Source organism: Triticum aestivum, chromosome 4A (genome assembly GCF_018294505.1).
Source record: "Triticum aestivum cultivar Chinese Spring chromosome 4A, IWGSC CS RefSeq v2.1, whole genome shotgun sequence".
NCBI classification, from domain to species: domain Eukaryota; kingdom Viridiplantae; phylum Streptophyta; class Magnoliopsida; order Poales; family Poaceae; genus Triticum; species Triticum aestivum.
Genome location: NC_057803.1, coordinates 725,725,795 through 725,797,883, shown reverse-complemented (window position 1 = coordinate 725,797,883; position 72,089 = coordinate 725,725,795). Strand labels below are relative to the sequence as shown.

The 72,089-nt window shown below is 45.9% G+C and overlaps 1 protein-coding gene and 2 pseudogenes across 1 annotated transcript; all 3 read left to right on the top strand.

Annotated features, from left to right (window-relative positions):
* Positions 1-1,089: 1,089 nt before the first annotated feature.
* LOC123083424 (probable glutathione S-transferase GSTU6) lies at positions 1,090-2,267 on the top strand. The gene is made up of 2 exons (XM_044505474.1): positions 1,090-1,463; positions 1,673-2,267. Exons 1-2 carry the CDS (start codon positions 1,128-1,130, stop codon positions 2,075-2,077), a joined length of 741 nt encoding a protein of 246 aa, XP_044361409.1. The 5' UTR covers positions 1,090-1,127; the 3' UTR covers positions 2,078-2,267.
* Positions 2,268-12,559: 10,292 nt separating this feature from the next.
* Positions 12,560-13,487, top strand: LOC123083423 (probable glutathione S-transferase GSTU6; annotated as a pseudogene).
* A 42,780-nt stretch (positions 13,488-56,267) lies between these two features.
* LOC123083422 (disease resistance protein RPM1-like) lies at positions 56,268-61,998 on the top strand (annotated as a pseudogene).
* Positions 61,999-72,089: the final 10,091 nt, after the last annotated feature.

Here is a 72,089-nt window from a genome sequence, read left to right as displayed (position 1 = left end):
ACTCCCTCTGTCCGGTGAAGAGTGTACATCTGGAAATTTTAGGACAAATTATGAAGTTGAGTAAAGAATGCATTGGAAAGGTGCAAGCTACCATCTCTCTCCTCTTTAATTACCCAACCCCCAATGAGCTAAGTGCATGTAGAAATTAAGAAGATCATGTGTAGATTGCTATTGGTCTTGGTTACCGTGTGATGAGAGAGAATTATTTTTTCCCACTTTAAAATGCATTGGGAAGATAGAAGTACACTCTTTTGTGGATAAATTTTAAAGCTAGATGTACACTCTTCACCGGACGGAGGGAGTAGGCATGATGCATTAACTCCCACCTCGTTTCTTGTTTCATGACATATCAACCAATAAGAGATGTGGGGCGTGCATGCTTTCAATCACTTGAGACTACCAAACACGACATGCAGTGGTTAGTACATTGCATGCAATGCTAATTAGCAGATAAACATTAAGTTCTCTCGTTTTCCCCTCCTCCCCGGTCATGGTGCACAACCTAATAAATCAACTACATAGATATTTATATTTAAGAAAACATATGAGTTCTCATCTACTTACACGTCTATTGGCATAATTTCAATCCGATCTGGTACTTTTACACATTCAACATTTCATCTAGCTTCAGAGCATTTCCCTACTGAATTTTTTGTAAATGATTGTAAGCGAAAGTTCTTGATGACGCGGAAATATGGGAAACAATATAGAAAAAGATACTTAAACTCACATATTATTAGTTTATACTTTGTACTAAATTATTAGCTGATTTCCAACCATGCCCTCGCAAACGTTGCTAGTGCAAAATAAAAAGAGGATAGTTAATTACAACTAAAGAACGGCGTGGCATTGCGCGCTTCAGACATGGATCAATCGTACACTTATTTTCATTGGTCCTTGTGCCAAGCAGCCACACACATTCCCCATGACAAAATGGGCAGGTGGTTGGATAGGGATCGTGGAAGGCTGTTGCGATAAAGTGATGGCCGATTGCACATTTCAAGGCGCATGGACGGCTATCAATGCACAATCACCGAATGACGACGCAGTGCCATATCGTATACATACAGAAATATACTACACTTTAATCAACACATCGCTACAGAGATCCTTCAACGACGATCGAGATGGCCGGCGCTCAAGAGCAAGGCCTGAAGCTGCTGGGGGCGGCGTCCGGGGTGAGCCCGTACGTGATCCGCGCCCAGATGGGGCTCGGCATCAAGGGGCTGACCTACGACTACCTCCCCGAGGACACCCGGTGCAAGAGCGACCTGCTCCTCGTGTCCAATCCTGTGCACAAGAAGCTGCCTGTCCTCATCCACGGCGGCAGGCCCGTCTGCGAGTCGCTGATCATCTTGGAGTACCTCGACGACGCCTTCCCCGAAAATGGCGCCTCCATCCTCCCTGTCGACCCCTACCGCCGTGTTGTCGCCCGTTTCTGGGCCGCCTACGTGGATAGCAAGGTATGTTTCCTCTCGTCTAGTTTGGCCCATCTTTGACTTTTTTCATTCATTAAAGTGATAATACTTTTTTTTTGAGTTGGACATGTTGGTTGCGTGCATTGTGTGTTATGCAGATGTTGAACATTCGCTCTGAGTTGTATTCTCTTCAATTATCCATTGAAAGAAAATATCGATTATTGAAAAATCACATAATCAATGTGTTGCCACAGCTGTTCCCTTCGTGTATCGGCATCCTCAAGACAGGGAAGCCGCAACAAAGAGCCGACAAGGTGGAGGAGACCTTGTCAGCACTCGGGCTCCTAGAGTCCGCCCTAGCGGAATGCTCCAAGAAAGGGGAAGCGGAGGCGCCGTTCTTTGGAGGTGGCTCTCTCGGGCTGCTCGACATTGCCCTCGGGAGCTATCTTCCCTGGCTCGAAGCAATAGGCCACCTTGCCGGCATGCCGCCGTTCCTCGATGCGGCTAGGACACCAAAACTGGCCACGTGGGCGGAGCGGTTCAGGGCCGCCGAGCCGGTAAGGGTGCTGCTGCCTGCGGCGGACAAGGTGGAGGAGTACATCTCAACGGTTCTTTATCCAAAGTGGAAGGCCGCGCTCACTGCATTAGCAACTAATTAGAGATCATGCCGCCTCGTTCCATCACTGTTGTTGTGCTCGCCTTCAAATTCAGTTAGTGTTTTCACGAGTTGTGCTCTTTGAACTTTTGTTACTTTGTTGTTAGGGTCTGATCGTCGTGGATGGTGCGCATGCGTGCACTGTCTTCGATCTGAGTTTGCTGTCTTGGGAATAAAATAAAGCTTCGTCAATCTTTGACCGTTTTCTCAAGGATGTTTTTTATTTCTCTGAAAATATCAGATCCATTATAAATGTTCACGGAAAGTACAAACCACACAAACATAATAAAAATTACATCGAGATCCGTGGACAACCGAACAACCATTGCCGCCGCCCGAACGAGCCGCCGACGCGCCCGCTGTCGCCGCTCCGATACCGGAGCCGGCTGGACCTTGTCGATGACAATCGTGAAGTATTCGTGTGTGTGTGTGTGCCCTAAGGACGAGCGTTCGAGGGCCGCAAGCATCGCCATTGAATCCTTCAATTGATCTGAAGAACCTGACACCAAATCTTGTTGTTGTGTACGCACGACGAGAAACACTAAGCTCGCCGCTCCGAGGAGCTGGCTGGGATCTATGGCGAAGCTCTGTCTAATACGCTCCGACGAACAAACTTGAGGAGGACCAGAGTCCGGAAGACTGACTCGAAGAAGAAGCGCCGCCATCCATCCGAGCGCTGCCCTTGCGAGAAGCAAAACCCTACCTATCTAAGCCGAGGCACCAGGAATACCCTCCCTACCACCGGCTGCCGGAGTGCCAGGAGGAGGGGAGGCAAATCCACAGACTCGCCGACAGAGATCAAAAGGAAGATGGCTTTCCCAAGTCGCCTTGTGAGAAGGGAAACAAAAAACCGTGTCTAGAGTACTTATCCGATTTTACCCCGTCAAGGACGTTACTAATACGACATGCAATGTTCTCCTGTCGAGTTCTTAATATGTAAATAAAAAAAATTAAAACATGTTGATACCAGATTTTGGCACGACAATAAATATAAATAGGAAGGCCTCAAATGAAAAAGTGATCAATATGAAGAATCTCCATCTCATCAAAACGGGGAAATTTGATGTTTAGGCCATCTCCATCCGATTTCATACCGAGGGCTGAAGTAGTGTCCGGGGTGCTGAAAGTTGCTGATCAGGGTACTATTCGGCTGATTACAAACCCAAAATCACCTCAAATGAAAAAAAGGTTACTACTCGGGGTAATGCGCGAAGGAGAAAGAAGAAGGATATATGCGGCATTGCCTGCGTGAGTCTATTTTTACTTGAAAAGAAAGAAAGAAACCGCCACCGTGTGGAAGAACCCTATGCCCCCCCCCCCCCCCCCCCCGAGCCTCCATCGTGTCTCCTTGCTGCCAGGCGGCCAACCATGCGTGGCAGCGGGCAGTACTCCACTTCCATATCATGTCTTGGTTGGCGGCATGTCCTCTCCTTCGACTAGGCGACATGCTTCCTAGCGAGGCAGCGGCCCTGTTCGTCCAATTGTCGTGGCCGTTCAGGTCTCGAGGAGCAACCGCGGGAGCCGGCGCCCTTCGTCATTATGACTCTGCGGCTCAGACGCAATGGGTATCCCCATCTCAGGCTCTCCCATATCCCAACTTCTCTTGCTAGATGTCGTTGTTCAATGCCTTGATTGAAACTTGATATTTAGCTCTTAATGATTTCCTCTTTCCATGTTATTTTCTTCCTTCAATTTCTAAATCTAAAGTCCCTGAATGTGGAAACCGGTTTAGTAATTTTTGTTTCTATATAATTTTACAGGAAGGTGAGATGAATAAAAGAAACAAAACAATGACACATTTTCAAGTTCACATCATCGGATCCTCCTTGGAAAACGGTCCATTAACTCAAACAACTAATAATATCCCTCGTATTAGAGCTCAACTCAACCCCGATGATATAGAACAGTAAGAGTTTTGACTCTTTTTACATTTTGCATCTGTATTGAATTTCAAAATTTATCGTTCAAGGTTTACCTTTTATTGAAGACTATTGGAGGCCGAGATTAATCACTCGTTTGACTTGTATCTAAAACCACGATACATATTTCTCTTTGGAGGGAGTAAATGTCCTAATTTTTTAGTATCACGATTGAATAAATACTTTCATTGATTATTGTGGTTAGATTCCTATTTGTCCAAGAAGTTTTAACATGGCCTATCTTAACTCATTTTTTCATGTGAGATATAAATGAACATAAAGCTGCTCATATTGGAAGTAACATAATTAGTAACATGCATGCCATATAGGCAAAAAGTATGATGTGACAAGTAATTAATGAGGAAAGATGCGAATGAAGTAACATAATATGTTACCTTCATGTAGCGGTTCCGAATATAAAATGACTCTACAAAGTAGTGAATGGACCTCTCTATGTCAACACACGTATGACACTACCCACCAATCTAAGTTACTTCCTTTTCTGTCTAGTCTAAGTTACTTCCTTTTATGACCGAGCCGGTGATTTTATTATTAAGTAGTGGGTTTGAGTAACTCTTACCTTACCATGTTAAAATTGCTCATGCCTTGAAACTGGGTTGTTTTAGTTATTTTTTGATCATTAGTTTCTCGCTTGCGGCCTCAGTCAATACTGGCTCCGCTACTGTTCATAAGGAATGACACTTACATGATTAACGTAAAAGACTTGTGTGCATTTGTTTTGGCTGAATGAAATTAGGAGAGGGTGTTAAACTACACCCTCCGTCTAGGTGTGTAAGTCATCTTACAAAAACCAAATAATTACAAAACACTTAGGCTCGGTGTATTAACTTCTACTTCGTTTCTTGTTTCTTCACATATCAATCAATAAGAGACGAGGGGTGTGCATGCTTTTAATGACTTGAGACTACCAAACACGACATGCAGTGGCTAGTTCATTGCATGCAATGCTATTAATAGCAAATAAACATTAAGGTCTTTTGTTTTCCCCTTCTTGGTCACGGTGCACAATCTAAGATGACTTACTCACCTATACGGAGGGAGTATAATTTTGTTTCGCCAACTAATATGCATCATGCTCTCTGCAAAAAGAAAAAACTAATATGCATCATGCAGGCAGTGTACTAGCTAAAATATCTAAGGACATCGGCAAGAAGCATTTGTTACAATTGCTAGCAGTAAAATATATTGAATTCATGTCATGTGTTACTAGCAGAATGGTGCATGCATGAGCTGGACATGCAAGTAATAAATTATTTGTATGTGGTAGGTGCTACCATGTATACGTGGCTTTGTCGAATTCAATCTGTCCCTCTCAGGCTAGACAGTACAGTCGTTTCTACTGCAGCTCACGTCATGCATGACATAGTATACGTCCTTGCACTAGCTACCAGTAAAATATTTAATAAGAATTACGTGTTACTAGCAGTATGGTGCATGCATGAGCTGGACATGCTAGTACTCCCTCCGTCCGGAAATACTTGTCATCAAAATGAATAAAATGAGATGTATGTAGATGTATTTTAGTTCTAGATACATCTCTTTTTATCCATTTTGATGACAAGTATTTTCGGAGGAGGGAGTAATAATTTATTCTGTGTCATCGGTTCTACCGTGTGTACGTGGATGTACACCTGCAACTGACAGCCAACTTTTAATCCCTAATTATAAGGACCGCGTTTTTGAATTGGTAGAGCATGGTTAATAATACAATCATCTGTTGGTTATATGATGTTGTCATGTCATCTATATGATACATGACCCCCCCCCTCGCAAGCTGGCCGGTAGTTTGTAGCCCACTACTTATCTCTCCCCTTACTCTCTCTATAAACTAAGAAAAAATATATTATTTAATCAAGCTATAAAGCTTCTAGGTAGTTTTTTTTTTCGAGAGTACAAGCTTCTAAGTAGTAGAACGTGAGCTTGTCTATCAGTAATGCAGGTGTTCACTGATACAACTACATATATGTGCAGCTGCTGCATCTTCTCTCTTAGCTGTTCTTTGATCCTCTACGTTGATCCTAGGAGGAGCTAACTACTCTGCAGTATAGCTAACAGATGAGGCCCACCCAGTAGGATTTGGGGGTTGAAAGATTGGTTGGCAAATTTTATATATAAATTATTTGGTATGCATACTGATTTTGAATGCATTTAATGAAGTGTATTTGATAATATTTCAAAAACATATCTATATTCATTTTCATTGTTATAGTGTCTATATAAAAGGCCCCAAGTATAAAGTCTCGCCCCGGCTCCCAAAATCTCGGCCCTGCATGCAAGTAATAAATTATTTGTATGTGGTGGTAGGTGCTACCATGTATACGTGGCTTTATCGGATTCTGTATGTCCCTCTTAGGCTAGACAGTACAGTAGCATCTACTGCAGCTCACGTCATGCATGACATAGTATGGCTGCCATATTCAAGTCACCTTGACTGGCAGGTCTTCCGCCCCTTGCTGCGAAATTACTCGTACCAATTGGAAGCAATAAAGCGGAAATCCATTGGTGCTTCAGGGAGCCTCGCACGTGAAAAATATATTTTAAAGTGTGAAAAAATTTTAAACAAAAATTTGCCGCATACATCTCGACATTATATGTGTGCACGTTAAGTTTCGGAGAAAACCGATATTTTTTGTGGCTCATGTAAAAAAGACAAAAGGATGTCTTGTGAAAAGCATTTTTTGACATTGGATTTTGTCTTTTTCACACGTGACACATAAGTTGTCGGTTTTTCGCCAAAAGACGTTTGTGAGCATGTACAATATCGAGATATATGTGCCAGGTTTTTGTTTGAATTTTTTTGATATTTCAAAATATGTTTAGAACACATTTAGGAAACCAGAAGCGCATGCTCCCATGCGCCAAAGCGCCACTCTCAGCAATAAAGCTTCTAAGTAGTTTTTTTTTTAGAGTACAAGCATCTAAGTAGTAGAACGTGAGCTTCTCTATCAGTAATGCAGGTGTTCACTGATACAACTGCAGACATGTGCATCTGCTGCATCTTCTCTCTTAGCTGCTCTTTGATCCTCTACGTTGATCCTGGGAGGAACTAACTACCATGCAGTATAGCTAACAGATGGGGCCCACCCAGTTGAATTTGGCGGTTGAGAGATTGGTTTAGCAAATTTGCATAAAGAGCACGTAAATTCTACCGTAGGTGTAGCATTTTTTGTATCTGGCACATTGTTGAAATTTTTAGCTGGAGGTGGAGGTGGAGGATAGAAGCCCAGAAGGTGCGGTAGGTGGGAGTGTTAGCCATGCTAAGCTCACGTCATAGGCTAATGTAGTTTTCTGCTTCAAATAAACGTTGCATGCCTGCAGACGTGACACTTCCATGCAGCATGCACGTAGTAGATGGGGACGTGCAGTACGCACGATCTCGCTCCGTTCTTTCTGTTATAGTTAACCCGGTCAGCGTAGCGCGCTTGTGCATCTGGAGGTTGCGGGATGGCGCGGCCAATCCGGATCACAGCGAGCTGGCCGGGGTAGTTAGTCGTTTCCAATTTTGTAACAGAAATAAGAAGAAAAGGGAAGAGCAGAAAACGCTGCGCAATCGGTGGCAGCACAAAACTGACTCTCTCTCGTTCGTCTACCTCCGTCTCTCTCTCTCGCTCGACCTCATCTCTAATCGCTCTCGCTAAGTCCGGCAACGACAATTGGCATCAGAGCCGTGGTGTTCGATCCACTCTCCGGTGGCCGGCGGTGTCCGATCCGCGGCGTACCATGTCGGATAGCGAGGAGGAGAAGATGAGCAAGACCGGGACCAAGTCGCCGCCGAAGACGCCGACGTCCAAGGCGCCGATCGCGCGTCTCACCGGCAGCGGCAGCGGCAGCGGCGAACTCCGTGTGGTGGAGCGCGTCGTGCGCGAGGAGTCGGGGACGGCCATGATGCTCACCCGTACCAATTACCAGGAGTGGGCGCTTGTGATGCAGGTTAAGCTGCAAGTCGCCCGCGTCTGGACCGCGGTGATCGAGGACGGCGCCGAGGAGAACGACGACCGGCGCGCGCTACAGATCATCCTCACCGGCGTTCCGCCGGAGATGCTGCGTGTGCTGGCTGCGAAGGACACGGCGAAGAAGGCGTGGGAGACCATCAAGACGATGCGGATGGGCAGCGAGCGCGCCCGTGAAGCCAAGGCGCAGGTGCGCCGGCGGGAGTTCGAGGATCTCCGTTTCAAAGACGGGGAGTCCGTCGAGGATTTCGGGCTGCGGCTTTCTGGCCTCGTCGCCGACCTGGAGCTGTATGGCGACCCTGTCACCGAGCACAAGGCAGTCCAGAAGTTTCTCCGAGTGGTGCCGCGGAGGTACCGCCCGATGGCCATGGCGATCGAATCCTTGATCGATCTGAAAACCATGTCCATCGAGGAGCTCGTCGGGCGTTTCTCTGCATGTGAGGACCACTACGACCTCGACGACGGCACGCAATCCACCGGGCGCCTTCTGCTCACTCATGAGGAGTGGCTGGCCCGGGAGAAGCTGGGCAGCGGCGCCGGCGGTTCATCGTCCGGCGGAGGAGGCGGCGGCAAGAACAAGTCGCCGGGCAAGCCAAAACCTCACGGTGGCGGCGGTGGCAGACCTGCACCGGGCAGCGGCGGCGCGGGAGGATCCGGCGGCTCAGGCGGCAAGAAAAAGGGCAAATGCCATTATTGCAACAAGCCGGGTCATTGGAAGAAAGAGTGCTACACCAGGATTAAGGCGGAAGAAGAACGTGCAAAGCAGGGGCAAGCACATCTAGTCCGCGAAGGCGACGAGCACCATGAGGGACTTATGATGGCCGCGGTCACCACTTGTTTCACCACCAGCATCGTGGCGCCCCAGCAAGTTCATCTCAATGAAGAGAAAGTGCATCCAGAGATCTCACCGCCGGGGCTGTGGTACTTTGATACGGGAGCTACAAGCCACATGACTGGTGACAGGGGCATGTTCAGTACTCTTGATGAATCTGTGCAAGGGACTGTAAAGTTCGGAGATGGATCACGCGTTGCAATCCGAGGAAGAGGTTCAGTGATCTTCAGAGGACAGAGCGGCAACCAACGCGCACTGTCAGAGGTTTACTTTATCCCAAGTCTTAGCAGCAATATAATTTCAGTTGGCCAGCTGGATGAAGGGGGGTGCAGAATTCAGATTCATGAGGGACTGATGACAATTCATGACACCGTCGGGCGCATGATGGCTCACATCCGGCGTTCGATCAGTCGTTTGTACACTGCCGTGCTCACCATTGACACACCGGCGTGCCTGCTGACGAAGAACGACGACGAGACCTGGCGTTGGCATGCTAGGATGGGTCATCTACACTTCAGGGCACTGCGTGCCATGTCCTCCAAAAGCATGGTACGTGGGATGCCGCTGATCGACCGCGTCGACGAGTACTGCGACGGATGCACCCTCGGCAAGCAGCACCGTGCACCATTCCCGCAGGCAGCAGCGTACAGGGCCGAACAAGGCTTGGAGCTTGTCCACACTGACTTGTGTGGTCCGATCAGTCCACCCACTCTTGGAGGCAACAAGTATTTTTTGCTTGTAGTTGATGACTTCAGTCGATACATGTGGTTGGCCGTACTGAAGACAAAGGACGAGGCATTCAACTGCTTCAAGAGGATTCAGGCTGCTGCTGAAACTGAAGGAAGATGCAGGTTGCGTGCGTTCCGGTCTGACCGGGGCGGCGAGTTTAATTCTAGTGAGTTCGTGGAGTATTGCGACAAGCTCGGGGTCAAGCACTACACGACTGCACCGTATTCGCCGCAACAAAATGGTGTCGTTGAGCGGCGTAATCAGACTGTTGTCGAGATGGCGCAGTGTTTACTGAAGAGCATGGGCATGCCTGCTGTGTTCTGGGGCGAGGCAGTGAGGACGGCTGTATACATTCTCAACAGATCACCGACCCGCAGCCTCGATGGTGTCACGCCGTATGAAGCATGGCACTACCAAGCTCACTGATCGCTCAACTCCCATGGTGTTTATTGGCTATGAGGAGGGTGCCAAATGTTATCGCGTCTACGACCCAGTGGCGAAAAAACTTCAGGTAACTCGTGACATTTTATTTGAAGAGAGCAGGCCATGGACTTGGAGCACCCCGGGCACGAGCGCGGACACCGCAGCGCCGGTGACATTTACCGTGGTTTACACCATGGATGATGGTGTCCAGGAGATCGACAGTGGGTCGACCACCCCGCTGGCCACCCCTCGGACCGCGGCGACACCCTCTACACCAGCCTTGGGGACGCCGCGATCTCCTGCAGTTGCCACACCTGTGGTGGACGCGCCCGAGTCATCGCAGTACAAGCCGATGACACCCATGGACTCGCCGAGGGCTGGCGGGGACACGCCTCCGTCATATGACTCCAGGCATGATGTGCCAACGGGGCAGCCAGTTCGCTACCGGAGCTTCACGAGCGTGCTGGAGGAGACCGAGGATCAGGCGGTGCGTGAGCAGTTCGAGCGGTGCCTGCTCGTGCGCTGCCTGTTCAGTGCCGAGGAGCCGCGTGGCGTGGACGAGGCGCTCGCAAGCAAGGCATGGAAGGGCGCCATGGACGTCGAGATGCAGTCCATCATCGACAACAAGACATGGGAGCTTGCTCAGCTCCCAGGTGGACACACGGCGATCGGTCTCAAGTGGGTATATCGCGTCAAGCGCGACCCGGATGGCAAGATCATCAAGTACAAGGCCCGCTTGGTGGCGAAAGGCTATGTGCAGCGAGAAGGCGTGGACTTCGAGGAAGTTTTCGCGCCGGTGGCACGCATGGAGACTGTGCGGCTGCTTCTTGCGCTCGCCGCGCACTCCGGCTGGGAGGTGCACCACATGGATGTAAAATCCGCTTTTCTCAATGGTGACCTCGCCGAGGAAGTGTACGTGGCGCAGCCGCCGGGGTACATCACCGCCGGCAAGGAGCAGCAGGTCCTGCGGCTTCGGAAGGCACTCTACGGGCTACGGCAAGCTCCGAGGGCCTGGTACGCGAAGCTAGACGAGAGCATGAGCATGTTGGGGTTCACGCGCAGTCCACTGGAGCACGCCGTGTACCGCCGTGGCAATGCTCACTCGTTCCTGCTAGTGGGCGTGTACGTCGACGACCTCATCATCACGGGCACTGACCAAGCATCCATCATCGAGTTCAAGGGACAGATGCAAGAGCTCTTCAAAATGAGTGATCTTGGCCTTCTAAGTTACTACTTGGGCATTGAGGTAACACAAACCAGAGACTCCATTACTTTGTGTCAGAGGAATTATGCAGAAAAAGTGCTCGAGGTGGCTGGAATGGATGGATGTAATGCATGCCAAACTCCCATGGAATGCCGGCTCAAGCTGAAGAAAGATGATGAAGCAAAATTGGTTGATGCCTCGCTGTACCGTACCGTGATTGGGAGCCTGAGATACTTGGTTCACACCAGGCCAGACATCACACATGCGGTTGGGATAGTGAGCAGGTTTATGGAGAAGCCCACTGTGACTCACTGGACAGCCGTGAAGCAAATCCTTCGGTATGTGCGCGGCACTCTGAACTATGGCTGCTGCTACCGGCGTGGCTCCGGCAAAGCTGAACTGATTGGTTACAGTGACAGCGATCACGCCGGAGATGTTGGAGATCGCAAGAGCACCTCGGGTCAGATCTTCTTCCTTGGTGAGAACCCAGTGTCATGGACCTCTCAAAAGCAAAAGATTGTAGCCATCAGCTCATGTGAGGCGGAGTATGTTGCAGCAGCCGCAGCCACTTGCCAAGGTCTTTGGTTGAGCCGTCTTCTTGCAGAGATGAGAGGAGAAGAAGAAGCAAGCTCATTCAAGCTTCTGATTGACAACAAGTCTGCAATCGCACTGGCCAAGAACCCCATTCACCACGACCGAAGCAAACATATTGATATCAAGTTTCATTTCATCCGAGATTGTGTTGAAACAAAGGAGGTGCAGATTGATCACGTTGGCACTGATGATCAGGTTGCTGATGCCTTGACAAAAGCGCTGGGTAGGGTGAAGTTCGTCGAGCTGCGTCAGAGGCTGGGAGTGAAGGTAATTAGCAAAGGACGCTGAGCTTAGGGGGGAGAAATGTTAGCCATGCTAAGCTCACGTCATAGGCTAATGTAGTTTTCTGCTTCAAATAAACGTTGCATGCCTGCAGATGTCACACTTCCATGCAGCATGCACGTAGTAGATGGGGACGTGCAGTACGCACGATCTCGCTCCGTTCTTTCTGTTATAGTTAACCTGGTCAGCGTAGCGCGCTTGTGCATCTGGAGGTTGCGGGATGGTGCGGCCAATCCAGATCACAGCGAGCTGGCCGGGGTAGTTAGTCGTTTCCAATTTTGTAACAGAAATAAGAAGAAAAGGGAAGAGCAGAAAACGCTGCGCAATCGGTGGCAGCACAAAACTGACTCTCTCTCGTTCGTCTACCTCCGTCTCTCTCTCTCGCTCGACCTCATCTCTGATCGCTCTCGCTAAGTCCGGCAACGACAGGGAGTGGGTAGGTGGCGCATCAGCATGCTCTCCTATACCTCAATTAGTTTTTCCTACCTCAGACATCAACTTTTGTCTTGTTTCCTTTAAGACGATTTCTTTGCCACTCGTGCTTATAAAGATCGTAGTTCGGGCCTTGCCATATACTCATACACTTAAGCAAGAGATATACAGGACAGGAGCACCAGGGAGGAAGACGAAGAAACGTTGATGGCCGGCGGTGAAGAGCTGAAGCTGCTGGGGTGGGGGGCGCCTGGGGTAAGCCCCTTCGTGCTGCGCGCACAGATGGCGCTCGCCGTAAAGGGGCTAAGCTACAAGTACCTCCCGGAGGACCGCTGGTGCAAGAGCGACCTCCTCGTCGCGTCAAACCCCGTGTACAAGAAGGTGCCCGTCCTCATCCACAACGGCAAGCTCATCTGCGAGTCGCTGCTCATCGTGGAGTACCTCGACGACGCCCTCGGCCTTCCTGGCAACGGCAAGCCCATCCTCCCCGCAGACCCCTACAGCCGCGCCGTCGCTCGCTTCTGGGCCGCCTATGCGAACGACAAGGTTAGTAGTTCATTTCATACACGGATTACCTCCCGTTGCGCTTGGAGTTACATCTCTCAGTCTCAACTCGCTTTGTTGCCACAGCTATTCCCTTCGTGCATCGGCATCCTCAGGACAGCGAAGCAGGAGGAGAAAGCCAGTAAGGTGGAGGAGACCCTATCGGGGCTCCAACACTTGGAAGGTGTCCTGGCAGAGTGCTCCAAAGGGAGGCAGAGGCCGAGGCGCCGTTCTTCGGTGGTGGCTCCATCGGGTTCCTTGACATCGCGCTCGGGTGCTACCTTCCCTGGTTTGAGGCAGTAGGCCGCCTGGCCGGCGTGGGGCCCCTCATCGACCCAGCGAGGACGCCGAAGCTAGCAGCGTGGGCGGAGCGGTTCAGGGTCGCGGAGCCGGTCAAGGCGCTGCTGCCTGGGGTCGACAAGCTGGAGGAGTACATCACCAAGGTGCTTTATCCAAAGTGGAACGTCGTGGTCACCGGTAACTAATTATCGCAAAAAAAAAAAAAAAAAAAAAGATGATCGTATCGTTCCATTACAGGCGGAGGATCGTGCCGATCCAAAAATTCCGCTGCCTTGTCAGTATCAGTCTTCACGCCAAGAGTTGAACTGTTACTACTAGGTCAGTTTCTTATTTTGGCGAGTGTGTGGTGGTCATGAATAATGCAGAGACGTGCACTCTCTTCGATCTGAGTTGTTGACATGCTGTTTCGTGAATAAATTGAAGCGTCGTGGATCTTGAATCTTGGAATGTTTTTCCGTTGCGACGCTTATTCTTAGTACTCGCTTCATTCCACAATGTAGTTCTATCAAGCATATTATCCCGGGCTAAATAGGCATGGTAGTGATTTCTAAAGACTGGATTTTACAAAGGCTAGGATTTTTTTTAGGGATCACTACTCCCTCCAATCTATATTAATTAACTAAATCCGTGATAATTAATATGAATCGACAAAGCACTAAAACTAGGTTGGCGTAGTGGTAATATCATAACTAGTATCATGCATGCTAACAAAGCAATTTCGATGAGGTGGCATAGAATTAAATGAAAATAATGACTGAGTACCGTATGATTATAAATACTACACTAGTATATGTCTTTTTTTTACAAGTGACACTAGTATATGCCTTGCATGGCCATAAATAAGGTCATATGATACGATGCACTACGAAGGTAGTACTGGGCACTATGGCCAGCCTAATTTCCCTACATGAAGTGATATAAATCATCGCCTAATTTTTCTGTCTACATTGCTTTATCCAAAGTGGAACGTCGCGGTCACCAGTAACTAATTAAAGATCGCATCGTTCCATTACCGGCGGAGAATCGTGTCGATCCAATAATTCCTCTGCCTTCTGAGTTGTTGTTTTCACGCCAAGAGTTGAACTGTTGCTCCTGCTAGGTCCTTAGTGTCAGGGGCGGAGCTACATGATTTTGGATCAGGCTGCATATCATAGGAAAGTCCGAGATGGGCTGGAGGAAAAAAAACACACAGAAACAGCCCACTCACGCACACGATGACAGGAGACACCCGTGCGGCCAACCGTGCCTTTCCCTTCTCCTAGTCGATTCACCTCTGCTCCTCTAGGCGTTGCGCCGCCACGCCTTCCTCGCCGAGTCACCACCGCCGGCCCCTCTGGCTCCCGCCAGCGCAAGGCGCTACCGCGCCAGTCCGGCAGTCCCTGCCCGCGGCCTGCCCCGCCAGCTGACTAGCGCCACCACGTCAGTCCAGTGCGGCACCAGTCTTAGGTTTGCCCCTAATGCTACTGGTAGATTGCCGCTGTTAATTGCGGTGGAGGATCTGCCTATCTACGCTTCTAGAGATATACTAGTATTATTAGTCGTATTTGGTGGAAATCGATGGATGGATGGCCATATGGTTTTCTGGATCTGACTTAAGCACACTAGTTTATCTAGTTCTGTTGTTCGGTGTCACTCAAAGCCAATTGTCTGAAAGTAGTCTGCTGCAACTGAATCAAATAGGCCTAACTCGAGGGTTAATATTTATCTGCAGGCTGCAGCAATACACTTTCAAGTTGATATTATGTGCTAGAGTAGTTTTGAGGTGCATGATATCATGATACTCCCTCCGTTTCTTTCTACTCCGCATATAAGAATTGGTGAAAGACAAACTACACAAAGTTTGACCAAATTTATATAAAAAAATATGAACATCTGCAATGCTAAAACTATATAGTATGAAAATACGTTTCATGGTGCATCTGATAATATTGATTTGATATTGTGAATGTTTATATTTTTTAATATAAAGTTAGTCAAACTCTACAAAGTTTGACTTTGACCAAATCTTATATGCGGACTAAAAAGAAACGGAGGGAGTACAAAGTCCAGGGAAGACTTGTTATAGAGTAGTTTTGTCTAGCATGACATGTCCTAGCTTCTCCGGGTTTGTGGCAAATAGCTTACTTTGAGAAAGAATGTCAATTGATATGCTATGGTGTTATGATTAAAACTTGAAAGAATGTAAATTATAGTTGTAGAATTATTGAAGAATGAAGAGGACCGGAGACATTTGCTTCTCTTTTACCGATACATGCTACGCGAAGAAGGCTATCATATTTTTTGTCATTTTTTTACATGGACCACCCTGTCTTAAAATCCTAGATCCGCCACTGCTTAGTGTCTCCTCGTCATGGATAGTGCGCAGCCGTGCACTCTCTTAAATCTGAGTTGTTGACATGTTGTTTCGTGAATAAATTGAAGCCTCATCAAAAGCGTTTCCAAATGCATATTCTTTTGTTGAGTTCTTTTATTTTTTCATAAAGGATATATATTAATATCACGAAGATATCAATTACACCTGTCCTCTGCAATAAAGCAATATTGTAAAGACATTACGGATGCACATAGCCACAAGACAACAACACTATGCAAGACATTGCAGATGCACACAGAGGGTTCCAAAGCACTATGCAAGGCAACAACACCTCAGGCGCCATTGAAGGGCACCAAAACCCGAGACCTGACAGCCGCCACGAGCCCTCAAGAGATAGGTCTACCCTCAGAACCATGATGACCAAGACGCCACATATCACTTCCACCGCCACTACCGAACAACCCAGCAACCCAACAACCGCTTCAACCCACACATCAGAAAACGAACTGAGGATCCGTCGTCGTCCGATCCGGAGAACGATCTTAGGTTTTTATCTGGGGCACAGGAAAGAGCGAGAACAGAAGCTCCCCAACGACGCCTTCATGTATAGTCACCTTACTGTGCTCTCAAAATATATTGTACGATGCCAGAAGCTTGCTTTATAGAGCAGATCTGGAGACGATGCTCCTGGATGTGGAGACGAAGGTGAAGCTAGGCCGAAAGCCAGCAACACAAATAGCAGGACAACTGATGAGATTGCTATATGTTCGCTTTTCATCATCCATAATGGCGAGTAGTCTAGCTAATGTGTTGGCACGCATTAGACAAGCGACAGGAACACATTGAAGATTTGTCAGTCTAGTGGTGGTAGAGATGTAGAGTTCACCATGGTGGGCATGGTCGACTAAAACTTGTTTTCATGGGCTGGCCCGGAGGAATGACATCTCTTTATGCATTACGTCAGCCCATAACAACTCGTTCAAGGCCCAACCATGACATCTCCTCACAAATGCAAAGCTGCCTCCTTTCGGAAGAACCACCTTTCGTCTCCTTGCCGACAGAGTTGTACCGGGCAAGGCTAGAAGCAGGAGGCTCCATTGAGGAAATGCGTGGCGCAAGCAAGCCCTACCTCGGATGCAAGCTCACACCCTAACTCGAACCCTGTCTTCTCTACTTGTTATAATCGTATTTGTGAAGTGGATGTAACCCATATTCACTACTGGACTCACGGTCTATGCCTACGGCCACGGGCCGTCGGCATAGGCCCCTAAGCCGTCGGCATAGATCTATGCCTACGGTTGCCGTCGGCATAGGCCCGTCGGCGTAGATGTCGTCAGCGTAGTCTTGTCAGACTGTCGGCATAGTATAGCCGTCGGCATAGGGGCCTATGCTGACGGCCTGACGTCAGCCGTCGGCATAGTATAGCCGTCGGCAGTGTTTTTCGTCTGACGGCAACGGACGACGCCGTCAAAAGCGCTGACGAATCACGCAATGCCATGTCGCAGAGCTATGCCGACGGCAACGCCGTGGGCATACCTCTGCCACGTGGCAACCCCTGGTACTCCTGGTGGCAGGGCTATGCCTACCGCAAAGCCGTAGGCATAGATGAATCTATGCCGACGGCTTTGCCGTAGGCATATCTATGCCACGTGTCATCTCCTGGTTCCTCCTGGCAGCAGGGCTATGCCTACGGCAAAGCCGTCGGCATAGATTTTCAGCTATGCCTACGGCTTTGCTGTAGGCATAAAAAGTCTATATTCATAATAAATAAGACAAGTGATATTGCAAAAACTAAATAAAAGAAACTATATTCATAATAAATGAAGCATTGCAATTATTTGGCCTGAATAATAAACAATAGACTTTATTAATATGAATGTCGACTACAAGCATTCAGGAATTACACTTAGAGGAAAAGGAAATAAAAGAAGAAAGGAAAAGTCCTAAACTAAACCTATACTAAACTATCTACTTCATCTTTTGCTTCTTTCTTCTAGTTCATCAACCTGCAAAACAAGAAACAACAAATATGAAAAACTTGATTAAGGTTAAAATGTAGCATTCCCCTTATGGAAATGCCTTTGCTGTAGGAGCTAGCACTTAGGAGTTTGGAAACATTAGTCAAACCCCAATCAGATTAAGTTGATAAAAGAAACATTAGAAGAGAGCCAACACTGCATAAACGGAGCCAATGGAACAGTAACCAGCAAGGCCAAAAGGAATAGGTTCAATTGGCAGTAAAGAATAAACCAATAGAGAAGTAAAGCCAGCAAAGTATAGATCAAAGCTAAACCCAAAGATCAACTAACCCACTACTAACCAACTAACCCAGAGGTAGGGTTTGAAGTAGGGATTGTCCTCAGGCAACCTAGTAGTGCTAGGACTATTGCATCACTGGATCAAGTAGTGCAGCATCTGCTGTTAAGTAATGGTGAGAGCCTCAGGACACCATCATTCGCATGGCAAGATTAAGGAGCACCTGTTCTTATCAGTGAGAGTATGAGAGAGAGAAAGAAAGTGAAGAGACCAGTGTAGCATATGTTCAAATCAAATTTAAGAGAGGGAATTGGCAAGGAAAGATACAGTCCATAACCTGCAAGAATAAATAGGCCATTGATAGCACATTTACTAAACATCTGCCGTAAGCAGAAGTGCAGAACACATACACCCACTTACACATGGGTACTATTCTGTATATAGGTACACAAGCACAACACATGGACCTGGTATAGATAGGAGTATAAGCATGCATCAAAATCATCGGAAACATCTGAAATAGCTAAAGCAAAGAAAGAGTTAACACTACATGCAACCATGAGGACTATATCCTGTACAATATACAACTAAACCACCAGTAGATGATGTACTAAACCATACAAGAAATACCAATACATGGTATTTAGATAAAGACTAGTATATATCAAACACACATACCAGCTTGAAAGAGAAACTATAATTTTATACCACTACAGGAGCAAATCATGAACAACACAGAGTAATTGCAGTAAAGAGATGAATCAGTATATGTTGATCAATAAGAAAGTTACAGCTATATACAAATGAAGGACTATATCCTTTATAAGATAACAAAGAAACAATAGCACTTGTACATATGAATAAATAGAACCAGCAGCCAACTAATAAAGAAACTAGCATGTGCTATAGGACAGGAACAATAACATCTATAAGACCAAGATAATTGTAGTGATAGACCAACAGTAGCATAGAATTTCTTGTAATCAGTCCATAGACATGAACTAGAACTAGAATATGAACATGTAAAGCAGTAGGAGCATAAGTAGACCAAAGTCCACATTGCCAAATCCATAAAGATAGCACAATAATCAATTGAGCTAATAATAGGTGAGCCAACCTTCACCAAGCACTAACAGGACACGCGGAGCAGCATCAAATCGACCATGACATGCCCAAAGAGAGTAGTACGAGCAGGGGAGCAGAGGGATTGAGGAGCTTACCATAAGCAACGCCACCACCATGGTTGCGGTGTGGCCAAATCACCGCCGTCGCACGGTGGCAGGCGATAAGGTAGTCGAGGCTGACGGATCTGGGGCAGTAGCACCACAGGCAAAACCCAGGAGGCGCTGGTGCACAAGGAGGCACGGGAGGTGGCGCAGGCGACTAGATCCACGAGCAAGAGCACGCCGACGACAAACCTCTCCCCACCATCGAAACCCTAGAGAGGGAGAACCGATGGGGGCGACTACGGGCGGCAGGGAGAAGCGAATCGAATGAGTGGAGGAGGTAGAGCGGCTCAACGGGGAGCCCTGGGTAGCTAGCTCAGCGACAGAGCTCGCTGGAGTAGGCTGGAATCGGCCGGCGACCGAGGCGGCGATGTGAGGCGACAAAAGAGAGAAGGGGATCGAGAGATAGGGGCTCGGGATCGAGAGAGAGAGGGGCTTGGATCGAGAGAGAGGGGCTCGGGAGCTCGCCGGTGCCTGACCCGCCGCCCGCTGGCCTCGCCGTCGCCAGAGGTGAGGTGGCGGCCGAAACCCTAGCTAGCACGGGGGACGATGGAGGGCGGGAGCGCCGATTCTGGACGGAGGGGAAGGAGGCGTGGAGCTTGGGGAGCTCGTGGGAGTGCTTCCCCTCGCCAGAGCTCACCGGAATAGGCCGGCGTGGGTGGTGGCGGCGGCGAGGGAGAGGGGTTCATGGGGGAGAGAGGAGCGAGGTCGCGAGACAGAGAGGGAGGAGGCGTTCGGTGGAGTTGGGTGGGCTCTATCTCGTGGGCTCTTTTTTTTGTCCTTTTCTCTAGATGGATGGATGGATGGCTGGATGGATGTGGGCTGGAGAGCTAGATGGATGGATGTGCGCCACGTCATCGATCCATGGCACAAACGTTTCCACCAATAGGAATCAAGCTCATGCAATTGTGTTCTCCCTTTTGTTTTTCTTCTAATTTTTTTTACTCTCTTGGACCGCTCAAGGAGGGCAAGTGCTAACCGCGTCCATGCCGGTGAAGGGTCTGGCGTCCTCTGGCCTCGCCGCCATCGGAGCAGCGCTAGAGGTGGAGGCCATCGAAACCCTAGCCACGAGGTAGGGTTGTGGGTGGACGGAAGGAGCGGATCCTGACGCATGGATGGACGCGGCAGGACGAGGTCCGGCGGACCCGGCTGCCGGCGATCTGTGAGGGGAGAGGAGGATCACAGCGGCATGCCGGATCCAGCCACTTGTAAACTGCACCATCTTCGAGTTAGTATCTGGCTATCGAGAGGGAACGTGTCCGGTTTATGAAGGAAGTGTGTTGCCCGTTGCTCCGTTGACCTCGAAACTTCTCGTGCTCTCAAAGGGGGGCATTTCATGACACGTTCCCGGGCATGGAATTTTTTGGGACCGCCTGGAATATTTGAGATATTTACTGCATCTGTAGGGCTTCAATGTGGAAAAATGCAGATCTGCACGGCGGCCACCTGAAATGATGTCAATAAGTGGTTTGTAAATCATATATGATGTCTTTGCAGTATGCGTAGGCCTAGTGCAACGAAAGGAGGAGGAGCCATACCACTGGGGGGCGAATGTACCTCGGCGGCATGTCGGATCTAGCCGTAAAAATCCACGGAAAATCATACGATGCCGGAAATCCTCGGGACCTGGCACGGTGTCGTCATATGGCCCTTGTAAGGTGTGGTAAAAATTTGAGCGTGTTTCGCAGAAGTCTGACCGGCGACCACTTGTAAACCACACCATCTTTGGGTTAGTATCTTGCTATAGAGAGATAATGTTTCGGTTTGTGAAGGAACTGCGCTGCCCGTTGCTCCGTTGACCTCGAAAATTTTCATGCTCTCAAAGGGGGCCATTTCATGAAACGTGCCAGGACATGGCATTTTTCGGGCACGCCTGGAATATTTGAGACATTTACTGCATCCGTAGGGTTTCAATGCGGGAAATCACATATCTGCACAACGGCCACCTGAAATGATGTCCAAAAGTGGTTTGTAAAATCGTATATGATGTCTTTGTAGTATGTGTCGGCCTAGTGCAACCAAAGGAGGAGCAACCCCACCACGGGGAGGGGCGAATGTACCTCGACGAGATGTCAGATCTAGCCGTAAAAATCCACGAAAAATCATACGATGTCGGAAATCCTCGGGACCTGGCACGGTGTCGTCATATGGCCCTTGTAAGGTGTGGTAAAATTTGAGCGCATTACGCAGAAGTCTGACCGGCGGCCACTTGTAAACTGCACCATCTTCGAGTTAGTATCTTGCTATAGAGAGAGAATGTTTCGGTTTGTGAAGGAACTGCGCTGCCTGTTGCTCCATTGACCTCAAAAATTCTCATGCTCTCAAAGGGGGCCATTTTATGACACGTGCCAGGACATGGCATTTTTCGGGCCCGCCTGGATTATTTGAGAAATTTACTGCATCCGTAGGGTTTCAATGCGGGGAATTGCAGATCTGCACGACGGCCACCTGAAATGATGTCCAGAAGTGGTTTGTAAAATCATATATGATGTCTTTGCAGCATGCATAGGCCTAGTGCAACCAAAGAAGGAGGAGCCCCACAACTGGGGGGTGAATGTACCTTGGTGGCATGCCAGATCAAGCCGTAAAAATCTGTGGAAAATCATACGATGCCGAAAATCCCTGGGACCGGGCACAGTGTCTTCATATGCCCCTTGTAGGGTGTGGTAAAAGTTTGAGCGCGTTTCGCAAAAGCCTGACCGGAGGCCGCTTGTAAACTGCAGCATCTTCGAGTTAGTATCTAGCTATCGAGAGAGAACGTGTCTGGTTTGTGAATGAAATGCGTTGCCCGTTTCTCCATTGGCTATTTCAACCCTCCATCGCACTTGTATACATATATTAAGACACAATGCAAGTTTGGGTACCATTGATACCCCCAAGGCCCCCGACCGACCTAATCCTAGCCCGGTTGACCCGAAGATCTAGGCCTTTGACTTTCACCGAACGACCTTTGACCAACGTACTTTTCCACCTGGTTGTGATAGGTCAGCCCATAGGAACATTTCAAAACAAGGTCTAGGCCCAACACACCAGCGGACCCCCCTCGTGTCGACCCGATGCGGCCATTCCCCCCTCCCCTGCAAGTGTCGGCGGCAGTGCCATCCGTGAAGGGGGTCACATTCCGGAGCCGCGTGTCGTTTGTTTGCACCTGACAGCACACTTCCAGACATGTAAGAGGACCTGGCGCAAGATATGATGGCATAGCTAGCCCCCAAAGGCCCCCGACCACACTCGTAGACATGCGAAGAACAATCCATGGTGGGGGATTTTTTCACATACTCCTGCATCTTACAAAAATATAAGAAATTGCCACACATATTATATCATATGTGTCTACACAGTGTAAAAATCTCATGAATTGATTACGCTTCAAGTGTTTAGGAATATTCATGCAACGCCAAAACCGCAGAAGGATTACTTCGATTGCATCGCCGTTCATGAGGGCAAACATCACACCGGAGCCGCGTATTGCCTCTTTAGACATGGCACCACATCTTTCGACATGTATGAGGACTCGGCGCGATGCTCTGGTGGCATTGTCCCCCCCCCCAAGGCCCCCGGTCAGCCGAACCCTGGACAAGTTGACCCGGAAATCTACGCCTTTGACTTTCACCGGACGATCTTTGACCAATGGACGTTTTCACCTGGTTGTGATAGGTCGTCCCATAGGAACACTTGAGAACAAGGTCTGGGACAAACCCACCATAAGATTCCCTTCGTGTCAACCCGACATGGCCGTTTCCTCCCTCCAAGTGACAACGGCATCGGCGTCCATGAAGGGTCACACTCCTGAGCCAGTTGCCTTTGCACCTGCCACCACAATCCTTGAAACAGTCTGATGAAGCAAACATGATTTAAGTTTGTTCAAATTTGAAACATAGTATAGCACATAATCCTTTCAAGATTCTGATAAAAAACCATATGAATTTCGTCAAAATCAATCCTAGTATCAATTACTTATGATTTTAATAAAGCAGAAGGACCTATATGCAAAAGTACAGGAGGCCACATTTCTAACATACTCAAAAACAAAAACAAACTGGATATTCATAATCTATGGAAAATTCTACCCTAAATCGATGTATAATTTGTGTATGTTTAAGTTTACATAAGTTAGATTTAAATTAAACAAAATTTAACTTAAAAAATAAAAATAATTTAAAATAAAAACAAATAATATCTATGCCTACGGCCATGCCGTAGGCATAGTTCTCGGCCAGGGGCTGCGAGGAGGTGCCACGTGGCGGGGCTATGCCTACGGCAAGGCCGTAGGGATAGATGGAAAACTATGCCTACGGCTTTGCCGTCGGCATAGATCTGCCACGTGGCAGCTCCTAGTAAAAAAATATAGATAATATCTATGCTGACGGCCGCCGTCAGGGCCGTCGGCATAGATTTGACGGCGTCAGCCCGCCGTTTGTCCCTGGGCCACCAGGGCCACATCTATGCCGACAGCCTAACTATGCCTACGGCCACCGTAGGCATAGATCGATATATGCCGACGGCCTAACTATGCCTACGGCTGCCGTAGGCATAGATGGAGGTATGCCGACGGCTTTTCCCAGGCCGTCTGCGTAGCTCGAGTTATGCCGACGGCCCCGACAAAAAGCCGTCGGCATAGATAAGGCCGTAGGCATATAGGTTTATTCCGGTAGTGATTCTCATCTTAGGTTGGCCTTGCTCATGGTAGCACTGAGCCACTGACTGTTGAAAATACAATTATCTGCTTAGTTGCTTGACAGGTTCAGAGTCCCCTTTTCACACTTGGGATACTTAATTGTAATTATTTGCAAAAAGTTGTCAGATGATAAAGGGAGCTTTTCATGTCATGAGAATCTGAGATCATTGTTTTCATAGCCTGATATTGTCCAGTACGCGGATGCTACTGTACAAACACCCTGGAAGCCGATTGAAGCTTAGCTTGGTCGTATACATCAAATAAGTTCAAACAGTTATCTGTTCGGTGGAACATACAAGCTGTTGTAAATTCGTGAATTTCAATTTGGATGCACTGACTGAACAACCGAATCGATTCCAGCAAACAATCTGAATAGCCACAGGATCGACAGTGCTCCAGACCATCATCAGGATCGACTAGCCTGATTGCCTGAATAGAAAGAGGCACACAGCTGTAGAAACTCAGGTTGCAGCTTATCCAATCTTTATTGGTTTCGATCAGTGCAAATCATACAGCACAGTATATATGCTAGCATTGTTAATTGGTACTTCCTCCGTCCCGAATTACTTGATGCTCCAGCGGATGTATCTAGCTCTAAAATACGTCGATACATCCGTTTGAGCGACAGGTAATTTGGGACGGAGGAAATATCATATACTTCCTCCGTCCGGAAATACTTATCATGGAAATGGATGTATCTACATGTATTTTAGTTCTAGATACATCCAATTTTATCTACTTGTGCGACAAGTATTTCCGGACGGAGGGAGTAGCTAATACGTCGATATATACGTTTAAGCATCAAGTAATTCCGGGCGGAGGAAATATCATATAGCTAATATGTTTGCTGCTGCTGCCAATATATCTATCTCGACCTGTATGTAATTGTGGAATGGGGCCGGATGCATGCTAGTACTCTAGTGCAAATCTCGGAAACTGAACTAGTTTGATGAAATACAGGGAAGTGTTCTGTTTTACAGTTTCATCGTCTCTGGTACAAGTAATTTTCAGCTGAGCCTTTTCTTAATTAATTTGTTTTGAATTGGTCAGCTGCTTGTTGTTTGCAGTTCTAGTCTCTTAATTAACAATGAAAGTACTCAAATATGCGCTCGAAGGGTAAGAAGAAAATAAGAAGTCTCTTGAGGTTTAGTTTTAGAGCTGTTTTACGGTGATTGGGTTAGTACTCGGAGTACTTAGCAGTACTTACATGTCTGATCACGTCTGATTTTTATTAGCCGTCAGATCTTGCGGGAAATTTTAATTGATTAAATTTAATATGTTAATTGCGATAAGGGCATAATGGTTCAGGGGGAAATATCTTTTCTTGAACCGATCACCTGAGGACCAGATCCATGTCTACTCGATCCAGTTCAGAATCCTCCTCCGATCTATTCATCGCCGCTCGCCGCTCCTGACCTTCTCCGTCCTCGACCTGCCCGACGAGAGGAATAAATTCATCGTCCTCGTCCTCCACCCAACCAACCCCAGCCCCCCACGCCGTCACCGAAGAAGAAGAAGGCCGGATCTGCGCCGGCTGAATCGGCGGCGACCGCGGCGGGCGATCCCATCTCTTCGCGCGTACCATCCTTAAGGTATGAATTCGGCTTGGCGTTCTGCTCGTTCTCTTGGCCGTTGCGCCCCTCCACCGTGCATGCAGTACAACCTCAACCCCACAAGATCCGGGTACTGACTAGAACAACGAATGGAAAGCTTCATCGTGGCATAGTTTCTCTTGAGCTAATCGCATCATGTTTGTTTAAGTAAGATGTTGACGTTTCAGATGAGATATACTAAAGGAAGATGAGATACTGGTTCCATAGTTCACTTAATTTAGTTTATTAAAGTCATCATCACTTTAGGTTTGCATAGGCATGAAATATAGTTTAAAGGAAGATGAGATACTACTTGTTGGACGTTGATGATTGGTTTCCCTCACATGTCAAACCAGCAAAGTCTTTTCCATGCACTTGTCTTTGCCTATGAGCTATTTTACACCTGCAACATTGATAAATAGAAAGATGTTGATGATTGGTTTCCCTCACATGTCATATGCAGGAAGACATGGCGTATGCAAGTGATGAGAGTATGTTCGAGTATGTAAATGTTGTCAGCAAGATGTTTGATAGTGAGGCTGAAGGCTATGAATTCTACAACAAATATGCTCTTGAAAAAGGTTTTAGTGTGAGGAAAAGCTACGTTGAGTGGGATGGATCCAACAAATACATAATTTTAAGGAAAATTGTGTGTAGTCGTCAAGGGTTTCGCGAAGATAAGCACATGAAAAGAAAGATGGAAGATAGAAAGAGGAGGCCACGAAGTTTAAATCGTGTTGGGTGTAATGCTAAATTGGTCATTACGAGACAAGAGGAAACCGGTCGGTTGTTTGTCAAGGATTTCATCGATGAGCACAGCCATCCTCTAGCCCCACGGGATCTTTCTTGTCTGCTGCGTTCGCACAGACGAATTAGCGATGAGCAGAAAGCGGACATTGCGGACATGGAAAAATGTGGGATCCGTAAATACCGTATTATGGATATTTTGTGCTTTCGATACGGTGGATTTGATAAGGTTGGATGCATAAAGAAGGACGTTTACAATTTCTGCCATGCTAATAAGCAGGAGACAATCAGTGTCGGTGATGCTAAAATGGTGATCATGCACATGATGGCGAGGCGAGAGCGAGATGTGGATTTTTTTCTTCAAGTACTTGGTAGACGAGCATGGCCATCTGAAGGGACTGTTCTGGGCTGATAGTCAATCGCGACTTGACTACGAGGCTTTCGGAGACGTCATTGTTTTTGATAGCACATACAGAACCAACAAATACAATCTGCCATTCGTGCCTTTTGTCGGGTTGAATCACCACCGCAGCACTGTTATATTTGGTTGTGGTATAGTTTCTCATGAAACAAGCCAGGCATACGAGTGGATGTTGCGGACCTTTTCTGATTGCATGGCACAGAAGCATCCGATATCTGTGATCACAGATGGGGACCTTGCAATGCAGAGAGCAATAAGGGTGGTCTGGCCAGACTCAAACCATAGACTATGTAAATGGCACATTCAGCAGAACATTGTACGCCATCTGCATGATGATGACGTAAAGGAGGAATTCAGATCTTTCATTTATGATACTTCTTCCATTGAAGAGCATGAGATAAAATGGATACAATTCTTACAACGGAATAAAGTAACCAGTGAGGAGTCTTGGCTGCATCAGATGTATCAGATGAGAAAGTTGTGGTGTGCTCCATATCTTGAGGGGCGTTGTTTCCTAGGATTGAGCAGCAATCAAAGGAGTGAGAGCTTGAACTCTGTGCTACATATGCATCTTGAGGGTAAGATGTCGTTGTTTGAAATGCTAGAGCACTATGAGCGTTGCCTTGCGTCGCGACGGATTAACGAAGCTCTCCATGACGTCGAAGCCTTGTAGTCCGTTCCATTTACAGAGGAAAATGCTTCGCCGCTTGAGAAACACGCCGCAACAGTTTTCACACCTAGGGTCTTTAAGATGGTCTTATGGAGCATAGATGCTGTCAGCAAATGTCAGATTAGAGAGATACTAGATGGATCAGAAGACTCCACTTATGTTGTGTCCAAGCAGGAAAGAATGGATAAAAAGTTTGGAGTGCGCATTGAAGAGCAAGGAGGTCTTTTGCACAGGATGAGTTGTTCTTGTCGTAAGCTGGAATGCGCAGGCACACCATGTTCCCACATTTTTTACACATTGGGGATTTTAAAACAAACAATTCTGCCCGGTTGTTGCGTTCCCACTAGGTGGACTATGAATGCAAAATGTGCATACGCACCTACCAGAAAAAACCAGATGTATGACTATTCGCTAAGCCTGCAGAGGTACCGCGAGTTGCGGAATTGTAGTCACGCCGCAAGTTTCCAGGCATGCCACTCTGATGAGGACTATCACCGTCTAAAGATGCTTTTGCAAGCACAACATCATGGCAAGCAATCAAGTTTTGAACTAGCTGACATCAATGAGTCAACTAATGCTCAGCATAACAGCATTAGGTTTGGCCCGTTGATGTCGCACTCCCAGAAAGTTGATAAGGTTCTGGATCCCGTGCATGTGCCAGGATGAGGTGCACCAGAGAAAAGGCTGCAGGCAAAGACAAAGAAGTCAAGATCATAGAATATCTGTGGCTATTGCAAGAAACCAGGTCACAATCGACGTAAATGCGCTAAATTGCTAGAGGTACGAAATATGTTCATATTTTTTTTGCATGTGTTTTACTCATAATTGATGTCCATGCGATTTATTCTATTCTTCTGTGTAGGATCTCGAGGCTGAACTGTGATATGTACATACAACATGAACCGACGATGAGCCAGAGAAAGTCGTGTGCCATTCAGCTTTGTGTGACGTGGTCTTTACATTCTATTTCATCGTGACAGTAATTTAGTGAAGTGCAGTTGTACTGCCATGTTACTGTATTAGTTCGACATCTTTCGTTTCCACTTTCTGTGTGTATCATGTGATGTCCAACTTTAAGAATGATGATGTATTTCGACAAATTGGGCACTATGATTCTTCACCCTTACTATGGTTGTCATGCATATTCATAATCATCACGCATATTCTTCATTTACAGAGCAATAATGACTGGCATATTTTTTTAAATAAGCGGGGCCCACTCGGGTGTGCTTGGAAATCTTTGAAAAACCTCCATGCACGTTCATCTTTGCTGCATGCAAATCGGGCGGCAGCCGCTGTGCCAGTAGCTGTCAAGGCCTTGATGAATCACTATTCACATGCAGGTCCCCGACTCTTGCATGCAGGTCCCCTTGAGGCATAGACCGATGTTTTCAGCAGTCAGTCTAGAGGGCATTATAAATTCAAAAAAATATAAAAACTTGGAAACCTAGTTTTGTTTGTGGAAGAGATCATGTGTGCCAAAACTGAGGTGATTTGGAGGTGGTCGAAAAAATGTCCGCATTCCCGGAGGGACCATTTGGTCTAACTTAAGCCATTTTTTGAAAAAATGTGAATTTTTCCACCACCTCCAAATCACCCAAATTTTCTTGTACATGGTCACCCACATGTGCAAAACATGTGTATGCAAGAAAATTTTGAAAAAAATTATTTTACAATGCCCCCTTGAGGCATAGACCGATGTTTTCAGCAATCAGTCTAGAGGGCATTATAAATTCCAAAAAAAATTAAAAAATACAAAAACTTGGAAACCTAGTTTTGTTTGTGGAAGAGATCATGTGTGCCAAAACTGAGGTGATTTGGAGGTGGTCGAAAAAATGCCCGCATTCCCGGAGGGACCATTTGGTCTAACTTATGCCATTTTTTGAAAAAACGTGAATTTTTCCACCACCTCCAAATCACCCAAATTCAAAAGACCGAACAAGGATAGAACATTACAAGTCTCGAGATCGCGAGTAGCGAGTTTGTCTTCATATTACAAGTCGATATCGATCATCTAAACTACCATCACATAGAAGAGAGTTGCGGTCATCACGATGAGCATCATCGCGATGAAACTGGTCTTCATCCGGTTCATCCAACGCTCCCTCCTCTCTCCCGCTAGATAGCGGGTGTATCTAGATTCCGCCTCCGCCCTAGTGGTGTACCCTTTGTAACTGTTACCGCTGAAACGGTGAACCTGTCTCCGACACTCCTCCCAGTCGTCGTAGACTCCGGGAACCTTACCCTTGTACATGACATACGACGGCATCTCTATGCACAAGCCAAACAACAGACAATACATAAGCAATAAATAAGTATGCAACAAAAGGATCAAAAGAGAAAAGCAAGACATTAATAGCACAATTCATGGTCCTAGTAATAAATAGCATCGATTACATCTAAGTTTAACGACTGTCCAAACCAAAGAGACATACAATTCATTAAAGTTTAATTACAACATGAGCCAATCAATGTTTCAGAACTACACATAGCATCACTACTTTTGACTCGACTCATGGGACCGGAGCGTGGATGAAGCCGCCGTCTGTCCTGATGGTCATGAAATCGCGGGCGTTGTCAGCCTGCATTTGTAGCGTTGTGTCTATCTCACTGCACAGAACACGGAATGTTAGAAGAAATAAAGAACGATCGATGGATGCATTTTTTGCTGTTTTGCCTGATGTTGTTTTGGTGCTGTTTTCGTGCCATTTAGGATGGCTGGAGTGACTTTTTGGTGCCATTTTTTATCTCTTAATATGGTTGCAGTGAGAGCAAAATATGGCTGTTATTTTTTTTTTGTTTCAGAAACAGGACAAACCAAAGGGCCCACGTCTCCCCTCCAGATTTTTCGAGGGCCAAAGGGCAGGACGTTTGAGTTTTCGAGGCAACTCCCGACGCCTCCCTTCCACTGGCAACTCCCCACGACTCCCCTCCACTGGCAACTCCCCACGACGCAGGGAACTCCCCTCCTATTCCATTGCCGCTCAATCTGCCTCCCTCTGCCTCCCTCCTCATTCCATTGCCGCTCCATCTTCCTCCCTCTGCCTCCACCATCAAGCAACTCCCCTCTGCCTCCACCATCGCTTGCCAGGAGGGAAATGGCGGAGGAATCGTGGGGCAACTCCCCTCCGTCTGCCAAGAGAATGGCGGAGGCATCGTGGAGCAACTCCCCTCCGTCTGCCAAGCATCACCAAGGTGAGGCGTCTGGCAAGGAGCCGCTGGTGGTCGATGACGACGTTCCGGTCCCCGGGCAGAAGCAGGACTACACCATGCCGCTCATGGTTGATATCCACCTGAAGAAGGAGAAGCTGGATGTCGTATGCACCAGCAATCCTGACGAAGCCGACAAGAGGATCCGCGAGATCAGGAGGAGGCTCGGCGGCATGTTTTCTCGGTCGATCGCCGTTGATGTCGAGTATACGAGGGAAGATGAACCTCCGCAAAAGGATGCAGTTCTACAGTTATGTGTGGAGGATCTCGTCCTGGTATACCACATCACCGCGACAACCAAATGGTAAAAACATCCTGTTCTAAAGTTTCTGAAGTTCTGACGTTTCTGTCTAATTAGTAGTTTATGAAGTTTCTGAAGTAGACGCAATACTTCTATAGTTCTGAAGTAGATGCAATACTAGTTCTGAAGTTCTGAAGTTTCTGTCTAATTAGTAGTTTCTGTAGTTTCTGAAGTTTCTGAAGTAGATGCAATAGTTCTGAAGTTCTGAAGTAGATGCAATACTAGTTCTGAAGTTCTGAAGTTTCTGTCTAATTAGTAGTTTCTGAAGTTTCTCAAGTAGATGCAATAGTTCTGAAGTTTCTGAAGTTTCTCAAGTAGATGCAATAGTTCTGAAGTTCTGAAGTAGATGCAATACTAGTTCTGAAGTTCTAGAGTAGATACAATGCTAGTTCTGAATTTTATGTCTAATTAGTAGTTTCTGAAGTTTTTGAAGTAGATGAATTTGATGCACCAGATTAATTTGATGCAGGCCCAAGGAGCTCTGCCCGCTCCTGCAGGAGAAGAAGATGTACACCTTTGTTGGCTTCTCCATTGGAGGTGACAAGGAGAAGCTGAAATTGTCTGGTTTGGAGATCAACCCCGACAAGTACGTCGACATGCAGTGCAAATGGAGAGTTCCAAAAAATGGAAAGAAGTGGCAGGCTTTGGCTGAGTTTGCAGCCAGCCTCATCCACCCATCGTACAAGGAAATGAAGAAGAAGATCAACCAGGAATTGGACCACAAACTATGGGGGGACAGCCCACTGCCAAACAACCTCATCGATTATGCAGCGAAAGATGCGTACGTCACATATGAGGCATGGAAGAAAATTGAAATCGTCAAAGAAGGTTTGGAGTACTGGCAAGAGGCGGAGGATCATTGGGATGACCCCTACTACTGGGGATATTGAGTTGTTTGTGGTATTATGTGTCTCAGTTTGCAGTTATGTGGTTGAACAAGTTTGCTTTTGTAATGCGGAACAAGTTAGCTTTTGTTATGTTGAACAAGTTTGCTTTTATAATGATGAACAAGTTTGCTTTTGTTATGTAGTTATGTGATTGTTATGATGCTGGTGCAGAACACTTATGGTTGTGATGTGATGCAAAATCCTTCAACTTTTGGTGATCATTTAGTTCAAGATTTGGTCAGATCGTACAGAATGTTGTCTAGAAGTTTTTGTGATCATTTAGTAGTTTTTTTATACAGAAGCCTTTCACTATAACTGAAAAAGCTGAAGTTCTCGGCATGAAGAATCACACAACACAGCACCTACATTATGATGATACACTATCAACTGCAGACCTGAATGCATCCAATTCGTCCTTTCCCAAGAAGTGATGGTAACTGAAAGTATAACAACTAAAAACGCAGCTCTACTGTATGTGTCCAATAGTGCCATCATAACAGAACTTTGAAAAGTCCTATATTATACAGTAGCAAGCATCACAAGTGTCAGATGGTTTTCTAGCAAGAATTTTCCAGAAAAGTGGATTGGTGGCACAAAATTGCTACACTCAGTCGATCTATCTAGCATTATCAGCATGGATACCATTGAGACGTCAACAGAAACTGGGGTACCTGCGCTGTCCTGCGGTGGTTGAGGAGATGGATCCGGCCGATCCCGTTGGGGGGCGCGGGGGCTGTGGGGGTGGAGTCGCCGACGGCGTGCAGGGGCGGCGGACAGAGGAGGACGAGTGGGGGATCTGGCGATGGAGGGAGGGAGGCCACATCGCGAGGGGAATAGGTGGAGTGGGGGGAGGGTTCTAATGGCCTACTTCGGATGGGCCTAATTTGGATGGGCCTAATTCGGATGGGCCGTCTCGTTGTCTGCGCCTGAGGCATGCATGCATGGGAATGACGGCGACGTGGGTTTGCATGCGTAGGTGGTGGACGTGAACTTTATCTATCCGAAATATGTTATGATTTCTACCCGAAAACAAGCTCGCGTGCGACGCTCTCCCGTGCGACGCACGCCTCTCGCGTGATACGCGATTCCGATGCGACGGCGTGCCAAGTTTTATAGATGGAAACTTCTTTAGACACAATGCCATCTCAAAAACAACTCAGAAACAACTGTAGGATTGATCATAAAACACATGCATTGTTGTTCAAAGAACTGTATCATGAATAAATTGTACCATAATTGCGAACATAGTGTGAAACAGAAAACAAAAGGTTTGTTTGCAACTAAATAATCCTGGTTTGAAGCTTAAATAGGTTGAAAAACAATTGAGCCTACTCCATATTGTCTTCTGCACTGCCAAAATCCAGTGACCTCTTGCGTTGCGTCGTTGGAGATTGCGTCGGGCTTGGCGACGACCCATGTGCTTCAATCTTTTTCTCTTTAACATCAATGTAACCATACAACTTAAGTTGGTCTTGGTCTTTCTCTGCCAACTCTCTAGCAAGACCCTCCATTTCTTGGATTCTCACTTCCTGTAGAAAACCATAGGAATTGTATTAGGAAGAACTCAAAAAAGACGTAGCCATAAACTAGATGCATGCAACATGTAAAATTTGAACCTCGGAATCAATGTCATCCAAGGGAAAACAACCCATAGCTCTATTGTACACAATGTACAGGTGACATGTCTTGCTGCCATTCAGATTAGAAAGCATTTTTTGTACATCATCTGGTCCTGCAATCAAGAACATTCCTTCTGGCAACTCGCACGCATACCCGGGTAAGAAGTAGTACAGTTCTGCTCCCAGTTTGCAACCAAAACTATCTCTCATTTCACTCATAATGAGATCGTAGGTCACTTTGGCGGGTTCAAAAATTCTGACCTCTACCGGGCGTTCATCAAAGTATGCTCTCGGGACATGTGACATCTCATCATCCCTACTAATTAAAAAATTCCATGACCAGCACCTAGTATCTCACATCAGAGTTAATACATTCAATGAGTAAAGGGCCAAACATAACTTTTATGTGCATAGCAACATTGCGGCGTTGTTACCTGTTTTTGTGGAATGTATCCTTCATGTGGAGTGACTGGGGATTGTGCCATCTCAAACCTTCTCACCTTATTATGTTGAATGTATCCTTCATGTGATGTGACTGGGGACTCTGCCATCACAGGTTTCTTATCCCGCGTATGAACGTTGATAGTGGGTTTACACACAAGTTTTGAAAGGTCATACCATATCTTGGGTATGCATCGTTGCGAGGTACTTACAAGGGGAGAATTGACGATATGTTGTTGGGGTGGACTGATGTGGCATTGAACGGGTGACTCTATCGCAATGTCTCGAGTGAATGGCGACTGTGCCGTCTCATGATGCTTAGCCTACATACAATCGCCGACATAAGGTTGCCACAAATTGAAGATGTTTGTATCACAGAATACGTAGGTCCTTAATATATAGAATCGGTGCGAGATACTTACAGGGGGAGAATAATTGAAGACATGTTGTCGGGGTGGCCGTGAGATCGCACGGTCTTCTAACATATGTCCTTCCAAGCGGACCTTCTCCAGCATGGCCTTATAATCCATGTCCGACCGCTCCTGTAGCAGCTTACTGTCCATATCCGCACGTTCCTGCAACACATAGGCATCCATCTTGACTCGCTCTGTCTGTATAATACTGTCCACAAGCTTCCGGTCCTTCTGCAACGTTTGATGCATTTCCTTGTAGCCTAAGAACAACTTTTTTCCATGTACTCACAGTCCCTCTTATACTTTTCTTCAATCTCAAGACGCATCTTCGCCATCTTAAGGGAAAACTCCTGACGCTCCTCCTTTATCATCCTGTCCACGTATGAACGTTCTTTTTTCAGTTTCTTATCTACCTCAGCACGATCCTTTTGCTCCTTCAAGTCGATCTCCCGATGCGCTTCATGCAAAGACTTGTCGTACTCCGCACGGTTGTAATACGCCTCTGAGACCATGGTCCCTACAGCAAGACATATACCCATAGTATGAAAGCTATATCCACACCCTCATCCACCTAATTCGAAACAATACGACCATGAAAAAATATTCATAATCAGTTTGTACGATCAACTAGTACAAACTATCAATCAAAAAGCTCTTGCATGACATCCTGTACTCGAATCACACCAGAACTACTCAACTATGGCAAAAGATGGATTTTCTAATCTCTTCGGAAATTACTTGTTGGTCGAATCAATGGAAAAAATAATCAGCACTGCAATCGAAGATGAGAGAAGCCGTGGAAGAGACCTTTTTAATCCGGCGTCGGCGTGGTCGCTTGAGAAGCGATGGCGCGATCCCGGCGATGGCTATGTGAGGAGAAACAAGGTAGATGGGGGTGGTTAGGATAGGGTAGATATGCGGTAGAATGGGAAGGTATATATCCGTGATTGTAGGGTTAATTACTTATTTTGAAGTAATGCGCTTCGATGCAAGTTTTTTTAACGAGCGCGATCTTTTCGGGGCTTCCAAAACATGTGCACTGACCGCGGGTCGAACCACATATCACACAAGCCCGAGCCATCGCCGTGCCCGTGCCAACCCGCCGCCCACCATTCTAACTTATTGTTCTCTAAAAAAGGAAGAGCAATAAATTCAGTCCAAGAATTTCCAGATATAATTGTCAACCATTTTCGTTGGTAATTACGAGATATGTTTGGCGCAATTAGTGGCTAACTGGGTTTTTTTAGGAATAGTAGCAACTTGGTTTGATACATGCCAAACGTTACGTTCAGATTAGTTGCATTATTTCTTTAATTTTTTACCAAAAAAATCTATACAAAGTGTTCATTGGACAATGTGAACAATGTGGCACGAAGGTTGTCGGCCCAGCCAGTGGATGGAATGGATGGTACATGTACACGCAAGTACGATCTCTGACACGCGCATTTCATCTGGTTCAGTGGATGCATGCATGCTCTATGTGGCACGAAGTTTGTCGGCCGAGCCAGTCGACGGACCAGATCGATGCTACAGGAGGGACTCCATTGTAGACCAACGCTCCATCAATGTCCGGTGTGTGTGCTACGTCCACCGTAAGACAAACATAGTTCCGTCAACCCTAAAACCCTTAAACCCTAAACCCTGATAACCCGAAACCCCCCTCCCACTAAACCGTAAAAACATTCAAATTTTTGCCCCACATGGAAACCATTATGCATGCATTCTCTATGTGGTCATGGGATGCCATGAAAGATTTTTGGGACTATACACGCAAGTACGATCTCTGACACGCGCATTTCCGACATAGCATGTCAACACCCCAAAAGAAATAGCTGGGTTCCTCGCCTGTATGAAACCAACCAAACATCGATTCGGTCCAGTGGATGGATGCATGCTCTATGTGGCACAAAGTTTGTCAGCCGAGCCAGTCAACGGACCAGATCGATGGTACCGGAGGGAATCCATTGTAGACCAACGCTCCATCAATGTCCGGTGTGTGTGCTACGTCCACCGTAAGACAAACATAGTTCCGTCAACCCTAAAACCCTTAAACCCTAAACCCTGATAACCCTAACCCCCCCCACTAAACCGTATAAACATTCAAATTTTTGCCCCACATGGAAACCATTATGCATGCATTCTCTATGTGGTCTCATGGGATGCCATGAAAGATTTTTGGGATTATACACGCAAGTACGATCTCTGACACGCGCATTTCCGGCATAGCATGTCAACACCCCGAAAGCAATAGCTGGGTTCCTCACCTGTATGAAACCAACCAAACATCGATCCAGTCCAGTGGATGGATGCATGCTCTATGTGGCACGAAGTTTGTCGGCCGAGCCAGTCAACGGACCGGATCGATGGTACCGGAGGGAATCCATTGTAGACCAACGCTCCATCAATGTCCGGTGTGTGTGCTACGTCCACCGTAAGACAAACATAGTTCCGTCAACCCTAAAACCCTTAAACCCTAAACCCTAATAACCCTAAACCCCCCCCTCCCACTAAACCGTAAAAACATTCAAATTTTTGCCCCACATGGAAACCATTATGCATGCATTCTCTATGTGGTCTCATGGGATGCCATGAAAGATTTTCGGGATTATACACGCAAGTACGATCTCTGACACGCGCATTTCCGGCCTAGCATGTCAACACCCCGAAAGCACTAGCTGGGTTCCTCACCTGTATGAAACCAACCAAACATCGATCCGGTCCAGTGGATGGATGCATGCTCTATGTGGCACGAAGTTTGTCGGCCGAGCCAGTCAACGGACCGGATCGATGGTACCGGAGGGAATCCATTGTAGACCAACGCTCCATCAATGTCCGGTGTGTGTGCTACGTCCACCGTAAGACAAACATAGTTCCGTCAACCCTAAAACCCTTAAACCCTAAACCCTGATAACCCTAAACCCCCCCCCCACTAAACCGTATAAACATTCAAAATTTTGCCCAACATGGAAACCATTATGCATTCATTCTCTATGTGGTCATGGGATGCCATTAAGAAAGTTTGGGATCATTACTACATATACATGCAAGTACGTTCTCTGACACACGCATTTCCGGGCTTGCATGTAAACACTCAACCCTAAACCCTGATAACCCTAACCCCTGATAACCCTAAACCCCTAAACCCCTAAACCCTAATAACCCTAAACCCCTAAACCCTAAACCCCGTAAACCCCACACCGAGTTCACAAGATTTTCTTATTTCTTTATATCATTTATCCAAATCTCACATAACTCACGCGGCCCACCCCTCCCTAAATCCCGCGATTACAGCTCCGCATTCTAACCACCCGGGCCGTCCGCACCTCCCACGACCGCTACAAGATCAGATCGGAGACGCCGGTCGCCCACGGAATACAGGAGTCGGCGGCCACCACTCGCCGCCCACCGCCAACGTGATCTGAGGGCTCGGACGTCAGTGTTCTTCTCGCCGCCTCCTCCTCGCGTGAACGCGCCGTTTTTCCTTTGCGCCGTCGACCGCGCTATACCGGCACTTATAGTTTCCGACGCACTAACCGCCGCCATCTACTCGGTGGCACCATCTCCGAGATAAGGTATTAGCTGATCGTAACTCTTTATAATCGTTGTCCGCCGATGCTTTAGTTGTTGAACCCTCATAGGTTTTGCACCCAAATAGGTTCTGTGCTTAAACCATAAGTGGATCATATGTTAAATGACCCAGTTAATTTTGTTAAAATTAATTCTCTGCTAATTTTGTTATACATTTTCCAATTTTGTTCAGATTAATTGAGCCTGATTTTATCATTGCATACGAGGCAGCAATGTCAGTTTCAGATACGAACCTTAATAATGGAGAAAAGCCCATCTCCGAAACTACCGATGCGGTAAGTAATTGACTGTTTGTGTACAATCGTTTCATACACATAATTCATGTGTACTCAGTTTTATTTAATGGAATGTAACAGGAACTCGCCGAAAAGCATGGTCATATGAAGTTAGTATGCTCACAGACAAGGTTCGGAAAAACCATGAAACTGTTGTCAGAAGACCACAAAAAGTACATCATATCAGAAACCAGTCTTGGCGGACTAACCCAGATGCATGAAGTGACTCTACGTCGCATAATGTTGGTTAGACTAGCCAAGAGCATAGATATGGACACGAAATCCATTACCATCGGTAAAACGCCAATTCCTATAACAAAAGAGGACGTGCAAGGTATATTTGGCATTCCGATAGAAGGGGAGGATATAGAGCCACATCTGGAAAATCAAACCGACACAGAATTGTTTACCGCCTATGCAAACAATGGGCAAATTTTGATTTCTGACCTTGAAACGGCGATCCGAGCTTCCAAAGCCCCAGACGGTGATTTCCTGAGACGGTTCATTCTGTACGCAATTGGTACTGTTCTAGCACCAACAGCACAACATTATGTGGACTCGAAATATCTCAACCTTGTTACAGATCTTGAAAACCTTCGAAAATTTAACTGGGGATGTTTCACACTTAATCACTTCTTCAAGTCCGTTCACAAGTTTAGAAATCGAGATCACGTAAATCTACAAGGAAATCTAATTCTGCTCCAGGTTAGTGCTAGATCACTACTTAATGTCCTTTAATTATTGTTCTGTTGCATATCTGTATGGTGATGAACTAATTTATTGTGTAGTATTGGTACTGGGAGCACGTGCGTAGTGGCCGATTAATGTATGCTTCTAGACCCCCTCCATTGATCGCACGATGGGACGAAATGATGGCTACTATAAGAAGCGATGCTTACGAGAAAGGAGGTCTTCATAACGGGCTGGTACCTATCTACAATTGAACTTTCTATATCCGATTTTTTATTTGGTACTAATGGTTCATTATATTTTAAAAAAATAGGCTGTCATGGAAATTTGTGCTCCTCAACGACCGTCCGAGAATTCTAATAATTTTCCAAGAAAAAAAGATGAACATGTGCATCAACATGATTCGTATCGAGCACCATCACAAGGACAGCAATTTAGTAGCCAGCAAGTGTGTACTCCAAAGACTATTTGTTTTTGCAATATCACAAATAGGTGTCATGGAACCTCATTCATTTAGCTATTGTTATCAACGGGGTTTTATTTTGTTTACACAGATTGAAATGGTAGTTGAAGTCATGAATGCACGCATTGCTGATCATGAAAAGAAGGTAGGCAGGAAGTTAATGGAAATTGAGCACAGATTTGATGTCAAATACCAGACTCTAGGTGAAGACTTGATCGACATGAAGACTAAAACTGGCACTAATCCTAGGTTGTCGAAGGCCGAGGACGAAATTAAAGACTTAAGGAGGGAACTCCATGTATGTCATACTGTGCATTTTGTATTTTTTATGAATATGTTCCTTCATGTTCATTATTGTTTGCATTGTTACAGGACTTAAAATACGAATTTACAAGGAACCGACAATCAGTGTCACAGAAAGGAGGCGTGCAGGTGATCAATATGGCCCAACATGTTAATATCTAAAAGTAACAAACTAATGATGAACTACCTTTGTTCATTGTAGGATCAAGTCAATGTGTGCAATTCATCCCTGACAGGAACTCCTAGGGCTAGCCAAGTCACGACAGGGACTTCGAGTACACCAAGTGCAAGACATGTGACGGAAAACAATGAGGAACCACAATTAACTCCGATGAAGCCTGTCTTTGGTAATGATTACAAGTTCATGCATAAGGACATAGAGACAGCCGTTTACATCCGCGGAACATACGACCCTGTTGAAATAGCTAGAATCGGAGACATTACCCTCACAGCAGACAATCTGAAGCGAAATTTGGACGACAAATACATTTATGGTGATGTAAGCCCATTATACTCTATTCTACATCATTACTGCAACAACTGTCTTATTATTGTATGATTGAAAATTTGGCAAGTTATTATGGCATATGCTAGCATTAGCCAAATTGAGAATAATACTACCTCAATCATATCCCCTCAAGAAACCGAAAAGATGTTACAAATGAAGGGGGTGGTTCCTGTTGGACGTGCAGCCTCTTGGTTAGCTCGTGTAGCAGGAAAATTTGTAGGGCGCCGAAAGGTACACGTTTTCCAGACTTTCATAGTTTATGTACACGACAACTTTCCATTCTCAACCCAACTCGAATTTTACTACAGGTGCTTGTCCCACTAAATGTACACCAAAACCATTGGATGCTAATGATGTTTAATTTTGACAAAAAAGAAATTCAGACTCTGAACTCCATGAATTATCATTGCGACAAGACCAAGGAAGATTCTCTTGTAAGTGTTCTCTTGCTGCCTCTTTTGATCCGCATGGAACATGAGCTCCCAAAGTACCGTAACCCTATGTATAACTTGTCGTACCCTAGGTGGACTCGATTCAGTTCTGCATTGACGAAGCTGTCAAGAAAGGGTTGATATCACCAGCTAAGAACATCAATTTTGCTGAATGGACCAATAAACGCTATGAGAACATACCACAACAGACCGATGGGTACGCATGGCCTCATAAATTATTATTTGCGTACAAAGATTATTGATCTTTAACTAAACATAGCAGGACTTCCTGTGCGGTTTGGACACTGCAGTACATGTTGTCATGGAACGGGGATGAAATGACCGATATTTTGAACCAGGTAATTGAATGCCTAATTTATATTTGTACTTTGTTTAGCTTGAAAGCTATGCTGATGTCATTGTCGGTTATCTAATATAGGCAAGGATAGATATTTTCAGGTGGAAAATATGTACAGCCTTACTGCATTCAGATTGCAATGCGCTTCGTCTCGAATCATATAAGTTCCCCATAACGGTTAGCGCTACATCAAGAATATATCATTTATTTCACAAGTCTCATGATTAGAACTAACGCAGCACTCTCTCTTAAACAGAAGGAAGTGTACGATGCCGAGCAAGCAGTTCTACCTGATGCTTCAGAAGAGGACATACAATTAGTCAACAATTCTGATGGTTCGAATGAACCTGACACATCCAACTCCCAGAAGGATACCGGTGCACCCAACTCCCCCGAAAATGGTGCACCCAACTCCCCCAAAAGGAAGAGAGCACGTGGACGCCCGAGAAAGCTAGTCGATCCCGAGCAAACAGCAAAAACAAAGAGTCTTAAAGAACTAAAACATAAATTTGACAGCAAGACCATAGCCAACCAAGTGTCTTCGTTACCATCACGGTCACGCAGAGAGCATAAACCAGCACCAGCTTTATTGAGCCCATTCAAACACAAATAGGTAGTATCAATTGATCATTAATTGATACATGCTCATGCTCATGCTCTACTTTTAGCATCATTTGGTACACGTTTTGTTTTTCTTATGTGCTTATTTGTACAGGGTAGACGCATAACTAGGCGTCTCTCCTCTACAAATATGCACCGGTGCATCAGAAAAACCCTGTTTATTTTTCTAAGCACCACCCTAAGCATCTAGCATTGCACAAGGCTTAAACATGCATCACCAAAAAATTATTAACAACTAGGAACACTAAACCAGAGTAGCAGCAAATTCTTAACATAAACGGCAGATCAACCACCGCTCATCATAGGTTCAGACACACCATAGGACATCAGTTTTAGACTCCAACAACAAAGAAACATAGATAACATAAGAGGACACGGCGGTCCTGGGGCAGCATCAGCACTCTAGCAGCACATCACTTCTCTCCCTTCTTCAATGCATGTTGTACGGCTCATTGACTTTGACAATCTCAAGGAAGCGTGCGTAGGCAGCATGTTTAGCCATAGTACTGGAACTACGATTCTTGCCATGTCCATTGCCAGTGCGGAAGGCATGCTGGATCATGCCATCTATGCCGCCACCGATCACCTTGCAACAGAAAGGGCACCCAATCTTGCGAAAGAAACGGTACTTGATCTTCCCAGCAATCAGATGCCTCAGGGTGTACCGGCTCTTGCTGTGCCTGCTGTCCATGCTGTAGTCCACGTCGTCGTCATCCTCCTGTCAATTAGTGAATTAGTACACATAGAACAACTCTGGTGATATATTATGGTACATTGACTTTAATTACAACATTTTGAAAGTACACATGTGAAACATGACAACTATCTATTTGCTAGAAATAAGGCGTATGTGCACATACATAATTGAGCCAAATAAATTGACATGCACAATTATGGACGGTGGAATAGTTGCATTTATAGATTAGTGCACAAGTAGTACATAACTAACACATGAAAGACTACATGAAGTGGCTTGGTTTAATGATATTTGATACTTGTTACAGGTGTAATTCTTATTGGAATCAGAAAAATGGCTTCATTGTACTCCTCCATGTTTCACACAAGGGGGGTTTGTTCTATCTACTGGAATGAAGAAACAATTATTATTTCTGACAGCGGCAATACTGCTTCTCCAACATTGTTAGACCCTGATAACTTTCAGAAGGAAATTGGTAAAGGAGCTATGGGGTGTCTCACTGCTCATATTGATGAGAGATGTGGCTGTGATCATCTAAATAAAATACTATGGAAAATTGGGTAGATGAGATGTTTTGATTTTTCGGTGTCCAGTGGATATGTAATGTCAGCCCATAATTATTAAGGGAGCGATCATTTCCTTTGCAAAATGGAAATCTGTATAGAATTTGCAAATGGATCATCTATGAACATGTGTGCAAACTAATCATCTACGAACATGTGTGCAAATTAATTCATGTACATAAACTATAATGAATCAGGAACTACAGCATTTAGTCACTGTCCTGGGGAAGCCAATGGAGAATCCTGCCATCTATCCATTGTTTAACGCACTTTTTTCATTAATGTATCCCTGCCATGAACATTTTCTTGTATTTGGGTTCATTACCCCACTTCTTTCATTAATGTATCCCTTGTGAAACTTATGCTCATCTAGTTAACAAGACTAACCCCAATGCCATGAAAAAAAACCAGAGTATCTGCTGGAATCAGAATGTGAATCAGATTTAAAAATCCACATCCAACATGAAGATCTATGCTAGATCATTACAATCCTACATACGTACAACTAGAACGCCCAAGTGAAATTGATGCTCATCTAGTTAACAAGAAAAACCCCAATGTCATGAAAAAAACTGGGCAAAAAACAGAGTACTACCTCAGATAGCTCGTCGATGGCATCCTCGTCGAAGTCGCTGCCCTTCCTGCTATCTAGGTCGAACTCCTTTATGGCGTTCTCCTCCATGAGCTCTTCGATTTTGTCATACACCTTGCGCTTACGCCTTCTCATCTCCTCCTCCTCCAGATCTTCCCCGACCTTGTGCTCGCCGACGGGTGCCTCGATGGCTGCGATGGCAGCGGGAGCAGGCACAACGGTCGCTGCATCGCCAGCTACCGCCGCTATGGCGGACTCAGCCGCTCCACCCACGGCTGCAGCCACGGCAGCAGACTGCTCTGCTCCGATGGTTGCCTCCGGCTCGTCCGCCGCATCTTCACGCCCGTGCTTCATCGTCGGTCGAAGACAGGAGGAGGGAGGCATAGGAAGGGAGGAGGGTGGTGACGAAGGAGGAGAGGGAGGTGAGGTGGTGAGGAAGGAAGAGAGGGTGGTATGGTTCGGGAGAGGACGAGGGTTTTCTACCCGATTTGGGGAAGAAAGGCACTGCTCCTGCCTCTTGGAGTTACCGAGAAGCCGCGGGTGCCGATTTGACTTGACACACCCACCCGGCCGTCCCGATTCCACGTGGGGACGTGGCGGTCGTGCACGCGGTCGTGCACCTCCTACGGTTTGCCATCAATTGCTATCGGTCTCACAAGTGGGTCCCCTTGTCATCCACACAACCGAGCCACCACATGTACCACATTTTTCTTTCTCCCTGTCTCGACCACTCCACATCTTTCTTTCTCCCCTTCTCGACCAGCGCCGCTGCCTCTGCCGCCATCTGCCGACGACCCCTCTCTTCGCTGCCGGTGCGCGGCCGCCGCCAACTACGGCAAGTGCGTCAGATCTCCACTCTTCTTCCCTTCCCCAAACGCGTCTCCCTACGGAGCCGGATCTGAGCCGATTGGTTTGGACTGAAACTTAGTTTTCGGATTGGATCTTGATTTGGTTTATATGGTTTGAGACCAAATCAATCAATTAGTTTGAGCCGCCTATCCCACCTACTACTGCTTCAAATCCAAGAGCCGCAGTTGCCGGCTGGAGCTCGTCGGCTCTCTCGAGCTTTGACGCCATGTCTGATCTAGATTCATGACGTGCCCTCGCATATGGCTTTGTCCATGGTTTGAACCTTTGGAAGTTGAAAACGGTTTGGACTGGGTTGGATGACGCGCATGTACAGTTCGGTTTGGTCTAGATTCTAAATGAAAATATCTGGATTGGTTTGGTTTTGATGTGTGTCGTGGATTGGACTGGTTCAAGTTTCGATGCCCAACTATTCCCAGGTTTAGATGAACCGGGCATTGCCATTGTCATTGCCATTGCTTTATTACATAGATGATAGGAAATAGATTGATTGGCCATTGCCAGTATAGGTTATCACTATGATTTATTATATGTATGATCTTTGTATTGTACTATGTACAATTCAACTTAGAGTTCAACATGTTCTGTGTAGAATGGAGGAAGCACAATGTGGACGCTGCAACTCACGGTGCCGGACCAGCCTTTCTACTACCACGTTGTTCGGCATCTACTTCCAGCCTTCTTTTGTTGTTGCAGCGGTAATAATTTATATGAACCTTCTGACAGTACATTCTTTTTGTTTTTTTTGCTATTTGCACAAATGTATTGTGTCTGCTATTTGTTTTTATCTTACACAGATCGTACCATGCAATGTGAGATTGGCATTCAATGAGCTCGTCGCAGACACCGTGACCTTCGACGCTCTTGGGGGCCCATACACTATGCAGGCGAGAAGGGGCGAAAGATAACCCAGATAGGAGGAGATGATTGGGATCGTTTCATCACCCACATGCGTCTTACTGGGGGTGAATTGATCAGCTTCTCCTTCAGAAGAGATAGGCCCAGGATTTCTGTTATCTATCTAAATTCCATTCCGGATAGTGAGGATGAAGTTCACGAGGACGAAGATGGTGCTGATTCAGATGATGATGAGAACCCACTTGTTGAATACCTGTATGCCCAAGGACTCAGCCTGGGCGACGAGGAAATCGGCAACCTCTGGGACATGCTTCCGCTACGTGAAGACTACCTAGGGAAGCCATTCGTGACCCGCCTCACAAGGATGAATGTTAAACGCCATATCATGGTATGTTACTTACTGTGGTAATTACATGATATGCATGCTTAGTTAGTGTAGTACTTCATATGATATGCATGTTGTAGTACTGTGATGAGAGGCCAAGTTTAGAATTCATTTAGTGAAGAATTTTAAGACATGCATGTAGTGTAGTAATATGCGATGATATGCTTAGTGTACGGAGTAATCTAATGATATGCCTAATTACTGTAGTAATTTGATGCTTGGCGTATAGTGTAGTGATGTGATGATATATATGCTCAGTGTTGAATCCAATGATATATGTGTCTTGAAGTGTATGCTTTGTTGATAATTGCACGTGACATGATCATATATCATGTCAACTGTTTTCAGAAATTACCTAAGAGGTTACTTGATAGCTGTGGCATCGACCCGGGCGAAGAAGGCATGGCTGCTGGACTACGCCTTACCAGAACGGGCTCCATCACCAGCTGTGCCTATGCAGTGGACACGGACGGTCGCACTGTCTTGAGCAGGGCAGGGTGGAAGAAGTTCCTTCGTGCCAAGAATCTTCGGGTAGGACAGGCCATCCTACTCACTGTTGCGAACACCCGTCCCCATGACTTGAGGATGATGATCACCATCCACCTTATTTAGAACTGGGGTGGGCCATGTATCAATGTGAAATGAACTTGTTATGTCAGCTCTTGTTTGCGAGTACTTGTCGTGTATTACCATACCTATATCTACTCATATCTAGGTACTATTGCTTTTGATGGATTGCAACTATTATTAACTGGTACCTAATGCTCTACCAGCTATGATTATTCCACTGTGTGATGTTTTATATGTTGTAGTGTGACATGGTAACTGTTATATATGGTAGAGGCTGGTCTCTAAGACCTTGTACAATGCAAGGTGCTTAGGGATGTGCTTCCACTGTGTGATATTTTGTACGTGCCAGGTTGTAGTATGAAATGCTAACTGTTCTATATGGTAGTGGCTGGTCTCTAATTGGACCGACATGTTGAACTATAGTATCAATGGTAGAGGCGTTTCGTTGTGCGCCACATCTAACAGTTCACATAATTAATTATCCAAAGATTAAGGTATGAAACCCTTGGTCCTACATAGCAACATTTCGTTCCAAAAATTAAGGTACTTCCACATTCAAACTAACTAATACTACAAATTCGAAGGAACTACTTAATACATTAACAACACATAGGGAAGTAGCCCTGGTCCAACGCCTTGATAAATGACGAACAAAAACTGAAAGAAGAAGGATCAGCCAGTAGCAGCACCATCAGCCTCCTAGCCTCACAACTTCAGCCAGCCTGGTGAACTCCAGGGTTTTTCCTGCAAAACACACATGTGATGTTGGAGGCAAGAAAATAAATATGCCAGGGGTCTTGTCATGGCATCTAATCACACGTAATGCTAGTACACATGATGGAGAATAAAACATCCAACATGAGCAAATTCATAGGAGTTCTAGATCCATGGATACCATCAAGAAAAAATGCTCAGTTTTAATTCAGACACAAGACTTGGTGAAAACGTGCATATCAGCAACATTGATATGTCATCTTTGCAAGCTTGGGTCAGTGACTTGTCTTGTGTTTCATGGCATGACAATAATTTTAACAATAAATAGACATGAAATTGACCCAAACTCATGTACAAAGTTATGCCATATGATGCATGAATTGATTCACACATAAATGACAAAATGCCAACTTCATATAGAATTTGCAGTACTGAAATATTTCAGTGTGTACTGAAACTACAGTACTGAAATAATTCAGTGTGCATCGGTGTGTACTGAAATTGTAGTAACAAAATATTTCAGTGCCTACTGGTGTGTACCGAAATATTTCAGTGTCTACCACTACAACATTACAAATTTTGCCTAGGGCAGTACCGAAATATTTCAGTGCCTACCGGTGTGTACCGAAATATTTCAGTGTCCACCACTACAACATTACAAATTTTGCCTAGGGCAGTTCCGAAATATTTCAGTGCCTACCGGTGTGTACCGAAATATTTCAGTGTCTACCACTAGAACATTACTAATTTTTCCTAGGGTTCATATGATGCCTATGGTTCACATACATCATAATCCATCCTCCAAATCCATGTACTCAAATATTCATGCAATTCATTGAGATTAAAATGCCATCTAGCATTCCCTCTCTGAGCTATTACGATCAGTATCACCACAATGTAAGCACGAGCAGTAGGAAGATGAGGAGTGGGGAAGCTTACTCTAAACATAGCTACCGCCGCCGTTCAGACGAGGAGAGCGGCGAGGGAAGCGTGGAGAACGGCGGGGAAGCGAGGTCGCGACCACTGTCCTCCTCATCTTGCGCTTTGGAGTCTCCGGTGACTCGGTTGGAGGCTGCACAATCTGCAACGGCACCTCGTGCACGGTGGGTTCCTAATCCAGTGGATGCTCTACCCTGGATCTGAACGCCCACCACCTCCGCCTGGTCCACTCGCTGGACGAATTGGCCTGCTCCATCGCCCAGAGGAGGATCTCGATCTTGTCAATCGGTTGTGCGGGCGGGGGGCAAAGCTTTGCCCTCTCCTTCTTCGTCATATTCTTGAGAGTGGCCATTGCCGTCCAGTTCATCTGCCTTGTGTTGTCAAACCAAGAACGGATCTCCCTCAACCTGGCCAATTTGACCTGGTCGCCGCCGGCGATCTGCACGAAGTCGGTGTTCTCGTCGTCGGCCATCAGCTCGATCTGCCGTGTAAGAGGGGGTGGGGGTGGGTGGGGGGTTGCCTGAGTGGAGCGAAGTTGCAGCGGCAAGAAGGAGGAGATGACTGAGGTGGACTTGGAGGAGAGGGAGGAGATGGCCGCCGATGAGTAATTGTGGAATGTGAATCATCATGGCGGCGGTTATGCATTCGACGAGAGGGGCGGCGCGTGCAAATTTTCCTAGGACTCACTAGTAGAAAACAGGGCTTTCGTCCAGGCCAGTTTAGCCCATTAGTCCCGGTTCAATCCAGAACCGGGACCAATGGAGCTATTTGCCCCGGTTCGTGAGCCCAGGGGGCCGGCCGGGCCACGTGGGCCATTGGTCCCGGTTCGTCCGGACCTTTTGGTCCCGGTTGGTGGGACGAACCGGGACCAATGGTCCTGGCTCCTGGCCCACCACTATTGGTCCCGGTTGGTGGCATGAACCGGGACCAAAGGGTTACCTTTAGTCCCGGTTCATGCCACCAACCGGGACTAAAGGGTTGGCCCTCGTTGCACCCAGCTTTTAGTCCCACCTCGCCAACCGAAGGGCGCCCACACCTGTTTATAAGCCCGTCCCTCTCTGTGTTGTTGATCTCCTCTCAAAGTGAAAATAGATCCACATATAGAGGAAATTGGACCTAAATTTATAAATAGAAATTGATTATGAATTTATGTTTAATTTTCTCTATAAGTGCATCTATCTTCACTAGCAGAGAAGTTTTTATTTTTTGTGACCTAAAAGAAAAAAGAAATCACCAAACTAATGGCACTAGTAAAGTTAATCACAAACTTCAAATTCACACAAATTTCAAAGAATTCAATTTAACTATTCACACAAATTTCAAAGAATTAAAAAATAAAGCAAAAAACCAAAAGAAAATAATTTATGCAGAAAACAAAACAAAAAAACTGGAAAAAACTAAAAATAGCAACAATAAGTATTTTATTGTAAGTAGAAACAAAAAAAATGAATAAAGCAACAAAGAAAACAAAAAAAGAGTTTCCAAATTTGAAAACTAATGGCACTAACAGAAAGTTTATAATTTTTCTAAAACTAAAAGCAAAAAGAATTAAAAAATAAAGCAAAAAACAAAAGAAAATAAATAATGCAGAAAACAGAACAAAAAACTGAAAAAAAATAAAAATAGCAACAATAAGTATTTTGTTGTAAGTAGAAACAAAATAAAATAAATAAAGCAACAAAGGAAACAAAAAAAGAGTTTTAAGATTTGAAAACTAATGGCACTAACAGAAAGTTTATAATTTTTCTAAAACTAAAAGCAAAAAGAATTAAAAAATAAAGCAAAAGACCAAAATAAAAATAAACCAAAACCAAAATAAACTAAATAAAGCAACAAATAAAACAAAAAAACAAAAAAAATGCCACCTACTGGGCCCCCACGGCCTGAATACGACTAGAAACCCTATGGGCCAGGATTCAGGCCCGTGGAAGGCCCAGTAGGCCCACAGGCACAGATGGCAGAGTTAGGCCCGAAAGCCTGCTTTAGAGAGGAGCTCGAGAGGGGAGCCGCACCGCACCTTATAAACTGGTGCGGCTCCCTCTCAACTAGCGAGGTGGGACTAAACATTTGGCGCGGGGCAGCACAAGGCCTTTGGTCCCGGTTGGTGGCACCAACCGGGACTAATGCCCCCCTTTTGTCCCGGCTGGTGCCACCAACCGGGACTAAAGGGGGGCATTAGTCCCGGTTGGTGCCACCAACCGGGACTAATGCCCTTGCTATATAACCAGGACTTGTGAAAATTTCACATCTCCCTCGCCTCCCTAGCCAGTTGCCCCCGCCGCCAGGCTGCCCAAATCGCTCGCGCGCTCCTCGTCGCCGTCGCCGCCGCCGGCCGCCATCCCCGTCTCCCCGTGCCCCTGCCCCGCGCCCGAGCCCACGCCGGCCGCCGCCCCGTGCCCCTGCCCCGTCCCCGAGCACACACGGCCGCGCCCCTGCGCCCCGGCCCGCCCCCACCATTGTCGACGTCGTCGCCGGCGCCCGCCCCCACTGCCACCCCTGCCACGACGCAGCCCCTCCTCCCCGTTCAGTCCGGCTCCGGTGACCCCCTTTCCTCCCTGTCCCCTCGATCCTCTTCATATAATTTTTTTTTCATATAATTTTTTTTCATATGCATATGTTGATTATATGGATGGATGGATGATGTATATGTTCATTATATGGATGGATGGATGATGTATGCTTTTTTTCATATAATTTTTTTAGGCAGATTTTTAGATTTTTTTTTGGCAGATTTTTAGAATTTTTTATGTATGTATGTTATGTTTATATGTATGTATGCATGTTCATATGTATGTATGTTTATATGCAAAGCATATGCAAAGAAAAATGTATGTATGGTCATATGAAAAGAATTTTTTTTTTGTTTTTTGCATTTTTATAAAAATGTATATATGTTCTCTGTGTGTATATATGTTTTATGTTCATAGATTTTATTTGAACATTATTTAAAAAAAACAAGCAATACAAGAAGAAGAAAAAGAATGAGAGGAAAAAGGAAAAAAGAAGAGGAAGAAAGGAGAAGAAGAGGGGATAGGAAGAAGAGGAGAAATAAATAAGAAGAAGAAAAAAGAAGAAAAAGAAGAGGAGAAGAAGAAAAGAATAGAGGAGAAGAAGAAAAAATTGAATTTTTTTCTATTTTTTCTTCTTCTCCTCTATTCTTTTCTTCTTCTCCTCTTTTTTTTCTTCTTTTTTTCTTCTTCTTCTTCCTTCTTCCTTCTTCCTCTTTTCTTCCTTTTCCTTATTTTCCTTTCTCGAGGGATAAGAAGAAAAGAAGAGGAGAAGAAGAAAGAAAGGAATAGAGGAGAAAGAAGAAACTTTGACACGAGGGGGGGTACCGATACCCCCTCCCCGATAACATTATTTTCCCATGTATATGTATGTTGCGTCGTTGTCGATATAACGAGGGTGTCGAGGATCGCCGAGGGGTCGAGGGTCGGGAACTAGGGTAGAGGGTCGAGGGTCGTTAAGGGGTCAAGGGTCGAAGGTTTCAGGGTCGAGGGTTCCTATAGTGTCAAAGTATTGAAGAAATCCAATAGCTTGTGGGCGTCGATGCCCACGTCACTTGTGGGGCATAGATGTACTGTTCAACGCCGACCCCCTCCCGATAGCTTCAACACGTGGGGGGGTCGATATTACCCCCTCCTAGCTTGAAGCGTTCTCGAGGCCACCCCCTAACCCTTGAAGCGTTGTCGAGGCCACCCCAAACCCTAGAGAAGCAGCGTCGAGGCCACTAATATGATTCCTTATTGTGATTAGCTAGCTAGTTCTACGTTTGCCACTAATATATCCATATCTGTCATGTTTGAATAATAATTGCCATGTTGTAAATATTTGTAGAAACTATGGACACCCCCCGAGACGAAGCACAAGAAGCGTTATTGAGGGACATAATCGCAGAAGGAAGTGATGCCCTCTCGATGTTTATCAACGACAACGATGGTCTGGAAGGAGAGGGTGAAGAAGCAGCTGGCCCTCTCCTCATTGATTTACATGGCTCCGATGACCCAATGCCGGTGCAAGAAGGAGAGGGTGAAGAAGTAGACCGTGAGGACGGCTTTGGTGATCACCAAACCGAGTCCGGTCAGGTATATATATTAGTTAAGCCTGTGCTGACTAGCTAATTGATGCATTCATTGTTTTGGTATGTACACATATTAATTAACTCTCGTCTTTGTTCTTTTTTCTAGCCCTCCGGATCGAGCACAACTTCGGTAAAGAGACGAGGCCCGAAGAAAAAGTTGAGCTTGGATGAAAAGTTTGAGATCATACAAATCGCGCGCGACGGCCAACCGATTGAACCCTACCAGACAAAGAAGGCATTTGTTGCTCAGTGTGGTGTTCTGGTTAGGGACAAGATCCCGATCAGCATCTAGCAATGGTATAAGCCTCAGAACGAAGACCCTGAGGTGTCTTATGTCAATGAGATGCAGAAAGAGAATCTTTGGACTGAGCTGAAGTCAAATTTCACCCTACCGCCGGAGGGTGATCCGGAGAAGCCAGTTATAGAGCCATTAATCAAGTCTTTTGCTCTGAGGAAGATGGCAGACCTATTCAGGAATTGGAAGAAAGACCTCAATAGGTATGTCGAAAAAAATGAGACACCAGAATTCATTGGCAAATATGAGAAGATCAGAGATGACTGGCCCGCATTTGTGGCCCACAAGACATCGGAAAAGAGTAAAAAAATGTCGGCGACAAACAAGAGAAATGCTGAGAAGAAGAAGCTTCACCATCGCACGGGGTCAGGTGGCTACCTCGTAGCCCAGCCTAAGTGGGCCAAGACTGAGAATGATCTGCTTGATAAAGGGATCGAACCAGAGACAATGAACTGGCCAGAACGTTGCCAGACTTGGTTCTTTGGGGTCGGCGGATCCTTGGACCCTATAACAGGGAAGTGCATTTGGACGGAGGAACAATTGGACATACCAGTCAAAAAGCTTCAGCAATATATCGAAGCAGCGCAGTAAGGGACGTTCGTTCCAGACAGGGAGAAGGACGAGCTCACAATGGCCCTCGGCAATCCTGAGCACCCTGGACAGACACGAGGCACGCCAGGCTCCGTTTCGTGGAAGGCTGGATTTCCGGATGCAGGGGGTTACAAAACCCACGATAGGAGGAAGAAACTGGAGCATAGCCAACTGTAGTCGCTGCACGAAAGGGTAATGGGGCTAGAGGAACGAGAAGCAGATCGCAGCAAACGACCTGCCGAAGCTTTCCCCGAAGCTACCCCGCCATCTCAGCGGAAAAGCAGCGTGGCTTCCACCGAGCTGCTTCAGCCAGAGCATGCCTTGACGGCTCCTGCCAGCTATCCCGTGGATGCTATCACGGATGCTGAAAATTGCCACCTTATGGCGCAATGGAGCAATTTGAAGGTCAAGGCGGCTGTTGGCTCTGTTTATCCTACTAAACCCGACTCAACTTTTCACTGCCGGCCGATTCCAGAAGGATATGCTAAGGTGATGGTCGATGAAATAACGGAGGGATTTGAGGACCTCCGGCTTGACCACCCTACCGGTGAAGGGGAGTATCGGCTGGGTTCTGCTCTGAAGACTCCATGCCTATGGCGGAAGGATCTCATCAACCTTCCGAACTGGACACCTCCGCCTCCTCCTCCTCCTACGGCGAGTCAGGGCACTCCGCCTCCTCCACCGGCGAGTGACGATCAGGGCACTCGGCCCGCTCCTTCTCCGGCGCGTGGCGGCACTCTGCCTCCTTCTCCGCCTGCGCCGGCGCGCCCGAGCAGCCAGCCTCCTCCTTCTCCGCCTCGTCAGCAAGGGCGGAAGAGACCCGTCGCCGCTCCGGCTTCTACGGCGCGTCGCAGTCCTTCTCCTCCACCTCGTAAGCAAGGAAAGAAGACATCCGCTCCGTCTACTCTGTCGGCGTCTAGCAGTACAGCCAAAGGCGGGAGGAGATACATATTCGGTCCTTCTCTGAAGACTCCAGAGAAGTTACCGTACGAGAGGAGCGAGGAGGAAAACGCGAAGATCGCGCAGACCGAAGTGGATGACTGGTTTCAAGGGTTGAAAGCAAAGAGACATCCACCTCCGGAGGAGAAGGTAGATCCAGTGAAAGGGAAGCGCACTCTGGCTGCCCTGACAAAACCACCCAAGTCTCCGCCGAGAGGCAACTATGAGCGCATTATTGGAAAGGCATTTGCCGAAGCGGAGATGTCGGGAAGTACTAAAAGTGATCAAAGGATGAAAGAACGACGAGCTGGGAAACAAATTGCCCAGCTCGGCGAACAAGCGAAGCAATCGTGCCCCCCGCTCAAGGTGCCTGCTAGCGACATCGTCGATCCGAGGATGGTGCCCGGTTATGGCAATCCTGCAAATTACCTTCCCGACGATGTACATTATGATATCTTGGAAGTGCAGATACAAAGATACGAGTACGGGAAGCCTCTCGTCAAAGATGAAAGTTCTCTATCAACGATGATGCGAAGATTGCATGATTGGTACATGAAAACCTGCAAAGAGTCTGAGGGGAGGAATACTTTGTATATGAGAGTTAAAAAGGAGCATGACCTCCTTGGAATCGAACTGTTGCCTATTCCATTTGAGGAGTTCTATCAGTTTTTCAATCAATTGGCCACCGATAAAGCAACGGTCACCTCCTACTGTCTGTAAGTAGTACTACTTCCGTCATTAAGTCTCTCTATATAACTCAGCCCTTTCATTTGCATGTATTTATAATTATCCTCACTATATTATGCAGATTGAAGATCGCCGAATTGAAGAAAAGACAAGTGGGAGATATTGGGTTCATTAACACGTATCTCATAGATGCAACTGAGGTTCAATATCGTGCCCAAGAAACCGAGGCCAACTTGCTACGATCGTTGGAAATAAATGAACACAAAGATATAATACTCTTTCCTTACAACTTCATGTGAGTGTTACTGTCTTGTGGCATATTCGGTTTCCTTATTAGTCCAGGTTATAGTAATGTAATATTGATGAGTTATGCATGTGTGCGCAGCTACCACTATATTCTCCTAGAGATTAAGCTTGAGAAGGGAGTAGTAACTGTCTTAGACTCCAAGCGAAAAGATCCCAAGGAGTATGCGGACATGACTGAAATGCTCGAGAAGTAAGTTAAATCGATCATTATCCACCATATCAGTAACTTTGTTCATTTCTGATATCAAGTAATTGTTTTCTTTGTATGGCAGGGCTTGGAGAAAATTCACCAAAAAAGCTCCGGGGCTACCGAAGAAGCTGCAATTTAGGCACCCAAAAGTAAGTACTATATAGTAGCATATTCCAGGCATCTCCTAGTGATTCAAGCGCTAGTTTCATCAATACCATTTAGCATGCTTGCTAATTATCAGTTTGATTGACCTCTATTTCTTGTAAAGTGGTTGTGGCAGGAACAAGGGAATGATTTCTGTGGATACTACATTTGCGAGTCCATCCGCCACACGACCTATGAGCGGGGCTACTCCGACAAACAATATGAAGTGCGTAAATAACAATATTCACAATTTTATTTTATTACCATCATTTGTGTTGAGTTTCATTCATTCATATATATATATATGTATTGACCCCCTTCTTAAAATTAGATGTTTCGGATGCGGGATGAACTCCTAGCACCAGATCGCACGCGAGCAATTCAAGAGGAATTGGCGGCATTCTTTCTTGACCACGTGATCGCTGAAGACGGAGAATACTATGTGGACCACGCGTCCGTATTTTAGGAGATTATATATTTGTAAAAGATAATTATTGTATATATGTAGCCGGTAGTGTCGGATAGATATACGAGAACTTGTTTGTTCGACCAATCTCTCGGAGAAGGAGAGGTGGTCGATATCACTTCTCTCTGTATGCATATATATTCATGACGATCTTCTGTTTGCTTACTAGCTAGCTAGCGTGTCTAGCTAGTCCTCTCTATACGTATGTATGTATGGTACGTAGCGTCGACCAAGAACGGACAAAAGAGAGGACACTTCTCTCTATTAATTAGCTAGCTATAGCACAATATATGAAACACCTAAATTAACCCCCCAAAACCCCCCAACCCCCCCCCCCTTTCAAAAAAACAAAAACAAAAACCACAGCCACATAAACGCTGACGCGTGGATGCCTATTGGTCCGGGTTGGTGCCACCAACCGGGACCAAAGGCCCTCCTGCCTGGGCTCAGGGGACAGGCCACGTGGAGGCCCTTCTGTCCCGGTTCTGGATTGAACCGGGACTAAAGGGGTCAGGGCATTAGTACCGATCCTTTAGTCCCGGTTCACGAACCGGGACTAAAGGCCCTCACCAACCGGGACAATAGGCCCTTTTTCTACTAGTGACTAAACTGCCCCTAGATTAAAACGCGTCCCCACCTTGTCACGAGTACTGGCCCCACTCGTTTTAGTACTTTCGCGTACTTTCATCGGAGTACTACCCAGTACTTCGTATTTGTCTGCCGTTAGGTTTCGTTACAAAATGCAAGGGAGCAGCTTTCGTTGTGCCATGTGCCATCGTTTTCGAGGATTTGACTGACTTGATGCCATCTCTATTAGACTCACTGCTTCCTCTGAACTCACGCTGCACTCCTCTCCGTAGAATTGTCATCATCCACTAATTTAATGCTAATGCACATGACTTGATGCATCTCCACAACTAACGCTGTTTGAACCACTACTGTCATGCACATGATCAGATCCGCTTTAATCGCCTACTATTATAGATTAATAGGTGGCAGGCTGTACACTCCTTATACAAAGCTGCAGAGCTGTATAGCTTGCTTGGCTTGCTTCACCTACCGAGTCATCAGCACACCCGGAGATTCTGAGATCTCAACTCTGTTGCGAGAGACTCGTACGGTGCCTGCTGCCGGAGATGGCGGAGACGATGGTGAGCATGGCGAGGTCCATGGTGAGGGGCGCCATCAGCGTGGCTGCTTCTGCCGCTGCCGCTGAGGTGGGCCTCCTCGTCGGCGTCCGAAAGGATATCTGGTATGCATTAACATTCATGACATCTCTAGCTGCTTCTTAATATTGTTATTTGTGCTCTCGATAATATTCCTAGCTAGCTGGTCTCATTAGTTGAAATTAATGGTCAAACTCCCGTGATAGCTGCCTTGATATCCGTTAATTCAGAAATGCACTGTTGCATTCCATCAGCTGGGTGAATGGCACCGCTTAGCGTTGATCCAATTTTGTTTTGAACTCTGGTTTGGTAGGTTCATCAAAGACGAACTCGAGACGATGCAAGCATTCCTGGAGGTTGCTGAAACAATAAAGAAGAAAGATGTGCTCCTCAAGGTTTGGGCAAAACAAGTAAGGGATCTGTCCTACAATATTGAAGATTGCCTCAGTGAGTTCATGATGCATGTGGGAAGCCAAAGCTTCTTGCGTCGGCTCATGAAGCTCAAAGGTCGCCATCGGATCTCTGTACGGATCCGCGATCTCAAGACAAGGGTTGAAGAAGTGAGCATCAGGAACACTCGCTACAACTTGATCAAGACGGATGCCTCCAACACAATTGGTGAGGGGGATTCTTACATGGAAGATGTTCGCAATCTCTCGGCTAGCAATATCGACGAAGCAGGTCTTGTAGGCTTTTCCAAGTCTAAGGAGGAGTTGATTAAGTTGATGGATTTCAAGTCTCAAGAGGATAGTGCCAAGGTGGCATTTGTTGTTGGCATGGGTGGTTTAGGAAAGACTACTCTTGCAAGGAAGACATTTGAAAGTAAGAAAGATACAGTGAAAAGTTTTTCTTGTCGTGCTTGGATTACAGTCTCACAGACATTTTCCAAGATAGAGATGTTGAAGGATATGATCATGCAACTTTTTGGATATGAAGAACTAAAGAAGCGGTTGAAGGAACTTGAGGGAAAGACGGTGCAAGTAGATGATCTCGCCAGCTATCTCAGGAGAAGAGGTACTTTATTGTTCTTGATGACTTGTGGTCCATTGATGCGTGGAGGTGGATCAAAGATATTGCTTTTCCTAGTGGTAACATGAAAGGTAGTCGGATAATAGTAACGACACGAGATGTTGCCCTAGCCCATGAGTATCCATCCGAATCGGTTATTTACCACCTTAAACACTTACAGATAGATGAAGCCATAGATTTGCTACTCAAAAAGATTGGGAAAACACACACAGAAATAGGAAGTGATGAAAGGATGCGGAATGTGATATCCAAAATAGTAAAGAAGTGTGGTGGTTTACCATTGGCTATACTCACCATAGGAGGTTTGCTTGCTACCAGAGTGGTAGAAATGTGGGAGAGTATTTATGAGCAGATTCCCTCAGAGCTTGAGACTAACCCAAGCCTTGAAGTAATGACGAGGATGGTCACTCTTAGTTACAACCACTTGCCATCTCATCTTAAATCATGCTTTTTGTACTTAAGCATCTTTCCGGAGGATTTTGAAATCAAGAGAAGCCGTTTGGTCGATAGATGGATAGCGGAGGGGTTTGTTAGAGCTAGTGGCGGAGTGAATGTTGTGGATATTGGCATACGCTATTTCAATGAGCTAATCAACCGAAACATGATTCAACCATCAAAAGTGAACATGGAAGGAATTGTTAAGAGCTGTCGGGTCCATGATATCATGCGTGATGTAATGGTCTCGATTTCTAGAGATGAAAACTTTGTGCACCTGGTGGGAGATAGTGAAGCCAATATAATAGAGGCGAATTTCCGTCATGTAGCATACCATGGTAGCAAGTGCCAAAATATTGGCATGGATTGGAGCCATGTCCGGTCATTAACAATGTTTGGTGAAAGACCAACAGAGCCCTCACCTTCAGTTTGCTCAGGCAACATGAGGATGCTTAGAGCCTTGGATCTAAAGAATACATGGTTTAAAATTAGTCAAAAAGATATCAACAACATTGGGTTGTTGTGCCATTTGAAATATGTGGATTTGACAGGACCTTCATATATATATGCTCTTCCAAAGTCCATACGGAGATTACGAGGTTTGCAAAACTTGGATATTAGAGATAGTTATATTACAGCACTACCAACTACCAAGTGGGATCTGTGAACTCCAGAGTCTCCACAGCCTTCGTTGTAGCAAAAGACCAGAATCCATGTATTTTAGTCCAAATTACCGCATGGATTGTTTGATGGAGACATTGCGCCTGCCCTTGCTATGCACACATTTGGTTGATCACGAAGAGAGTGCTCACCTAGTTGCTGAGCTACATATGGGGATCTCTAGCCGGTGGTTCAAGACAGAAGGTGTGAGGATTCCAAGAGGGATCGGCAACTTAAAGGAGCTACAGATACTAGAGCTGGTGGACATCAAACAAACTGGCAAGAAAGCAATTAAAGAGTTGGGGCAGCTTATTCAACTAAGAAAACTGAGCATGGTAGGTAAAGGAAGGTTTGCGGAGCAAAAACGCAAGATACTGTATCTCTGTGCCGCCATAGAGAAGCTCTCTTCCCTGTGCTCTCTTAGTGTGGATGCTGGAAGTGGATCACTCGAGTGGTTGCATAATGTTTCCTCCCCTCCTCCCCTGCTAAATAAGTTGAAGTTGGTCGGAGAATTTGGAGGAAAGATGCCCGAGTGGGTTGGAAGTCTGAAGCATTTGGTGAAGATTCACTTGGAGTGGAGCAGAATAAAGGAAGATCAAATAACGGAAATGCTAGGAAAGCTGCCCAAGCTCATGCTCCTCAATCTTTGCATCTTTGCTTATTATGGGAAGAAGTTAGTGTTTAGAGAAGAAGCATTCGTGAATCTCAGAAAACTTTGCCTTACTGGTCAGTTTGAGCTGACCGAGGTGAGATTCGAAAAGGGTGCCTCGCCCAAGATGGAAATGATAGAATTCAATTCCTGCCAATTGAAATCAGGGATTATTGGTATCAATCACCTTCCAGTCCTCAAGCAGATTTCACTTGGTAACTATGGCAAAGTGGCGAATCTTGGTATGCTGCAAGCTGAAGTGGACGTACACCCCAACCATCCGGGGCTGAAACTCTTCGGAGATTGCAGCGAGCATGACTTGGGGAATGTCGTCCAAGGATCCGATGATGCAGAAGCAGAGGAAGAACCATCCCTTTTTCCTGAGCCTGCAGCAGTGGGAGAAAGCTCCTCGCTGGCGACGAACCTCAGGTCAACTAATTCATTCTTCTCTTTTATTTAAGTGGCATCAGTTATGAACTGAGATGTTCGATATACGCCCATCACAATTAATCTCTCTCATTTCTTGTTTGTAACAGCCAAGACCATGACATAGGGGATGACGACTTCCTCTCCTGCATTTCTGATGACGAATATGCTAGCTGATCGACGCTGCTCGTTTCTAGTTGCTGGTCATCTCTCCTTCCTGTCTGATCATCGGTTTCGCTGGTACCTCCCTGTTCATTTCTTTGTATCTAACTTGTCACACCATTTGCTTGATTTTTAGAAATGCATGTACTCCTTCCAATCCATATTAATTGTTGCTGCTTTAGTACTACCAAAGTTGTACTAAAGCATACTACTCCCTCCATCTCAGTTTACAAATCTTGCACGTGTATCTAGGTCATCAATTTAACTTATATAAAATAAATTGTTTAACATAAAAATTATATCATTAGAAAATAGAATATATAGTTTATAATGATATACTTTTTATAATGTATGCCTCTTATTAAGTTGGTCAAATTAACGATCTAGGTACATGTGCACGACCTGTATACTGAGATGGAGGGAGTACCAAAGTTGTACTAAAGCATGGACAATTAATATGGATTAGAGGGAGTACATGTATTTGGTATATTGGCAAAGACATACTCCAGCATATATGTTTTCATATCCATGTGTTTGGTGCAGACCACTTTCTTCTCTCTGTATCATACTGTTATTTTCTTTTAAGTTCTCTGAAGGAAATCCTTCTATATGCACTTATATTGTTAACTGCCCTCTGTCAAAACTGGGCTCTGTCAAAACCTCATGTTTTGGATGTGGAATCTGAAGAAGTCTTTTTTGTCGTTACCAAACTTTACAGGACACTAGACCTTCTCAACTTGGGACAACCTGGAGCAACACATGATGAAGCTGGACTAATGGTGCACTGTCATTGGTCCAAAATTTGCTGCAGGTTACTACTCCCTCCGTAAAGAAATATAAGAGTGTTTACAGAGGGAGTAGCTTGCAAGAAGACAAGCAGAGGAAGGTAACTCCTGATGCTTCCTGGCATTAGTTAATTCAAGTTAATATGTTAGAAAGGAATCAGCGTTAATTCAGAATGGGGTGCATGTTTGAAATTTCAGGCATCTTGATATCTATGAGCCCAAGAGATGAAATTCGAGCAGGGCGCCTCTGCGGTTGAAGTGGACAAACATGCCTACTATCCAGTGCTTGAGATGGATACTGAATGATCTCAAATGAAGCTGGAAGCCACAGGTGGCTGCCTCGACAGTCAGACACTCCATGCGCATCTGAAGTGCGACCCGAGATCATCCTCATAACTGGTCAGTTCAGAAACAAACTCTTTTTTTTCGTTATCCTGTTGCATGTTGTACATATGCTTGCTGCAATTTCTGATAGATGTTGTCGGCCTGCAAACACATAGATTCAGCTTGGGGGGCAAGTGGAAGATCCAATGGGTTATACCACAAGGTGCTATTCAAGTTTGGTACCTGCTGGTGGCCTCTCAAGACACGCTCCGTAATCAGATTAAGTGGCAGCTTCTAGCCCTGATCGCCTCACCAAGACGGCGATCGGTTCTTACTATGACAGCTCTCGCCTCTTTCTAACTGGTGATGCTCTCGTCTCTGTTTCAATGGATTTTAACTAGCTTCTCACCATTAGAAACTTGACTCCCTCTGTATTGTTACCGAACTTTACAGGGCACTGGGCTTCCTCTAAATGGGTCAAGCTAGAGCAACTCATGATGCAGCTTGATTTATGGTATACTGTATGATTGCTTCGAAGTTTTCTGAAGGTTGCTAGCTAGCAAGGAAGCAACCGGAGGAAGGTAACTCCTGCCGCTTATTGGCATTTCAGAGAATATTATGCTAGAGAGAAACCTTCCTCCGGTGCCTCCACAACTCCATGGTGCATCTGAAGTGTGAACTGAGACCACTCATAACTGGTCAGTTCAGCAACAAGCTCCTTTTTTACCTATGCTGTTGTTGGCATGTGAATACTTATATTTACTGATGAAATGAACTAATAATCCTCTGTATAATCGTTCAGCTCGGGGAAGACGTGGAGGATCCAATGGGCTAATATCACAAGATGCTATTCAAGTTTGGTAGCCGCCCGTGGCCGCCAAAGCTATGCTCCCTGATCAGATCAAGTGGCAACTGTTGGACTTGATCCCATCAAAAACATGTATCAACTTTGATGAGAAGAACACACTTGCAATTATCCATAAAGAATTCCTTTGTTTACCGGTAGTACTCTCTGTTTTCTTTTTCGTCTCTTCCTAGCTAGTGCTCTCTGGGCATCCTTATAAGGCGATGCCATTGAAGAGTCTGGGAATATCTTGTCCGTATTGTTGTGATCGATTGTATTGTAACCAAATGCACTCTTTGATGTTAGAAACTATTGAACATGCTGATCACAGACGACATAGGTTGCATTGTACTGCTATTGCCTATACAGATGCTTCGGTTGTAGCCTTGTAGGCATCTCTCCGCACCAGCTTTCCCAACGCAAATATGACGCGACCTTGGAAATCACGGGAAAAATAGGATGCACAGTTGCTCATGTCTCCCGGACTAGGAACGGGGCATCACTTGGTCGGGGGTCTCGTGTTTCTCTCCCTAGTTCTAGGGCTCTTGCGTGATAGGAGGGTATCCAATCCAGGCTACTAGATAGGGAGGAGGCGATAGAAGTTGATGGAGCGTACGTTCCTCAAAGGAAGTGGAAGGAGAGCTCAAGGTGGCAGTGTCGACGCGGCAGAGGCCCGCTGCGGTGATGTCCTCCGGCTCCCCATCACTGCCTTCGCAAACACTCTGCTTCCTCGCTCGTTGAATGTAGAGGGGTGGCTTGTATGCCCTAGGCTTGACAGATTGATTGGCCAGGCCGGCCTGGCCTTGTATTCTATTTTGCGTTGTCCCTTGTATGAAAGCAATGGTTATACCGCAGTAGTAGTATTAAAATCAGCAATCTATATTTTCTGAATCAGGAAAAAATATACAAAGACATGAACAACAAAAATCTCTAATAAAGATGAAAATTAGCCCAGCAGAGCTCAAACTTGTGGGCATTCCCTGAGGCGCCTTTTGTGAATTTTGAAAATCCACGACACCGTTTTAGTAGGTGTTCTGTGAATACGTGCGTGAGGTGTTGGTGTGCCTGTACATTGTACTTAGTTTTTCGATCTAGAGAAAATATTAGTTAACACAATGTCTGGATTTGATGGCCGTGTCATGATGTTTCTCCACGAGCCTGCTAACAAAAGAACAAAACGGCATACATAAAAAAAATAGAATAACCTCATAGATTTAGAAGGGTCACGTTAGTGGCATAACCTAAGAGGCAAAATTAAAACTTATGTTGATCAAACGCAGGCCTGGTGTCGACGTCGTCCTTATCTTGGTTGACGGCCTGGGAGAGGCCGAAGTGCCTCGATGATGCCTTCCACGAGGGGCGGTGACACATGCGTAGGAGGAGCACCAAGGACGTCGTGGTGGCGACCAATTGCGGTGAGGGCAGCGAACACGACGCCGTATGCGAGGAGGGGGCGTGGACGACACCATATGCGAGGAGGGGGCGTGGACGACACCATATGCGAGGAGGGGGCGTGGACGGCGCCTCGCGTGACGACATCGATGAGCCTAACCCCGACGACTAGAGATGGCCGCCGGCTGGAGTCGCTATGGTGGATGTGGATCGTAAGAGTTTAGGATAGGGAGTGGCAGTTGGTTTTCTTTTTGTTTTTTCATTCGAGCGACCGATTGGTAGGATTACCGAACATATGACATATACGTTATGGCGAGCGACCCAACATACATACGAAAGTGGGTATGTTTTACTAAAGGTCCATATTTCCCTTTACATCTTTGCGGCGGAGGGAGTGTACCGAAGCATGGCTATGTGATGTTATGTGGGATTTTATCTTTTTCTCTTTGCCACCCTATAACCAAATTCTAGCTTTTGTCTAACTTGAGCACTTGTGCTGACATCGACAAAGAGGCAATATTGAGATAACCCTTTGAGCATCCTACAAAGTCCATGACATCCAGCATTATATGGAGCAGAGGCATGAGAAGTGAATGGGGGAGGCTGGATTGGCCGGATGCTTTGCCGAAAATCTTGTATGGGGCCTTGAAAATGCCACTTATGAATTGTAGACCGGAATGTCTATATCCAAACAGGGTGTAAGGTTAAGAACTGTGATGGAGAAACATGTCAGGCAAAAACGATGGTTTCGGAGACGCGAATGTAAATTTTAATGGGTCCAAGGAGAAGGCTGCTTGCCAAGAACATCATGTACCAATAAATGTGAGGAGGTCATGGTACAAAGTGAACGGAGTAGTGGTCCCTTGAAGAAGGTTGTCTAGAAGGTTTCCCCAAAGTTAGGGGCATAGACATGGGCATGCATAGAAGGCGGCTAACCTCCGAGCATAGCGCGACAGAGATGCAAGGTGGACAACGACATCCGAGAAGCCTCCACTGCCCAGAAGCTCTTCTCCTGCTGTTTTTACTTCAACAATACCGTCTTGCATAATCCATGGAACCCTAGCATGTTCGATACATGCATAGGTAAAGCAACATGGTTGCAACACAATGGTTCCTACAACGTGGTTATGATGCCGCCCTGGTATTTGTTTCTTTCCCTATGCCTCCTAATCATATTTTCTAATATCGTCTTAATGTTGTATCCACCCTAAGCTCCATGTTTGTGCGCACTAAAACCTAGTTATTATACGAAATGTTCAAGAGAGAGCATTGTGGAAGTGTAAAGCACCGACAAACGAGAGATGCGGGCTTTCATGTGATTGCAGGCAAAGATGTGGTCAAATATATAGGAGGGGAAGGTATTGTTTAGACATGTGAGGGTAGGTGTGGAAATTAACAAATTGCAGTTGTAGAGGTGGTAGTGTAGTTATTTTTAAAGAAATTAAGATTTTACCTTTCGATTTTACTTTTCACATGGTCTGGGTTATGATGTCTAGCATTGTGATCAAGAGAAAAATCTGAACAAATTGTTTCCACTAACAGAAGCAGACATTTTTTTCAGCTACTATCATGAAAAATGTAATCCATGGCTTTCTCCATTTTTAAATATTCCATGTCAAAAAATGTCTAGAATAAAAACAGGGTACATTGAAACTGGTTGCATGGGCCCACTTCATGACCTTATCTTTACTTACTGTCTCCCGGGTCCAACTCCATGATCCTATACATACATGGTGTAATTTTCAAAGAAAAATATACATGGTGTAGTTTCTCATTTACCTTTAAAAATTACCAAGTACAAATTAGACGTGCACGCATACACGTCAGTAGACATTGATTCCACACTGAAAACCTCCTTGATTCCGGACTGAGAACTTCCTTCGTCGCTGCCTAGCTTCCCGTAGGGAGAAGAGCCATCGATACATGTAAAGTCTTCCATTTTGTGTCAACGAAAATTATGGATTTTTTTTAGCTATCCTTGCGTAATCCATGATCTTTCAATTATGATGGTAAATACTGAATATTTGTTGAAATGTCTTTGTTTTCATATCTAGTGCATCAGGAGTCTAGTCGCAATTATTCTAGTAAATGCTCACTGCAGCTCTGTAAATAATTTCTTATGCATTTTGTACTCCGTAAATAATTTCTTATGCATTTTGTATAGTACAACAAAAAAATGAAAGTAAGAAGTCTCTTGTTAACAATTCGCACGTACTGCTCATGTCGTTCCTTGGAACTACAATCACAATCCTCCACTGGCGGAGCTCCCCGGTGGGCAGGGTATGGCGCCTGCCATACCTTAATTTTGAGCAAAAAAAATTTTAATACTAGTATGCATCGATCGTGTACGTAACGCTAGCAAAATATATGCTACTGTCGCTGTTAACGGGCCGCGCAGCGAGCGACTGCGACCTGATGGGCCAACAGGCAACAGAGCCACAGAGGCCCGAGGCATCGAGCGAGCGAGCGGCGGCCACGAGCAGAACGCAATCGACCAGACCAGAGGCGACCGCTCTGTTCTATCCCCACCCACGAGGCCACGCACACCCTAACCCTAAGCTAGCGCGGCGGCGGCGGCGGCTGGCCAGGTCGCCAGGAGCGGGCGGGGCAGGCAACGGCGGGCAGGGAAGGCAACGGCGGCGGCTGTCTAGGGGGCTAGAGGAGGGCGGCACCGGGGCAGCAAAAGGCAGCGGCGCTCTGGGCGCAAGCGGCAGTGTCGCTCTGGGGCTCTGGGTCATTCAGGTACGAGAAAGTCAAGTGCCATTCGAAACGCTATGAATTTCTTGTCCACTGAAGCTGGATACTCCTTCTTAGTCCAGCACAGTCCCGGCCACTTCTTACTCCAGCACAGACTGCAAGTCCCGGCCAGATTGCCCGGAGATGGAAAGGAAGAGGAAGGGAACAGGAAACCCAAATGAAAGGGGAGGAGGTGATTTTTCAAATTTCCTGAAATTTTGTAGCAAATTTTAACAGTAGCTTGACGTCTCAAATTCAAGCAAATTGTAGTATTAATGTTGTGAACATTCTGGTTGTGAATTGCAGATTTGAAAAGATATTTTGAAGTGCTTGGTAGTGGCAGCAGCTCGAAATCGAAGCCAAGTACCCGTGAAAGTGTCAATGTTCCGGCACATGCCACTCATCAAGATCAAGCGAGTTCGGTGGAAGTAGAGCATGAGAATTTAATGCAAACTGAACAAGTGGAAGAAACTGCAGACTCTCTTGAAGCTATAGTGGAAGAGAATGTTGAAGTTCATGGAGTTGAAGGTATATCTGTTTTTAGTGAAGATTACATAAATGGTGATCCTGGACTTCGCATTCCACTTGATAGATTTGCCCCCAACATTAGAGATGATGTTAGATTTGCTTATATACGTATGGGTGCAACTCGACCAACTAGTTGCACTTTCCCCCCAAATAAAGATGGAAGATGCTTCCGGCCACAATGGTATAAGGACTTTGATTGGTTGGATTATAGTGTAACAAAGCATAAGGCCTATTGCTTCTATTGTTATCTTTTTAAGCATGACCGAATGGATGATAAATTTGGGCATGATGTTTTCTCCAAATTGGGTTTTGATTGTTGGAAAAATGCGGTTGCAGCATTCCGTAAACATGTTGGTGGGCCATGTAGCATCCACAATATTTCAAAAACAGCATGTGATGATTTTAAAAATCAAAGGGCAAGTGTGAAAAGTAAAGTTACAACTTACAGCAAAGGTTCACTAATCAAGTACGAAACTCGTGTGGATACATCTTTGGGCATTGTAAGTTATCTAGCATTGCAAGGTGAACCATTTTGTGGGCATGATGAATCCAATACTTCTTTGAACAAGGGGAATTTTTTAGAGTTACTTGATTGGGTGAAAGAAAGAATTCCAGAAGTGAAGGTTGTCTTGACCCTAGAAACTCCTTTTCTAGGTTCAATGTGAATAAGCTTGCTAGACTCACGGAGATTTATCATGAGGATTTCTCAGATTATGAACGTGAACATATAGTTGATAACCTAGAGCTATTCATTATCCATATGAGAAGAATTGAAGACTTTAGAGCTTGTCATGATATTGCAAGTCTAGCAAAAAAGATGGTTGAACTTGAAAGGCATGTCATGTTTCCTGTTGTTTATCGCCTCATTGAGTTGGCACTGCTACTACCGGTAGCGACGGCAACAGTTGAAAGAGCCTTCTCATCAATGAAAATCATCAAGACTGAGTTGCGCAGCAAGATGTGTGATGGCTGGCTAAATGACTTGATGGTGTGTTACATTGAGCGAGAGATCTTCAAAAGTATTGATCTCAATAAAATTAAGGAAGATTTTCAGAAGAAGGGTAGGGCACTGCCATTGCCTGGGTCTTCTACACACCACTAAATGCTTCATTATCGGTATGTTTTAGGTTGTTTTTCTATTGAAACATTCTGCAATTTCGTTGTATTTGGGTATTCGTTTGTAGTGTGCACTGTTAGTGTGTATTGACTCCTTTGATTTGCATAAAGGAAAATCTTAGTGAGACTTCACCCCACCTTAATTTTTGTTCGTGGTCCGCCTTTGATCCTCTAGGTCGGCGCCTCATGCCGTTGACTGTGCGGTGGTAGGTCGACGGGGTAAACCAGCATGAGCTGCCCAATCAGCCTCGTCATGTCATGTATAACAAGGATTAAGATGTGGAAGGCCCTCTTGTTTGATACGACGCGTGCACGTATGGAAAAAGCACCACTGTAGCAAACTGATGGTTCTCGCTACATGTTGAAGACAAAGCCACTGTATTAGTTTCTTTCCCTGTGCCTCCTAGTCATACATGTTCTCCGATGTTTTTGTGCGTTGAAACGTGTTTATTATATGAAACATTGGAGAGAGTTATGTGAAAAGTGTAAAGCTTGGATGCTTTAGAGATGTGCAGCTTTCCTACATGTGCACGCATAGACTGGGTGAAATATATATAGGAGGGGAAGTTCTTTTAGACATGTGAAGTTAGCTGGGGGAATTAACAAGATGCACCAGACAGAGGTGTTGCCGTGGATTCCATATGAAACACATGCAGATTGAACCCCCCAAAAAAACAATTCTTATGGGGTGATGCTAGGCGCCCGCGCGCCGGCCGAACAGTTCGGCCGGTCGCGCCCCAGCCGCCCAATGCAGGCAACCCCAGAAGTGATGCAGGCAAATCCAGTTGTCTGATCTGCCTCCTCCCTCTTCGTGTTGACTTATTCGTCTTCTTCTTTCGCGCGCACCCACCCCGGCCGCCCCTGCCGCCAGCTACCACCACCCTCACCTGGACCTCTTCCTCCTCCCTCCCCCCGCCCCCGCAGTCTCATGCTGTTGGATGCGCTCTCCGCCCCCGTCGTCCTCGGTCGCCGTCCTCGTCGCTGCAGCATCCGTACTCACCTCCCCTGGTCTCGGCAGGAAGTCGTCGCCCCTTGTAGCAAAAAACGACGTCGGTCTTGAAGCACGCCGAAACCACTCCGTCATTGCAGCACCTAACAACCGCCAGAGTTGTTGTATTGTTGCGTCACCATCGCAGTTCTCAACGTTGCCGCTTGCCACCATTAGCGAGTGAGGTTGAAGCTTTTTCTTTCATCGGTTGCAGCTTTTCTCTATGCCGATTGAAGTTTTTTTCACACATTAAAACTTTTCGTTGTGCTGATGATGCTTTTTTCACCTAGGGTTGAAGCTTTTTTTTTGTAAGGGTTGCAGCTTTTTCTGTGTCCAACATTTTGGTTGCGACCCCCCCCCCCCCAACCCCCCGGTTGAGGCTTTTTCATCTGCGGGTTGAAGCTTTTTGTCAAAACAGTTGTAACTTTTCCTGTGTTCTGTTGTTTGGTTGAAGCTTTTTTATCAACTGGATGTAGCTTTTTGCGTCCATGGTTGTAGCATGAGAATCGTAACTCTCGTTGATACCACGGTTGCAGCTCCCCCCAGTCGCCATGGTTGTAGCACGGGGCACCTCAGCCCCCCCATGGCGTTTTGCCTGCCGCCGGTTGCAACAAAGAAAAGGGGAAAAGGGGGAGGAAAAGGAAGAGAGGGAGAAGGAAGAAGAGGGAGGTTGGAAGACGAGGGGGCTGCAACCATGGCGGGGTGTATGTGTTGGGGAACATAGTAATTTCAAAAAAATTCCTACGCACAGGCAAGATCATGGTGATGCATAGCAACGAGAGGGGAGAGTGTTGTCTACGTACCCTCGTAGACCGAAAGCGGAAGCGTTAGCACAACGCGGTTGATGTAGTCGTACGTCTTTACGGCCCGACCGATCAAGCACCGAATCCACGGCACCTCCGAGTTCTTGCACACGTTCAGCTCGATGACGTCCCTCGAACTCCGATCCAGCCGAGTGTCGAGGGAGAGTTCCGTCAGCATGACAGCATGGTGACGATGATGATATTCTACCGACGCAGGGCTTCGCTTAAGCACCGCTATGATATTATCGAGGAGGACTATGGTGGAGGGGGGGGGCACTGCACACGGCTAAGAGATCAATGATAAATTGTTGTGTCTTCATGGGGTGCCCCCCTCCCCGTATATAAAGGAGTAGAGGAGGGGAGGGCCGACCCTCTCTTGGGGGCGCCATAGGGGAGTCCTACTCCCACCGGGAGTAAGATCCCCCCCTTCCAAGTTGGAGTAGGAGAAAGGGAAGGGAGAAGGAGAAGGAAGGATGCCCCCCCCCCCTCCCTAGTCCAATTCAGACCAGTCCATTGGGAGGGGTGCAGCCACCCTTTGAGGCCTTTCTCTCCTTTCCCGTATGGCCCATTAAGGCCCACTTCGAATTCCCGTAACTCTCCGGTACTCCGAAAAATACCCGAATCAGTCAGAACCTTTCCGAAGTCCGAATATAGTCGTCCAATATATCGATCTTTACGTCTCAACAATTTCGAGACTCCTCGTCATGTCCCCGATCTCACCCGGAACTCCGAACTTCCTTCGGTACATCAAAACACATAAACTCATAATATAACCGTCATCGAACTTTAAGCGTGCGGACCCTACGGGTTCGAGAACTATGTAGACATGACCGAGACACGTCTCCGGTCAATAACCAATAGCGGAACCTGGATGCTCATATTGGCTCCCACATATTCTACGAAGATCTTTATCGTTCAAAACCGCATAACAACATACGTTGTTCCCTTTGTCATCGGTATGTTACTTGCCCGAGATTCGATCGTCGGTATCTCAATACCTAGTTCAATCTCGTTACCGACAAGTCTCTTTACTCGTTCCGTAATACATCATCCTGCAACTAACTCATTAGCTGCAATGCTTGCAAGGCTTATAATGATGTGCATTACTGAGTGGGCCTAGAGATACCTCTCCGACAATCGGAGTGACAAATCCTAATCTCGAAATATGCCAACCCAACAAGTACCTTTGGAGACACCTGTAGAGCACCTTTATAATCACCCAATTACTTGTGACGTTTGGTAGCACACAATGTGTTCCTTCGGTAAACGGGAGTTGCATAATCTCATAGTCATAGGAACATGTATAAGTCATGGAGAAAGCAATAGCAACATACTAAACAATCAAGTGCTAAGCTAACGGAATGGGTCAAATGATGTGATCCCTTAATCAAATGACAACTCTTTGTCCATGGTTAGAAAACATAACGATCTTTGATTAATGAGCTAGTCAAGTAAAGGCATACTAGTGACACTTAGTTTGTCTATGTATTCACACATGTATCATGTTTCCGGTTAATAAAATTCTAGCATGAATAATAAACATTTATCATGAAATAAGGAAATAAATAATAACTTTATTATTGCCTCTAGGGCATATTTCCTTCAGGATGCTACATCCATGGCCGGTGGGGACTTTGATCTTCCACTAGTGGAAAAAGTGCTAGCCACAACTTTCGTTGGTGGTGCGCCATATTCCATCCATGCCAGAACTATTTTTACAAATATTGGTGACATTGGCACACTTGGCACGATAGCTATATATTGGTAGTGCTGGCATGGATATTTTGCGATACGCCAGTAATGTGTGGGCCTAGCTGTGGTGACAAGTTGGAAGATTCTACTATCGTCGACTTTATATACACGCCATACATAAGTGTCCTAGTATTGTCGTATGCTTCTTAGGAATGCCAACACTAAGTTTTGCCTATATAGGAGTCTTTTATGTATTTTTGAGACATTCAGTTATTAAAGTGAGAACATTTGTTTTGAATTTATTACATTTGGAAACATGTAGTTATTAAAGTAAAAAATATTTATTTTTAATATATTATATTTGGAAAATTTTATTTATTAAAGTAAAAAATATTTTGTTTTTAATATGTTATTATTTTGGAACATTGAATTTGTTTTTTATCCTTTTACTGGGCCTAGACCAACATTGCGTCCGACGCTTCCCAGGCAAAACCTAAGGGACCACCGCACCTCGCCCCACTCGCCCACTCCACTAAGTCCCCTTCAAATTCCCCGCCATCCTCTCAATCCCTTTTCTGCCGACAGTGGTCGCCAGCCGATTCCGGCGATTTACGTCGTCCTCCGGTCCTGAGGTACACATTTGTGCCTTCCCGTCACCCCACTCGCCCACTCTACTCGGTCCTCTTCGATGTCGACGCCCTCCTCTCGATCCCCTTTTTGCCGACGGTGGTCGCCAGCCGATTCCGACGATTTCCGGCATCCTCCGGTCCTGAGGTACACATCTGTCCCCCCACCCCCCTCTCAATGTCGAGTGAATTGGTCCATTTAAATTTGTTTATAATACAAGGTGTGATTCACATTCCAGTGATATGGTTTCAGTGACGAAAACAGATCGAATTGTCGAACAAATGTAGTTTTGCTTTGGTCACCCTTGGCTCACTGTAATTTTGCTTAGGTTAGATGCAAACATATTGATAGAGATGGCGTTTCCAGAACTGTCTTCGCTCTAGGTCATGGCCATGCACTACAGGAAACAGGTAATTTGCCGTTTGTGGATTACAGACGGCAAAAACCTAAATCCAGACGGCAAAGAGTTTGCCATCAGGAAACAGACGGCAAAGAAAAACTTTGCCATCAGCTTTTCGTCGGACAGACG

Coding starts and splice junctions, on each gene's coding strand:
- LOC123083424 (XM_044505474.1), top strand. CDS start 1,128: ATGGCCGGCGCTCAAGAGCAAGGCCTGAAGCTGCTGGGGGCGGCGTCC. Junction 1,464..1,672: donor CCGCCTACGTGGATAGCAAG/GTATGTTTCCTC, acceptor GTGTTGCCACAG/CTGTTCCCTTCGTGTATCGG.